General features: G+C 39.3%; 1 pseudogene; it reads left to right on the top strand.

Annotated features, from left to right (window-relative positions):
- The first annotated feature begins 22,730 nt into the window (after nt 1-22,730).
- Nucleotides 22,731-58,865, top strand: LOC131403947 (androgen-induced gene 1 protein-like; annotated as a pseudogene).
- Nucleotides 58,866-72,089: the final 13,224 nt, after the last annotated feature.

A 72,089-nucleotide genomic window follows, 5' to 3' on the forward strand; every position in this document is an offset into this window, starting at 1 on the left:
TTGTCTTTTATTTTTGTTTATATAGTCACTTCTGTTCATCTTTTTCTTTATGGTGTTTATCATGATGTTATATACCTATAGCAAGGTGTTCCCCACATAAAAATTATTTTCTCCTGGTAAATGTCTTATTTTTGTTATGGATAAAGCATTAATTGCTCTGGAGACAATTTAGGATATGGTTTTGATATAGGAATGTAAATTCATTTCTTCCCAATTGGATAGCCAAATTTCACACCCCATTTATTGAATAATACGTCTTTTTTCCATTGATGCGAACTGTCATTTTTATCATATAGCAAATCCCATATAAATCAAGGTCTATTGATCTATTGTTTTGTATCTCTATTAGTATCAGGATATTTTAATTACTAATTTATATAATATATTCTAATAAATTACAAGTCAAAAATTCATTAATCTTTTTTATATTTTTCTTGAATGCTCTAATTTATGTATTCTTTTCCAAATACAATTAAAATTAAATTTTCAAGGTTCTTAAAATGCTACATTTAGTTTTTAACTGAGTTGCAATAACTTTATTATAATTTATCACTTTATACTCTTTCCCCAGTATGGTTATGTTTGTTCTTTATTTCAGTTTGCTTTTTGTACAGTCATGCGCTGCATAATGATGTTTCAGTCAATGACAGACCATGTATACACGACAGTGGTCTCATAAGATTATAATGGAGCTGAAAAATTCCCATCACCTAGTGACATCGTAGCCATTTTAACAGCTGTACAATGCGTTTGTGTTTTAAGCTGTGTTATTACTAAAGAGTCACTAAGTTAAAAAAAGTTTATAAAATAAGAAAGTTACAGTAAGCTAAGGTTAATTTATTATTGAAGAAAGAAAAATATATTCTTATAAATTTAGTGCAGCCTAAGTGTACAGTGTTATAAAGTCTACAGTAGTGACAGTCATGTCCTAGGCCTTCACATTCACTCACCATCACTCATTGACTCAATTCCAGTCCTACAAGCTCCATTCACGGTAAGTGCCCTCACAGTGTACCATTTTTTATCTTTTATACCATATTTTACCGTACCTTTTCTATGTTTAGATATGTTTAGTTACACAAATACTTACCACTGTGTTACAATTGCCTATAGTGTTCAATACAGTAACATGCTGTACAGGTTTGTAGCCTAGGATGAATAGGCTATACCATGTAGCCTAGGCGTGTAGTAGGCTATACGATCTAGGTGTGTGTAAGTACACTCTATGATGTTTGCACAACAACAAAATCGCCTAACGATGCATTTCTCAGAACATATTCTTATTGTTAAGCAATACATGACTGCATTTCATTAACGGTCTTGTGTCTTTCTTGTTGGATTTATTTCTAGGCTAGGTGTGTTTATTAGTGTTGTTAATGAGCCTTCTCTCCCATTTCATTTTCAAACTTGTTATTGATTTTTGTTATATTATTCTTGTGTTGACTGTTTCTCTGTACTCACTTTCTGTTGCTATTAATATATCAAATAATTTTCTTGGTTTTGCTCCAAGGAAATTATATAATTTTTGCTAAGTGATCGTACATTTTTTTCCCAATATGTATACTTCATTTCCTTTTCTTATATTCTTTCATCGGTTAGAAGTTCCACAATATTGTTGACTGATAGTGGTATTAGCGGAAAGATTTATTTTATTTATGACTTCAATGTGTTATTTTTGATATTTTAGTATTAAGCATTATATTTGCTCTGGACTTCTGAAAAATACTCCTTATCAAGTGAAGAAAGTTTGCTTCTTTCATAGCTCACTGGGAACTTTAATCAGAAGGAATGTTGAGATTTAGAAAACGCCCTTTCGCCATCCACTGAAATTATATCAGCATATTTCTAACGTTGCGTGGTTTTTGTGTTCCTGAACAAATTGATCAGGTGCACTACGTTATTCTTTTAATCTACTGCTGGGTTTGCTGTTTCGTGACAGATCATTTTCATTTGTGCTTTTCAGAGAGATGGGCTCACGGTTTTGTGATAAATTTTTTAAGTTTACGATATCAAAGTTAGGCTTTTTAGAGCTTTTAAAAAAAGCATTGCAACAGTTAAATAATATAGAATTTAACCGTTTATTAAATATTAGATAAAAATTTCTGAAGAAACCAACAAGGCCCAGAACCATTTGATAGGGGTTTTGCTAAAATTTGCAGCTTTTCCATGGCTATTAATCTATTTAGGCTTCTTAGATTACAGTCAGTTAAACTCAGTTGTTTGTAGTTTCCTAGGAAAACAAAATCTATTTTAAACTTTTATTTGCAGGTGAGTGTACAAATTTTACTTTAAAATTGTAGTTTCCTTTTTTTAATATCCTTTTTCTCTTTCCTGATATTATATTTGTGTTCTCTTGAATTTTATTTTGGCTAGACTTACCAGGGGTTGATTTGTTTGTTTGTTCATTTTGTTTTGTTTTTACAGTTTTTTAAATAACAGCTCACTGTTTTTATCAATAAACTCTAATGTTTGGTCTTCTCTTGTTTAAATCACTGCTTTTAGATCCTTTCCTCTCTTTTGATTTATTTTGCTCTTTTTTAATTTCAGTTATATAAGTTATTTTTAACAAAATTTTTTCTAAGTTATAATTTGGCTACATCTCTTACAATTACATTATGTTATCAGGTTTTCTTCCTCTTTGTTACAGAAGTTATCTAGAAGATCGTATTTTTATCTCCAGGTGATATTGAATAGTTGACTCTTTTTAATGTTAATGTCTATGTTTATTGCATTGAATCAAAATATATTTCCTGGGGCCGGCCCGGTGGCGCAAGCGGTTAAGTGCGCGCGCTCCGCTGCGGCGGCCCGGGGTTCGCTGGTTCGGATCCCGGGCGCGCACCGACGCACCGCTTGGTAAGCCGTGCTGTGGCGGCGTCCCATATAAAGTGGAGGAAGATGGGCACAGATGTTAGCCCAGGGCCGTCTTCCTCAGCAAAAAAAGAGGAGGATTGGCAGATGTTAGCTCAGGGCTGATGTCCTCACAAAAAAAAAAAAATATATATATATATATATATATATTTCCTGTACGTATTATTAATTTTCAAATATATAAAGTTTTTAATTACACAAGTTGCATATAAATATATTATTATTGTGAAAGAGTCATATAATGTAGATAAAGCCATTTCCTTCAGTCCCATCTCTAGTAGCAACTCTAGTTATTGATTTGTTGTGTATCCTTTCAACCTCTGTTCTGTTATTTGCATATTACCACTAGTGACTAGTACCATACTGCACTTATTGAGTGTGAACTCATCTTCCATGGAGTTGAATTTTCTAAGGATCCATAAGATCCTCTGGGGCCTTCTCATTGAGGACCTGTATAGACACGTCAGGAGCTGAGGATTTTAAGCTCTCGATGAATCAGAATCAAGACTCCAGGCACTGGATTCCTTGCATAAAGCAGAGAGCAGGGAATCACTGACACTTCTGTGAATAGGGATTGAAATTTTCCACCCTTCAGCTGGAGTTTGAGAGCTAAATCAAACTACCTGCCTTTGGGCAAGGATGAAATATGTTCACATAGGTTCAGACACACAGAGTCATGAAACCAAGTAAAAATTCCTTCTGATCTGTTGAATCTCATAGAGCGAAAGCAAAAATAACACAAAACTTTCAATAACAAGGCTCCAGAGCATGTGATGAACTCTAAAAATATGAAGGAGCTAATTATCATGGAAGACAAACCATGGACCCAATAAGAAGAAAAACTAATTTCCAAGGAAGTAAAAATATAAGACTCATAGAAAGAGATGTTAATATTAATATGTTTAAAATCATTCAAAGAAATAAAGAAAGTATTTGGTCCACAAAACGAAAGCCATGACTGGATCAAAAATAAGTGAATATAGGAAAGAACCTAATTGAAATACTAAAAGTGAAAAATACGTGGTTGTTCAAATAAGAAAAACTCATTACAAGAATTAATAGTAGGTTGAACACAGCGTAAGAGTAAACCAGTGAATTGGAAGACAGATTCGAGAAGAAAAATCTGAAATCAACACAGAGGGACAAGGAGATAGAAAATATGAAAGAGAATTTAGGGGACCTGGAGGTCTGCTGGAAGAAGTTTACTGTAGGAGCCTCCAAAGAAGAGAATAAAGGGGATGAAGGAGAGGAAATCTCCAACAGGGTATGTGAACAGGACCTGGAAATTTTCTAGACACTGAATAAATATTGAAAATGCACAAACCTGTTAAATATACAGTCCACATCTAGATACACAATATCATGCATAACATCAATAATAAAGAGAAAACCTGCAAGGTACCAAGGAGAAAGTATAGAGTATCCATAAGAAATGATAAGTAGACTGACAACAGAATCAATTAATTCTAGAAAACAATGGTAAAATATATTTAAAATAATAAAGAAAGTTTACCTTCAATTTATAATTTAATCCCTTATCAATATTATTCAAGACTTATTGCAAAATAGATTTTCCCAGACATTTAAAAACCTAAGAGAATTTATTCTCAACAGGTACCCATTGAAAGAATTATTGAAAGATATAATTCAGCAAAAAAGTATCAATACTGAAAGAAGAAACATGACACAAGAAGTAACAGGGTGTGCAAGAATCAGAGGGGCCGGCCCGGTGGCACAAGCGGTTAAGTGTGCGAACTCCGCTGCGGTGGCCCAGGGTTCACCGGTTCGGATCCCAGGTGCGCACCGACGCACCGCTTGGCAAGGTGTGCTGTGGCGGCATCCCATGTAAAGTGGAGGAAGATGGGCACAGATGTTAGCCCAGGGCCAGTCTTCCTCAGCAAAAAAAAAAAAAAGAGGATTGGGAGATGTTAGCACAGGGCTGATCTTCCTCAAAAAAAGAAAGAATCAGAAAAATATATTAGCAAATCTAAATCATCATTCACTAAGCAATAATAGAATTATACTTATGTTAAAAACAAGGTGGAAATAAAATATCTATAGTAACGTGAAACACGAGACGGAGGAAGAGGAAAGGGAAGCTAGAGAATGCTAAGGTCCTTGAGCTGTTCAAAGGCAAAACAGAGATATTGCTTAATTTTATACTTTGTGAGAAAAATATCATGGTAGATATGTATGTTAAATTTCCAATGTCGGCACTCAAACAGTAGAAATAAAACACGTAACCTTCAAAACAGGGGAGGAAATAAAGGGGAGTCGTCAGGAAACAAAACAAATGGAAAAACTAGTCCCTTCGTGTCACATACATGGGACAACATGTATAAATTGCAGAATAAATACAAGCTGGTAAAACCACTCACATTTAAAAACATAGACATTCATATTTGACTTTTAAAGTTTGAATATTTGAAAGTGCAATTAATGAGCATGATCTAATATATTTGAATAGAATCCTACTCAAATGAAAAAAATGTTCTTCTCAATCATACATTGAACATTTACCAATATTGCCGTGTCACCAAAGAAATATAAATAAATTATAAGAATCATCACAACAGAAATCATGTCATCTGCGGACTCTGCACTGATATTAGAAATCAACATATACCAAAGCGTGCGGGATACAGCTAAAGGTCAGGAGGAATGTATTTAAAAATATGAACTATAGGAAACAAATTAGGTAAATGTTCACCTCAAATAGTTAGAAAGCAATACCCCTAAAAATTGCAGAATTAGGATAATAATAAATTTAAAGATAGAATATAATGAAATAAAAACAGACTTTGAAAAGATTAATAAGTCAGAGAAACTTCTGGTAGGGCTGATCAAGAAGAAAAAGAAGTCACACTGAAATGATATTAAGAATGATATATAAGTACAGATATGATAGAGAATTAATAAATCATGAGCTAATATATCAATAACTTTATGCTAATGATTTTGAGAAGTTAGATGAAACGGACAAGATTATTTAAAATGTAATTCATATAATTGACCCAAGTAGAAATACAAAATTTGCACAATCATTAAAGAAATTGAACTGCTGGGGCCAGCCCCGTGCCTTAGTGGTTAAGTGCATGCACTCTGCTACTGGCAGACCGGGTTCGGATCCCGGGCGTGCACTGATGCACCGCTTCTCCAGCCATGCTGAGGCCGCATCCCACATACGGCAACTAGAAAGATGTGCGACTATGACATACAACTATCTACTGGGGCTTTGGGGAGAAAAAGGGAAAAAAAGGAGGAGGATTGACAATAGATGTTGGCTCAGGGCTTGTCTTCCTCAGCAAAAAGAGGAGGATTGGCATGGATGTTAGCTAAGGGCTGATCTTCCTAACACACACACACACACACACACACACACACACACACACACACACAAAGAAATTGAACTGCTAGTCAGAATAATCCTTGACCACCCACTGCCCAAAAGACTCTGGACTCAAATGGTTTTGCAAGCAAGTTTTTAACAAGCCATCAAGAAATAGGTAACCCTTATTCTATACCAAATTTTAGAAAATTACCCAGCTTATTTTATAATCTTAATACTAAATCCAAAAATCATAGGATTAGAAATGCAAAGTGAGGCCAAACTCACTTATGTTCATGGAAACAGACCTTTGAAGTAAACATTAGCATATTTTGCCAAAGTTTATGTATGTTTAAAGGTCTTTTTAAATTGTTCAAATAATATTTTTTGGTTTCTATTTTTCTATATTACTGGGTTGAAAATTTATTTAAAATATTTCTTTCCTGATAAATACATTTAAGGATAAGCATATTCTTCTGAGTACTGTATACATTTTTTTGGTAGCAAACAACTGGGAATGGGGGTTCCAGCATCCAGGGCACTCTGACCCATGCGGCCATGGGCACTGCTCCCACCTGCAGGCTGCTGCCTGTTCTGGGGGTGCAAGTGTGCAGAGGGGTTGACTCATCTGGTTGCTCTTGCTGAAGTACCCCAACTAATCACCAAGTCCATTACTCCTGATGTCTTCTTCCTGCCCACTGCATCTGCCAACCCAGGGCATGAAGAACTCTTTTATAAATGCCTACCCTGGATGCATGTTGACTACACATTTCCTCTTCAGTTGATTGTATTTGTTTTCCATCCTTCAGTTATTCAATACAGCTTCTGATCCACTGAGGCACCTTTTTTTGTTTCCCAGAGAAGTTCTGGGTTTCTTCATTAATTATATATTTTTAGGGCACATCTGGGGATTTGAGATGGTAGAGGAAGGCTACAGCATTCAGTATGCTTTCTACTTTTGGATGAGATTTTATTTGTGATCTAGTGATAATTTTTATAAATGTTCTATATATTGGCTGATAGAGCTCTCTGTAGACTTTTAAATCATTTCTTAGTTGAGTTATTAAAATCTTTTACAGCTATATTTTTCTTACCTACTTGTTCTGACAAACTCTGCGAGAGACATTATGGTAGGCACAATAATGGCTCCCCAAAGATATCCACGTCATAACCCTCAGAACCTGTGAATATGTTAGGTTATATGGCAAAGGGGAATTAAGGCTGCCAATGAACTGACCTTAAAATGGGGATATTATCCCAGATTTTCCATGTGGGCCCAACGTCTTTTCTCATCATTATATGTAAGTTGGGCATTTGTTCTCTGTATTAACTAAAGATTATATTGGTTTTTTTGTTTTGGTTTTTTTTTTACCATCTTTTAAGTGATTGCCTTAGAAATTACAACTCATATATCAATTTTTAATTTTACTAGCCTTTGTCTTTTTTTCCCAATGTTCTCAGGGTTCCTGCTAACCCACCAAATAGGAATTTCTTCTTCTTTCCTCAATGTATTAGACAATTTGCACCCTTCTTCTCATGCTCATGACTCCTGGTGAGGAGTGACTTCTCCAACTGGTGAAAATGAGAAAGAAGCCTATTTTCTGATTCTCTTTCAGATGAGTGTCCTTGCAGGATACCCACATTCTTCTCTTCTTAATAGAGTCAAATTGTTGGGTCAAGCTCTGTCCCAGTAAGAGATGTTGACAGTTTCATAAGGGTATTCTCATTTTTGCCAGCTTTACCAGTAATACAATTGATATTAATTTGTAGCTGTTTCCCTTCTCAATTGCTTCAGAACAAGTACAAAAAAAGGGATGTTAACGATCTGTCCATGGCACTCAATGGTTTTCTTTTAAGTTACTCCAATACTCCAAAGGGTCACAGCTTCCCAAAAGAGTTCTGGGCATTTGTATTAATTAAAGCACTGTCCTCTCTTGAAGAACCCATAATGTATATGTATTAGGAGGGAAAAGTCCTATAAAAGTAGGCATAATATGATTTGATAAATAGTATAAGAAGTTGCTACTACAGAGGAGGCAGCCTGTTTGGGGTGTTAGTAGTGACAGGTGATGAGGATGAAGCTGGGGTAGATGTCAATGAAAGTCAGAGAAACAAAGACAGTTGATTTGGACCTTGAGTTGAGTACATTTTCCTTTTTCAGAATGATGGATGGAGAAGGAAAAAAGACCAGGGGGGAACATAGTATTTTCTGGCATCAAAGAGGTTATAAAGTACTACATAAAAAAGTTATTAAAGGAAAGGACATGAAAAAACAATAAATCATTGCTTTGAGAGTTATTCTTGAAAATTGGGACTAAGTTGGATCCAAATTACCCTGTTAGCAAGAAACCATGCAAATAAGAACATAAAGTAAAATATTCAAAGTGTTGAAAGTAAAAAAACACCAACCTAGGATTCTGTGTACAGCAAAGTTATCCTTCATAAATAAAGGAGAAACAAAGACCTTCTCAGACAAACAAAGATTGAGGGAATTTGTTCTCAAAGCCAGTAGATCTGCTTTGAAAGAAATGTTCAAAGAAGTTCTTCAGAGGGAAGGAACATGATATAAGTCAGAAACTGGAATCTACATAAAGAAAGGAAGAGTGTTAGAGAAGAAATAAATAAAAGTGAAATAAAGTATTTTATTTTTCTTATTCTTAATTATTCAACAGATAAGAGTTTATTTAAAATAATAATAACAACAATGTATTTGGTGATTATAGCTTATGGATGAGTGAAATGAATGATAGAAATATTATAAGGTACAGGAGGGGAGAATTGGGAATACTCTGTTATAAGGCACTTCCACTCTCTGTGAAGTGGTATAGTGTTACTTGAAAGTAGACTTGGATTAGTTGTAAGTGTATATTGCAAAATCTAGGACAACCTCTAAAAGAATTTTAAAAAGAAGTATAATTGATGTAGTAAGAGATGATAGAAATAGAATAAAATAAAATTCTCAATTAAAACCAGAAAAGTCAGAAAAAGAGTGGAAGACAAAAAAAGAAACAAGGGCAATGAACAGATACCGCTTGCAAATGTGGTAGATGTTAATCCAACCATATCAATAATCACCTTAACCATGAATGGTCTAAATACGCTAATTAAAAACAGAGATAGTGTGTATAAAAAACAAGACTCAGCTATATGTTGTCCATAAGAAACCCACTTTAAATAGAAAGACACAGATAAACTAACATGAAGGAATGGAGAAAGATATGCCATGCTAACACTAATCAAAAGGAAGTTGGAGTAGCTATATTAATTTCAGACAAAGCCAACTTCAGAAAAAGGAAAATTATCAGATATAAGGAGGGGTACTTGCTATGGTCTGAATGTTTGTGTCCCCCTAAAATACATATGTTGAAATCCTAATGCTCAATGAGATGGTATTAGGAATTGGGATTTTGGGAGATAATTAGGTCATAAGGGCTCTGCGCTCATGAATGAGATTAATGCCACTATAAAAGAGGCATGAGAGAGCTCCTTTGCCCTTCCACCATGTAAGGATACACAATAAGTTTGCAACCCAGAAGAGAGTCCTCACCCAATCATGCCAGCACATGATGATCTCAGACTTGCAGCCTCCGGACTCTGAGAAATAAATTTCTGTTGTTTATAAGCCATCTGGCCTGTGCTATTTTATTATGGCAGCCTGAATGCACTAAGACAGTACTACATAATGATAAAGGGGTCAATTTGTCCAAGAAAACATAACAATCTTTAATGTATATGCACCTAACAATAGAGCATCAAAATACATGAAGCAAAAAAAAAAAAAAAAAAAAAAGGAAAAGAAATACAGAATAACAAGGAGAAATAGACAAATCCACTATTATAGTTGGGGAATTCAACACCCCTCCATCAGTAATTGACACACCCAGCAGGCAGGAAATCAGTAATGACATAATTGAACTGAAGAGCATCATCAATCAACTGGATCTAATTGACATTGATAGAATACTCCATCCAACAACAGCAGAATATGCCTTCTTCTCAAGTTCATATGGAACTTTCACCAAGATAGAGCACATTTTGGGCAATAAAACATATATTAACAAATTTAAAAGAACAGAAATCATACAAACTATGCTCTCAGACCACAAGAAAATTAAATTAGAAATTAATAACAGAAAAATAAACTGGAAAAATCCCAAAATACTTGGAGATCAAACAACACACTTGTAAATAACAAATGGGTCAAAGAAGAAGTCCTAAAAGAAATTCTAACTATTTTGAACTAAATCAAAATGAAAATACAGCATATCAAAATTTGTAGGATGCAGTGAAAACAGTGACTAGAGAGAAATTTATAGCACTGAATGCATAAATCAGGAAAAAAGAGAGATGTAAATTCAGAATCTAAGCTTCTATCTTAGGAAAATAGAAAAAGAAGAACAAATTAAATACCAAGTAAACAGAAGAAAAGAAATAATAAAAACTAGAGCAGAAATCGATGAAACTGAAAACAGGAAAACAATAGAGAAAATAATTGACACCAAAAGCTGGCTCTTTGAGAAGGTCAATAAAATTGTAACCTTCTAACCAAGCTAATCAAGAAGAAGAGAGAAAAGATGCAAGTGACTAATATGAGAAATGAAAGAGGCATCACCACTACTGATCCCATGAAAATTAAAAGGATAATAAAGGAATGATATGAACAATATGAACAATTCTATGCCAACAAATTTGATAACCTAGATGAAACAAACTAATTCTTTCAAAGACATAATGTGCCAAAATTCACACAAGAAGAAATAGATAATGGGAACAGGCCTATATCTATTAAAGAAATTGAATCAATAATTAATAACCTTCCAAAATAGAAAGCACCAGGCCAGGTAAGTTCATTGGTGAATTCCATGATACATTTAAGAAGGAAATGACATCAATTCTCTGCAATCTCTTCAAGAAAATAGAGGCAGAGGGGATACTTCCTAACTCATTCTATGAGGCTAGCATTACCCTAATACCAAAATCAGACAAAGAAATTACAAGAAAAGAAAACTATAGACTAATATCTCTCATGAATACAGGTGCAAAAATTCTCATCAAAATATTAGCGAATCAAATCCAACAATGTATAAAAAATTATACATGACCAAGTGGGATTTGTTCTAGGTATGCCAATCTTGTTTAACATTCAAAAATCAATTAATGTAATCCATCATATCAACAGGCTAAAGAACAGAAATCATATCAACATATAAATAGATGCAGAAAAGAACACTTGACAAAATCCAACAGTCATTCATGATAAACACTCTTAGCAAACTAGGAATATAGGGGAAATTCCTCAACTTAACAATGAATATCTTTTAAAAAAACCTACAGCTAACATCATACTTAATGATGAGAAACTAGATGCTTTCTCCCTAAGATTGAGAACAAGGTAATGATGTTCCCTCTCACCATTCTTATTCAACATTGTACTGAATGTCCTGGCTAACGCAATAAGACAAGAAAAAGAAATAAAAAGTATACAGATCAGAAAGGAAGAAATAAAGCTGTCTTTGTTCATACCGACATAATTGTTTATGTAGAAAATCCCAAAGAATCAACCAAAAAACTCCTGGAACTAAAAATTATAACAAGTTTGCAGAATACAAGATTACTATGCAAAAGTCTACTGTTTTCCTAAAGAATAGCAGTGAACAGTTGGAATTTGAAAGTAAAAGCAAAACACCATTTACATTAGTGCCAAAAAAGTGAAATACTTAGGTATAAATCTAACAAAATATGTACAAGATCTATACTAGGAAAACTACAAAACTCTGATGAAAGAAATCAAAAAAGATCTAAATAAATGGATATCCCATGCTTATGGATAGGAAAACTCAACGTTATTAAGATGTCAGCTCTTCCCAAAGTGATTTATACAGATTCAACGCACTCCCAGTCAAATCCCGGCAAGTTATTTTTGCAATGCTATTTCAAAAGTTTATATGGAAAGGCAAAAGACTTAGAATAGCCAACAGAAACAAAACTAAGTCAGAAGACTGACACTAACTGACTTCAAGACTTACTGTAAAGCTATAGTCACCAAGACAGTGTGGTATTGGAGAAAGAGTAGGCAAGGGGATCAATGGAACTGAATAGAGAACCAAAATAAACCCACACAAATATAGTCAACTGATCTTTAACAAAAGAAATTTAATGGAGAAAGGATGGTTTTTTCAACAAATGATGCTGGAACAACCAGACACCCAAATGGAAAAAAATGAATCTAGGTACGGACCTTACACCTTTCACAAAAATTAATTCAAAACTGATCACAGACCTAAATGTAAAATGCAAAACTATAAAACTTCTAAAAGATAACATAAGAGAAAATCCATGAAAGAAAGAATTGATAAGCTGGACTTCATTAAAATTTAAAACTTCTGCTCTGCAAAAGTGCTCTGCACTGTTAAGAGAATGAAAGGCAAACCACAGGCTGGGAGAAAATATTTGCGAAACATATCTGATGAAGGACTTGTCTGGAAAATATGCAAAGAACTCTTAAAATTCAACAATAAGAAAACAACCCAATTTAAACTGGGCACAAGATCTGAACAGACACCTCAACAAAGAATATATACAGATGGAAAATAAACATATAAGGTGTTCAACATCATATGTTATTAAGGAAATTCAAATTAACACATCAATGAGATACACACTACACAGTGGGTAAAATCCAAAACACTGACAACACCAAATGCTGATGAGGATGTGGGGCAATACACACTCTCACTGATTGCTTGTGGGAACGCAAAAGGGTACAGCCACTTCGGAATCCAGTTTGGCAGTTTCTTACAAAGCTAAACATAGTCTTACCATATAATCTAGCAATTGTGCTCCTTGGTATTCACCCAGATCAGTTGAAAACTTATGTCCACAAGAAAACCTGCACACAAATGTTTGTAGCAACTTTAATCATAATTGCCAAAACTTGGAAGCAACCAAGATGTCCTTAAGTAAATGGATAAATTGTGGTACATCCATACAATAAAATATTATTCAACAATAGAAAGAAGTGAGTTGTCAAGCCACAAAAAGACATAGAGGAACCTTAAATGCATATTGCTAAGTGAAAGAAGCCAGTCTGAAAAGACTACATACTGTATGATTCCAACTATATGACGTTCTAGAAAAGACAATACTATAGGACAATAAAAAAATTAATAGTTACCAGGGACTCAGGGAAAGGAAGTGAGGGGTGAATAGGTGGAGCACAGGCCACTTTTAGGGCAGTGAAACTATTCTGCATGATACTCTAATGGTGGATACATGATGTCATACATTTGTCAAAACCCATACAACTGTACAACACAAGAACAGTGAACCCTAATGTAACTACGGACTGTAATTACCAGTAATGATCAAGTGCAATAAATGTACTCCACTAATGAAAGATATTAATAACAGGGGAAACTGTGTATGGCAGGGAATTAGTGAGTATATAGGAGCTCTCCGTACTCTCTGTTAATTTTTCTGTAAACCTAAAACTGCTCTTAAAAAATAAAGTCTATTGAGCCAGCCCTGATGGCCTGGCGGTGAAAGTTTGGCGCTCTCACTGCTTTGGTGGCCCTGGTTCGGTTCCTGGTCACGGAACCACACCACCTGTCTGTCAATTGCCGTGCTGTGGTGGTGGCTCACAGAGAAGAACTAGAAGGACTTACAACTAGGATATACAACCATGCACTGGGGCTTTGGGGAGGAAAAAAAAAAAAAAGAGGAAGATTGGCAACTGATGTTAGGTCAGGGTGAATCTTTCCTTGCATAAATAAATAAATAAATAAAAATAAAATCTATTAATTTAAGCAAAACAAAAAGAAAAGAAAAAAATTACCCTAAGGGAAGTTTTAGATCCGGCTCTGCTACTAACGGTGTGACTTCTGGCAAGTCACTTAACTCTTCTGAGCCTCAGTTCTATCATCTATAAAATGAAGGGACTGGACTAGTTCTCCTCCAAATAGAAGATTCTATCTTTCTGTGACTGCCTGGCCTCCAATATATACTATGATAGAAGAAAAAAGTATTTTGAAAGAAAATAATTCATCAATTGAAGCAAAACTCAAAGGAATATCATTATGCAATTCTGGCAAATAAACAACATAATTATTGGATGAATCTGGTGATCAAATGTAATTTATATGAAAGGAATAAGGGGGAAATGGAGCATAAATAGGTATTGATGAAGCATTCATTTAAAGATGACAGAGCTCAAGTTTTTAAAAGATAACTTCAGATGCCTCAGGTACCATGAAATTAAATGATGTAGTTAAATGGTAACAGAGAGATTGTCGGTAATAGACGTTTCATGAAAGTTATGATGAAATGATTTGTGGCTCTTGGAATTCTTAGCTAAAATTTTCTCGTTCTTATAAATCAGACACTGATGCCTACAAAGATGTGGAAATACAGATGTTGTTTCTGGCTGATATGATGTGTTTGTGTCAGATATTAATGTGGGAGGAGTAGGCAGCCACCTGGGAGGGGAGGTCAGAACTTTAACATATGAGAAAATATAATCAAAATCACACCCCTCATCAGTAGCAGAAGGGGAATTAGAATGTGGGATGTGATATGCACCAACTGGCAGCATCAGGCAGTCTAGTATAATGATTAAGAACCCAGGGCCAGCCCTGGTAGCCTAGTGGGTAAGTTTGGTTCACTGTGCTTTGGTGGCCCAGGTTCAGTTCCTGGGTGTGGACCTACACCACTCATCTGTCAGTGGCCATGCAGCTCACATACAACGAGAGGAAGATTGGCAAAGGATGTTAGCTCAGGGCAAACCTTCCTCAGCAAAAAAAAAGGAACCAAAATACACGGTTTCAGATCCCAGCTCTGCCATTTACTGGCTGTGTGACCTTGAGTACTTTACCTAATTTTCTCTATTCCTCCATTTCTTCTTATGTAAAATGGAGATGATAATAGTAAGTAAGCACCCTCAGTGCGGCTAAAATGAGTTAATATTTGTAAAGTGCTTAGATCAGAGCCTGGCCCACAGTAAGTGTTATGTGAGTGTTTATTAAATAAAAAATACATAGGGGCCGGCCCGGTGGCGCAAGCGGTTGGGTGCGCGTGCTCCGCTGCGGCGGCCTGGGGTTTGCTGGTTCGGATCCCGGGCGCGCACCGACGCACTGCTTGGTAAGCCATGCTGTGGCGGCGTCCCATATAAAGTGGAGGAAGATAGGCACCGATGTTAGCCCAGGGCCGTCTTCCTCAGCAAAAAAAAAGGAGGAGGATTGGCGGATGTTAGCTCAGGGCTGATCTCCTCACAAAAAAAAAAAAAAAAAAAATACATAAATTTGAACCCTAGTCTCCTTAGTACTATCCCACTATCCCATGATTTAGCACTTTTGAAGCATGCCAGGAAATAACCCCAAACATCTCCTTCTACCATTATTTAGCTGCATGTAACAGAACACTCTACTACATTGCTTTAATAAATAGGAGGTTATTTTTCTCACATCACAAGAATTCTGGAAGGAGGCCACTGCTGGCATTGGTTCAGCAGGTTATGGATGTCAGGGCAAGATCTCTGTGATCCTCTGATTCTTTTCCTCATGCTTACAAGATGGCTACTGCAGCTCCAGCCATCATGTACACAATAAAGCAGGAAAAAATAGAGATGAGAAGGGCTGCACTAGTGAACTATTTCTCGGAAATCCTTCCAGCAGTTTCCAACTTTCTCAGAACCATGGCTTGGCCCAGCCGGATCACTGCATTCCCAGGCAATCTTCCAAACATCCTTGTGGGTCCGCTATCTTCTTCTATGTTCAGAGCGCAGCCGTCAGTGATGTGGACCATTCACCTGCATTTTTTGACACAGGAATTCTTGAGAGGAATGAAAACTACATGCTCAGCTCCTGGGGGGGCGAGGCGTCAGAAATAGCCTTGGCTCCAGCAGGCCTGCTTGGCGACCAGGGTCTTCCCTTAGGACGAGGGAAGTGAGAGTTCTCTCTGCCCTCAGTTGGCCACCTTCACAGACAATTTAGACTGGCTCCTGGCACTTGGTGAGACTGCCTAATGCTGCCACCTCTCATGGCAGATCACATGTTTCCTGAAAACAAAATGATGGTATTTGGTTTAATTTTATCGAATTCCTCTTTCGTGCTGGATGTTTATTACAAGTGTTTCTAAAACAGACTTTTAACTACCTTTGAGGATAACTAACACAGAGGGCCAATAAATGGGCTGCAGACGTTTTAGCTGACCTTCATTCTGGGGGAAAGTTGCTTAATATGGTAAGAAGTGGCAACCCATCCCACCATCCATGCATTCCACATTCTGTGACATTGCCTTGCTGCAGAGGCTACCAGGTCCCCCAAAGGTTTGCCTTCTATGGACAGAGTCTAGGACCCAAGGGGATAGTTTAGTTAGCTGCTTCACGTGATCTCAATCTATCGGGTAATATGCTTTCCATCTCACAAAAGAGAGGGAACACTTTCTGACAACTATGTCCCCTATGGATTGGCTACTTCCATGTGAAGGGCATCTCAGGGTAATCCCGTGATAGGAGGGTGACGGTGGTCGTGCCAGGGATGATCACGGGCTGCCCCATCAGAAGATGCTACGATCGCCATTTAGTATAAGGTGCAAGTGCTTCCTAGTTGGCAAAGTATTTGCAAATGTAGACATTATTAGAGAATTTCTGCCAGAGCTGGGTCTTGAGAGATGAGTAGAATTTTAATAGATGGAGAAGGTGATGTGAATCATTAGTGCCTGAGAGGCATGAAAGACTAAAAGTAAATGTTGAGTTTGGGGGAAAAATAAGTATTCCCATGATAATGGAATGCATAATTATTTTAAAAGGAGCAGGAATGAAAGTTGAAATAGTGAGGTTTCTTGTAGCCCGTGGGGAATCACTGATTATTTTTGAGGAGAAGAGTGATATAATCTGATCTATAGTTTCAGGAAGATAATTCTAGGCAGTGATAAGGGTGATGTGGAGATGCAACAATGGAGGCAGGAAGCCAGTTAGAGCTTATTCAATGAGGCAACAGCGATAGAAAGAGAAATGAAGGCTCATATTTGAGAAATGTTTCAGAGAATAAATTACTAGAATTTGACTGTTGATTGGATGTTGTAGCAGAAACTGTTAGTGATCTTCCAATATCTGTTTTCTCCCCTGTATTACTTTCCTAGAGATGCCATTAGCAAAGTAGCACAAACTGGATGGCTTAAAACAACAGAAATTGATTGTCTCATAGTTCTGGAGGCTACACATCATGGTGTCGGTAGGGTTGGTTTCTTCCGAGGTCTGTGAGGGAGAATCTGTGCCAGGCCTCTCTCCTAACTTCTGGTGACTGTCTGCAATCCTTGACATCCCTTGGCTTGTCATGACTCCAATCTCTGCCTCCATCATCACGTGGCATTCTCCCTGTGTGTCTCCGCCTTCTTATAAGGACACCAGTCATGTTTGATTAGGGCTCACCCTATGCCAGTATGATGTCATCTTAACTAATTACATCTGCAATGACCTTATTTCCAAACAAGGCTACTTTCTGAGGTACTGGGGATTAGGACCTCAGCATATCTTTTTGGGGGACACAATTCAACCCGTAACATCCTCCTTCCATACTAATTGAGCCCTGATTTCGGGCTGGGCACATGGCCACCCAGAAGGGAGGCTGCTATTCCTAGCTTTGGCCATGTGGAAGGGTGCTGGCCAATGAGGTGTAGGTGGATTGGTGTGTGACAGCTTCCTCAGCACACCATCTTCAAGGGATAGTGTACATGTGCCCTTTTGGCCTGTCTTCATATTTTCCTCCATCCTGCCTCAAGGAATAGGGTTATCAGTTACAGCCAAAGTAATCCTAACTCTTGCAGCTGAGGAGGAGGAGTGAGGGATAGGGTTTTTTGGACACTCTGGGTAAGATGTTCACATGGCACTCTTTCAAAAGGATAATCCAAAAGTCTTTACCTGCAGCTGAATCTAGCTTTTATGCAAGTGTGCTTTTCTTTTATTTTGGCTCACACAATGTTAAAAAGTTTGAATTGAAGTGCATCTAGGTAGGGCATTTATGTTAGTTTTTTGTAGGCCCAATTATGCCCTATTACCTTACATCTAGCTTTACTTAATTATGATACGTGCCTGGGCTCTAAAGGATTTGAGTTTAAGACCTCTGAAATGTTTTTTTTTTTTTTAATGAGGAAGATTAGCCCTAGCTAACATCTGTTGCCAATCCTCCTCTTTTTGCTAAGGAAGATTGGCCCTGGGCTAACATCCATGCCCACCTTCCTCTACTTTATGTGGGACGCTGCCACAGCATGGCTTGACAAGTGGTGCGTTGGTCGGCACCCAGGATCCGAACCTGCGAACCCCGGGCAGCAGAATGGGAGTGTGCGATCTTAACTGCTATGCCACTGGGCAGGCCCCCTGAAATGTCTTTTAAATACCTGCTCAACATTTATTTAGACAAGAGGCTAAAGGCTGTGGGAAACAAAGACCCTCCTGGTGGTGGTCTGCCTCTCCTCCACTACACAGAGCAATAGAGTTCTAGTCCTAAATTCATGTATACAGTCCACTCAGCAAAACAAAAGCTCTGCAGTTACCCCAACTCCCATTGGGGAGAAGAAATTTAGCAATGGCATACTGTTATTGTAGAATGCTTTAGAAGGTCTCTCTTACCAATCACCCCCATCCACCATAGTTTATGAAAGTGTTTCTTCTAACAACACACAGTCCCCTCCACGAGAAGAATTCTGGCAAGTGGATTACCTTCCCTTGCTACACTTCCAGAGACATTTTAACACCACTAAGAGACTGGCACCCCCAGGCCATCTGGCTCCATCCTAATGTTTCTAACAGCATGCTGGTGCTGTTTCCGGAGACTGCGGACTCTGCAGAGTGGGTAGTTTCTAAGAAGGATATAGTGAGTACATGTAGAATTTGAATCACCAGTAAGCCATCCACGTGGGTCGTTCAGAGCAGGAAGACCACATCCTACGTCCCGAAGAGGGACTGTCAAAGTGGACTCATACCAAGTCCTGCCAGATGTGCTGGTCTGGATATACACACACAAAGAGAGAGCATTCCAGGCAAATGCACCGACAGCCTTCAGGGAGCCAGGAGGATGTCTCAGATCTGTATGAGATCTAGCCAGCGACTCGAGCCTAATCTCAACACTACTTTTTCTAAAGCTTATCAATGACGCTCCATAGAATCCTTAGTGTTTAGAAATCTCATAATTTAGCGGAGTTCTCTACAGCAAATACAGTCCATTTTTAAATCTGCGAAAACTGTTGCAACCAGCAGCCTCAGCACAGCTGTTAGTAGCTGCTGCTCATTTAGGCTGTAAATAGCTCTTTCTGGTTACCAGCAAAAAATCTGACTGATGAAATGCATTGGCACTATGTTTCATATCCAAGGCGATTTTTAAAATCTGTAATGAGCATCAACGGCTGGAAAAAAGAGTGACTTGCACCTACTTCTTTTACTTAGATCTTAATCTTTCCCAACTGCCCTCTAGTGTGAAAGAGCTCTCCTTGGCACCTCAGTTCATATAAACACGTGTAAAGAAATATACACATTAGATTATAAAAGGGTGGTTTCTTAACTGGTTTTGGGCTACAAAAAATCCTTAAAAAGTGGCTTTCTCAACACAAAATGCAGACATTATAGTGTATTTATAGTGAGAAACTAGAAACACCTAAATATCCCAAAGCAGAGAAAAGTTTAAGCAAAATATGATAAGTTCATATTATGTCATACTATGCAATCACTAGACGTGATTTTTACAAAGAATTTTAAATAATAAGGAAACATTCTTATTAAATTTAAAGCAAAAAAATCTGCTTGATGCAAATTGTTACACAGTGTGTCATAACTAGCTACATATTATAAAGAGACTGGCAGGTACATGCTAAAATATTTGCAGTGTTTTCTCTGGTTGATGAGAGTGGGGGTAATTTTTTTAAACTTTCCTATTTTAATATCATCAATAAGCTACTTTTATAATGAAGAAAAAATAAGAAACCCACAGTGTCTTTTCTGTGATGCCCAAATGTCTCAAAGGGATACATCCCAACTTCTACCCTTGTTGTGCAGAGAAATGTAAAGGGGGAAAAACGAATTGCTCATCTATATTGATATCGTTAGAAAATGCTTATCTAACGTAAATACAGAACCAAAGGAAATAGCATTAACATCGAATATTGTAAGGATATGCATGAACACGATTCTTCCTCCTGAAGTTTTAAGCCAAGACTCATGGCTGTACGAAGTTGGCTTCTTGGAATACAACATAAGGGAGACCCAGGGGTCCCTGTCATTTCCCAAATTAGCGAGGATTATCATCACCAGTATGTCAGACACCCTCCCCTCCAAAATAGAAAGGAGTGGGGAGTCTGTGTCCGCTTTTAGAAGTTCTTAAGGGAGAGTATCTTCAGCCCACATATGAAGAGTAGGAGCTGTTACAATCACCCCAGTACACTAACGTAATGAGAAGCTAAAACAGGGCCTAGAAATCTGCCCTTGGGAAATATGTTTCCATGAAACTCAACTGCATAAGGCTATTCTCCTCCATCCCCACTAACTGTATGGTAGAATGAAAAAGACAAAGTGACATGCAGATATTTCTTCTATACAATAAAAAACAGTATTCTGTAACTCGAATATGGAATCATCATGTAAATACTTATCAATGAATACAGTATTATAGTTCATAAAAAGGGATAACCTACTGAGTGATGTTTTAAAAGCAACACCCCATTGTATTTTTACACTGTAAAAACACAAACTGTGTATAGCTTAATATTTTTTCACAAAGAATACCTTTAAAGCATAACTAAAATTATTAGATATGGTCTAAAAAGCAAAAAGAGCAACCTGGACTTGTTAATACACAGTTACCAAGAAGTTCCAGATATTGTAGACTGACAGTCTCATAAAATATTTGAATCAAAATTTATGCAGATGTTTGATTAAAGAACAAACACAAAACTCACTATCTTACTGTGGTTAGAAAATCACAAAATAACAAAAGCAAACACATTAGAATAAGTTCAAATCACTTATTTTAGTCCTATAGTTATTTAAAAAGAAACTGACCATAGAATAAAATTTTAAATGACTTTATGAAAATATTATTATATTTTGTAACGATAAGGACAGAGAGTCTCATTAATGAGTTTCTAAATTGTAAGGTAGGAAGGTATATCAAACACTGAGGACATCACTCTAACTCATAAAACTTTATTAAGGACCTAGTAAGACAGATCTTCAATAGATCTACTTTTTAATTTTGCAATCTTATGAACATGTAACATGGATAAACAATTAAAAAAATAGACCCAACTTTTCCATAAAAATAAAAGTAGAAATTGCCAATAATAAATAGTTTTATGCCAGTAGAATCTTCTTGGAATTATCTTGATTTTTGTGACATCAATTTCTATTAGCATAATTATAAGGCCAATGAAAGAAATCTACGTGGTTTCTTTATTTTGGTTTAGAGCTTCATTGGAAAAATTCAGGAAAACATTCATGAGTTGCTCCTTTCTCTCTAACACTCGGCTTTCCCTGCGCCCTCCCTCCACATCCTCTGACTCAGAGACTATTTGGAGAGGACACCTGTTTTAAATGGATCCACAGGAAATACCTATGTGGTCTTTTCATCATCTGACCCTGCATCTGGTTGGCTGAAATGCGATCATGATAAAAAAAAAAAATGCTGCCCACAGACTGATGCAACTTCAGCGTGACAACATTTACTGGAAGGCAGACGGAATCCAGTTGATATTTATTTTCCTTCCATGAAGCCCTGGTATTGTAGTGTAGGAAAAAACAAATAAGTAAAAGGGCAAAACCCGTTTAACCCTCAAAAGATTAGTATCAAATTACACACCGGGTTTTACATCCAAACTCAGAATGATTTGTTTTTAAGCTGAATGTAATCTTGTAGCAGAAAGTTATCTGACACTCTTTCCTTTATAATCTTTCACGTATACACCTCTCGTCCAAAGTGCATAGCCTGTCTTGTTATATTATATACTGATATGATATTTATAAAGTTCCCGTGGAAAAGTGCAAGGCACTGGAATAGAATTTATAAGGGAATTTCATAGTGATTAATAGTAGTTTAACACTGAAAATTCAATTGGGTCCAAAATAAAGCAAGTCACTCGGGGGCACCGGGGCGCGGGCTTACACCCCAAGTTCACGCCTCCACCTCCTGTGGCCACAGAGCACCCCAGTTGGCCACAGGAGCCACCCTTGACCTCCGCTGCAATGCCCCGGCTGGAACGTTTGTCTACACTGGGGTCCCCTCCTTCAGTGCAGGTTTGCCGACCTCCCTCTCCGGGCCGCGTCGCTCTCCGCCCGCCAGATGCCACCAGCCGCGGCCCCGGAGCTCGAGCGCGCTCGGCGGCCACCCACCCACCGCCGGGACGCCTAGGGGGCGCCCCCGGTCGGGTGTCCCGGGGCCCCGCGAACGCAGGAGCAGAACGACGGAGGCGACGAAAGAGCTGACGCCACGCCGCCCGGCTGCCAGCAGTGCCCGCAATCGCCCCGCCCGCGCAGGTCGCCGGGTCCCCCGGGGGCGCCCCGCCGCAGCCCCCGCCCGCCCCGCCGGCCGCGCCCGGGTTCCCACGGCGCCCGCCCCCGCCCTGCGCTCCCGCCCGCCCTCGGCGCCGCCGCGCCCGCCCAGGCCTCTGGCGGACATGGCGCTTGTCCCCTGCCAGGTGCTGCGGTGGCGATCCTGCTGTCCTACTGCTCCATCCCGTGCAACTACAAGGCCATCGACATGCCCTCGCATCAGACCTACGGAGGGAGCTGGGAATTCCTGACGTTCATTGATCTGGTAAGGCCGTCCCCGCCCCTCCCCCGTCCTCCGCGCACCCCGAGCCTGTGTGTGTTTGTGGGTGCGCGAGCACCTGCGCGCGCGCCTGCAGCATCCACCCCTGTCCTCGCCTCTTCCCCGGCGGTTGCGTCTGCAGCGGCCCCGCAGCAGCACCTTCTAAAGCGCGCGACGTTACCTGCTGGCTGGGGCCCGAGTGGAGGTGGGGTGCGCCAGGTGGTGGGCTCTTTGGAGGGGAACACAGACCTGCTGCTAGGGTGACACGGCAAGATTCTCAACTTTGCAAGTGGATTGGACGACCTTGATCATGAGCGGCCTCAGACCCGTTCGCCCCCAAGGTGCTTTCCAGAGCACCCACCGTGGGATCCACTTGCAGCAACTGAAGGAAACTGGGCATTGTCGAATTACTTGGAGCTTCCTCTGAAAGGACCAAAATTCTCTTCCTAAAGAAGAGAAAGCACCTAATAAAGTGTTTTTTTCATGTGTTTTTTTGCCCATTGTCAGTAATTTACTTAAAACCTTTTACTCCAGAAACACTAGGGGAGAGAGATTTGCAAAATGCGTTTCCAGTGTGACTCTGCACTCTTCCTTCCCGTATAAAAGTCTGAAGCAGTTTGCATAAGCAGCTCCTCTTTTGCACAACTTGGTAACCTTGGCAGTTGGAGTTTGTTTGTTTGTTTGTTTTAAAGGCGTGTCCCCTTCTGGCACTAAAAGGGCCAGACAATCAGAACAGAAGCATAAGGCCCAGTAATAACATGGGGAGGAATCTAGGAACTTTAGGGTGAAAGATGACTAATTTAGACTGGGTCAAACATATACTAAGAGATGATAAAATAAGGGCAGAGAGTCAAAACAAGAGCAACTAATTCTAAGGACTAGAGAAAATGTAGAACCGATTCCTGGGATGCTAGAACTGTCCAAGATTACACATGAGGTTGGCTACTCAAGCAAGCTTATGATCTCTAATTGTTGATCCTCCATATTGATGAAGAGAACTTGAAACCTGTTTTAAGATATTGACAAAGGCTTAGGATGCCTCAGAGAAATGCAGAGAGTTTTTGTTTAGAAATACTGCCTTATATTTGTATCATGTTAGGTACTTTCAGAGAGGAATTTAAGTTCTTTTTCCCAGCAGTATCCCAACTGTGCACATACCCGGCTTCTCAGGGCAGAGAGTGTTTCAGCGGATTCAATTTCAGACCCTCAACTTCCATCTGGTTCTTGAAACTGATCTGCCTTTGAACATGGGTGATGCCTGCCAGTTCTCCTTTCTTCTTCCCTATTCATTCAAGGGCCGAGCACATGACAAGGCTCTGTGCTGTATTTATCTGTTCCTTTTAAGCACTCAGAAGGTAGATGGTTGCCACCAGGACTATCTTCATATTTGATTGAAAAACGAAGTCAGACTTGTTTTAACAGAAAGTCTTATTGGTTGACTGGCCTGTAAATGACAATTGGCTCTGCCAATTATGTTATATAGCAGACATTTTCCATAGATGAATGAGGGAAACCTGCAGCCCTGAGGTTCCAATAAATATGTATCAGAGTGTTAGAAATCATGTCCCTTTCTCAAATGTTTAAACTTATGTTAAAAATGTTTAGATGTTCTTTAAAAATATGTGCATAGATTTTCAGAGTTCTTTTAGGGGCCGTGTGAACAAAATTCCTCTTGGATGACTACCTTATACCATTCCTCAGTCAGATCTTGCTTAGAGCTGGCCCATTTGCGTGTTGCCAAGGAACAGTGCTGAGCTGCTGGATACTGCTGGAGACTCCGCCAGAGCCACAGGAACTGTGAACAGTTCTCAGAAGCACCTCTGCATTAGGTACAGTTTTGGGGGAGCAGAGGACGGGGTCAACAGGTGAGAGGGGTAGAAGTTGAGGGTGTTGGTTAACCCATGAGATATGACTGCTTCTCACACTGGCATTGCTTACTGAGTGTTAAAAAACACCGCTGGGGCCAGCCCTGTGGCATAGCGGTTGAGTTCACACGCTCTGCTTCGGCTGCTTGGGGTTCGAAGGTTCGGATCCTGGGTGCAGACTGACGTGCCACTTATCAAGCCATGCTGTGGCGGCCTCCCATATAAAGTAGAGGAAGATGGGCACGGATGTTAGCCCAGGGCCAATCTTACTCAGCAAAAAGAGGAGGATTGGCAGTGGGTGTTAGCTCAGGGCTGATCTTCCTTATTTAAAAAAAATAACTCACAAGAAACCATTCCCTCGCCTAACCTTTGGGTGACATGAAACTGTAGCAGAGCCAACTTGGTTCTACTTAAAACTGTCATGCAGTGTATATTTATATAGCATTTGATGATTGGACTTGCCTATTTTAAGTTACACTCATCACGGCAACTATGCTTTTGTCTATCAGAATTCAGGCAGGCCATAAATTCAAATTTGAAACTTTTACTTTGTTTCATATTTCGATTCAGTCTGTATGGAGCCTTCAGCCAATCGTTCAAACTTTTTACTCTCTGTGGCCTCTGATTGAAATATAATAATTATCTTTAATCAAGACTTCCTGTGAGAATGTCTAGAATATAGTCATAAACACAGTGTCTAGAATATAGTCATAAAAACACTCATGCGAAGTGTTACTCTCTTTATTATTAGAGATTTAAAGTCTTCAGAGCTTAAACATTGGACAGCTGTTAAAACAACCAACCTGTCAATCTTTAGTAATGGCAGGAAAAGATTTGGCTACTAGAATTTACCCATTTCACTTTCATTTTTTGTGTGTTTAAAAAAAAACCGAATAAACTTTCTTATTTTGTGCCCTGGACAATTTTAATGATTCTAAGCTCACTAGAGCAATTTTGGAAGATGATTTACCTTCTCTAAACTTTAACGAGAAGGCCCTTTTTCTAACCAGCTTGGATTGCAGTGTCAGGACATTTATCCTGGTGGCCACAGTCTGATTCTATGTTCCATGGCCTCAGTTTACTGGAACGTAAATCGGGAAGCTCAGGCTACGTGTATCTGGGAGCAGATGGTTATGTGGCAGTGGCCATTCCAGCTATATCCGTATCTTTCTTTGAGTATGTGAGTCATCTTGATAGAATCAGAGCTCATGGTTAAAAACTGAAATGCAAGTTATTGCTATCAGTAATCGTATATTGTTATTCCCCAAGAGCTTCAAGATAACTAAAGTGCTTTAGGAAAATTCAAGTTATTAAATGGAAATGGACCACTGTCTTGGCATGGTAGGCAGAATAATGAGACCCCAAAGATGTCTCCATCCTAATCCCCAGAAACTGTGAATATGTTAAGTTACATGGCAAAGGGGAATTAAGGTTGCTAGTCAGCTGACTTTAAAATAGGGAGATTATCCCAGATTATCCATGGTGGACCCAGTGTAATCACAAGAGTTCTTGAAAATGGAGGGAGGCAGAAGAGAAGGGTCAGATGGAAGAAGATGTGACTGTGGAAGAAAATCACAGAGAGATGTAACATTGCTGGCTTTGAAGATGGAAGAATGGGCCAAGATCCAAGGAATGTGGGAGGTGTCTAGCAGCTGGAAAGGGCAAAGAAATAAATTCTCCCCTAGAGCGTCCAGAAGGAACACAGAGCTGCTGACACCTTGATTTTAGCCCAGTGAGAACCATTCTGGACTTCTGACCTCCGGAAGTGTAAAATAATAAATGCCTGTAGTTTAAGCCACTAAATTTATGGTAATTTGTTACAGCAGCAATAGAAAACTAGTACACTTGGCTCTCAATCCTCTGACCCAGAAGAAAAACTTAAATGTTGTGCTTATGTAGTGATTCAGCTAGTTCTTTATGTATGTTAGATAACTGGTTAATTTTAGCTTTCACCAAAATACAGGTTTTTGCCTACTGAATCCATGAAGCTATGCAGAGAAGACATACATATAACAATGGACAATATGAGAATCTATAAAAATTGACCAACATTGGGAAAACTAGGTCTTCGCTTTACTGGGAAGTATTCTAGAAATTATCATTATGCGACATGTCATGCCTAGAGAAGGAATACTCTTAACTGGAAATAACCTGGAAAGAAAGAAAATTTAAACTACCTGATGTCCAAGTGTTTCCTTAACCAGTATCACAGCTGATGAATCTTCTTCAAATGATGCAGATTCATTCACTTATTCACTCATTAAAGGATACTTGCCCCTAAAGATAATAAAAATGGGGAATCAGAATAAAATGAGCATAAATAAATTAAAAGAAAAAGGCAACTCTAGTTTGAGGCCTCAGTGTAAGGCTGGAGTATGATGGGTGTTTAGTAGACATTTGAATAAATGGAAACTTTCCCTTTCCAAATTTTCAGTGAGTATTCTTTTCTTGTCCTATTTCCTTCTCAAACATTCAAAATAATAGGGATTTTTGAAACATACAACTAGAACTTTATTCAGATGTATATGGTAGACTGTCTGATGGATACATGAGTCAGAATCAGCTTCTTTGGAAAACGTGAACTGGACATTCATTATTAAAAATTAATTTTGATGCTGGGTTTGGAATATTTTGATTTGCAAAGATTGAAACAAACATCTGGCTATCTCATTTGCTGTAGTTTGTGGTACTCACCATTTTGAGAGTTATCATCTCGAAAGGCTCCATTTTACTCTTTATTCCTCCTGTACTGACTTGTCATTCATGCATGGGCGGAAGATTGCTCAGGGCCTGCCTCCTCAAAGTGTGGTCTGAGGACCAGCAGGATGGACCTTATCTGGGAGCCTGCTAGAAATGTGGAAGCTCGGGCTCCATCCCAGACCTTCTGAATCGGAATCTACACTTTAAGAAGACCTCTAGGTGATTTCTTTGCGCATTCTGGTTTGATAAATGCAACTCTGGGACACACTGCTTTTGTTTTGTAAGTTAACATGGAATGTCTTGTAGGACACAGCTTTGATATATTAATTCTGCCTTTAACACATATTTAAACGTATTTCAAAACATATTTAGGGTGACTCTTACTGTGACATAATTAAAAACGTGTTGTAAAAAATTACAACTTTAAAATAAAAGGAAGAGAAAAATATGTATTAGACACCAGGGATAGATTATTTATTGCAATTGAGAAACAAATTTAGCTACTCTTCAGGGCAGCCAAGGCGAAAAAGAATACGCGTTTGATTGCATTGTCTGTAGTGTTGGAATAAAGGAACCATAACAATTTATCAGGAAACATCCAGTTCTTTCCAAGCACTGACTTTTCAAGGTTATTTATCACTCAGATTGTCATATAAAGGACATCGAGTAGCATAGTAAGTAATGCTTTTGATTGTTTTTTTAGCAGAATATGGTATAGAAATATTCTTACACTTGATGTTTCTTATATCTGATTTTTATGACAGCCAAAGGTATGGTCCTATATTTTGACTGGTTGAAGGCATTTTTGTAGAGGTTTAAAGTAATATAATCTAAGTATTTATTTTTGTTATCTAAATCCGTATTGCAAAAGAATTTAAGAAAATCACAGAGGGAGCAAGATAAATAAGGGCTCAGATGTGGAAAAGCTTGGGGTGTTCAAAGAGCAGGAAATCATCAAGTATACCTGGAGGATACATTTTCACTTTTAGACATGTTAAGAATTTTTGACCTTTAAAAAAGTGTGAAAAAGGAAAAACAAACTGCATAAGTATCCTAAATAATGCATTTGGTCTCATATTTACTGATAGACTTATAAAATATTCTTGACTCTAGTTCATGGCTTAATTTTAAATAGGAAATGAAATATCTTGAGAAGAGATTCTGTATATTATTATGTAACTATGGTACTTAGCTTGCCAGTCAAAACCACAGAGTGCCATGCGAAGGCCAGTAATTCATTGAGTACTCAGTGAACAAAGTTAGGTGGGTGTTTTATTTTTTTTTTGGATATTATACAAAGAGGGTGAAACTGCACATTTTTTTTCGGTAGAATCAGACTTGACCCTGACATGTGCACATAAATTTTAGGGATTATATAATGCTGTTTCCTAACCTAGGGGAAGAATTGCGAGTATAACACATTGCGTAGAATCTTCTTCACCTTCTTTGAAAGCATTTCTTTTGGATCAGACATAAAACAGGGGCCTGGTTTTTTCAGCGTGGGGGAAATAGCTGGTGATATAATCGCCCATCCTCTTTCTTAGTTGCAACTGTTTTTTAAATTACAGAAAGTCATCTGACCACTCGTTGAGGTCACTTCTTTTCCCATCCCCACCGTCCCCCGCATCTGGTATAACATTTAGCAAAATTGGTAGCTGCTCTTGAGGGTTTTCATTTGTTTCTCTGTGTTCTCCTGAAATGTCATGTGTTTCTGTGGAACCGTGAACGATAGTACAATTTTCCGTCTTGAATCAGACGTGCCTGTGATCCAAAGCATGCTTGGGAAAATCTTTCTGCTTAGGATTCCATAGCAACAGAGCTTTCTTTTGTGTCTAGAAGCCTGTGGCTAGACAGTTAAAGGGCCCATTTCCCACCTGAAGGTTAGTCCTGCCCTCTGAGCACAGAGTTCTCTTTGAATGTGAGAGACCCCTTGATCAGACCCACTGCGGAAGGGAGCAAGATACAGGATGTGGCTTCCATAGGCCTGATCAACACAGGCTAATCAAGCACAACCAGAGAAATTGCTTGAATTTGCAAAATGGCAAGAACACTGTCATTTTGAATCTTGAGAATTCGGGATGTGTTCATTACAATGCTTTAGGAGCATGGAATTCTAAAATGTCAGTTAGACAATGGCCTACCCTCTTCATACTGACTTATATTTAGACCTGTCAGGCTGTGTTAATTTAATTTCAAAAGCGATACATAGAATTATAGAAAATTTGTACAATATTTTGTACAATAATTTGTACAATATTTGTACAATAAGGAAACCATAGGAAAGAAAATATATTCCATCTTGATTATCTCTAATTTTCTGTGCATCTTAGCATTTTAGTGCTTGAAGATTGTATTCATTTCAGAACTTTATACACACACAGAAACGCAGAGAGAGAGTCAGACTTCAGATATATATGTGTATATGTATATATGTGTGTGTACATATATAGTCAGATTTCAGAAAAATCATATTCTATATAAAAATTAGTTTTAAATTACAGAGAAAAATATTTATCACTCATAGACACCAACGTTAGTATTTTGATATTTGCCTTTTGAGCCATATATATACTTTTATTTAAAACAAAGTTTCCATATATACATATGGTTTGTATAAATTTATTTTTTAGTTAACATACACCAGAATTTACTCTTTTTGGTGTACAGTTCTATGAGTTTTGACAGATGCATAGAACCATGTGGCCGCCACCACAATCACCTAAAAATGTTTTTTCATGCTGCCCTTTTATAGTCAAACCCTCCCATGCATCTCAATAACCACAGATCTGTTCTCTATCCCTATAGTTTTGCCTTTTCTAGAAAAATATATGAGGCATAGAGTATGTAGCCTCTGGGTCTGGCTCTTTTCACTTAGCATAATGCATTTCAGATGCCTCCATGTTTTTGTGTGTACTGGTAGTTGTTCCATTTAATTGCTGAGTTGTATTCCAAGGCATTAATGTACCACTTTGTTGATCCAATCATAAGTTGAAGGGCATTTGAGTTTTTTCTAGTTTGGGTGATTATGAAAAAAGCTGCTATAAACATTTGCATACAAGTTTTTGTATGATCATGTGTTTTTGTTTTTATTGAGTTTGTACCTAGGAGATGGATTGCTTGGTTATATGGCAAGTAACTGTTTAACTTGGTAAGAAACCGCCAAACTGTTTCCCAGAGTGGAGGTGCCCTGTTGCGTTGCCATCGGCAATGTACGAGGGTTCCAGTTGCTCTGCGTCCTCGTCAGTGCGTGGTGGTGTCAATTTTTCTTCTATTTTAGCTATTCTAATAGGTGTGTAGTGGTATCTCATTGTGGTTTGAATTTGCATTTCCCTCATGACTAATGATGTCAAATATCTTTTCCTGTGCGTTGTTACTGTACAAATATCTTCTTTGCAAAGTGTTCATATCTTTTGCCCATTTAAAAAAAATAGGTTTTCTTATTGTTAAGCTTTGAAAGTTGTTGTGTATATCAAATAAAAGTTCTTTACCAAATATGTGATGTACAGACATTTTCTTCCTGTTCGTGGTGTATCTTTGAATTTTACTAGTAGTGTCTTTTTTTTTTTTTTTTTTTTGTGAGGAGGACTAGCCCTGAGCTAACATCCAATGCCAATCCTCCTCTTTTTTTTTTTGCTGAGGAAGACTGGCCCTGGGCTAACATCCATGCCCATCTTCCTCCACTTTATATGGGACGCCGCCACAGCATGGCTTAACACACGGTGCGTCGGTGCACACCCGGGATTCGAACCGGCGAACCCCGGGCCGCCACAGCGGAACGTGTGCACTTAACTGCTTGCGCCACCGGGCCGGCCCCTAGTAGTGTCTTTTGTGGAGCAAAGTTTATCATTTTGATGACATCCAATTAATTAATTTTTTTATTTTATGGAACATGCTTTTGATGTTTCTCTTAGAACTTTTTACCTAACCCGAGGTCACAAAGAGTTTCTTTTCTACTCCCTTCTAGAAGTTTTGTAGTTTTAGGTTTTACATTTGGGCCTGTGATCCGTTTCCAAGTTAGTTTTTTGGATAAGGTGTGAGGTTAGTGTAGAGTTGAGTCCTATTTTTTTTTTTTTTTTTTTAGCATATGGATGTACAGTTGTCCCAGTACCGTTTCGTGAAAAGACTATCCTTTGCCATTGAATTTCCTTCGCACTTCTGTCAAAAATCAGTTGGCTACGTTGAGGATCTGTTTCTGAACTGTATTCTGTTCCACTGATGTGTCTGTCTGTTCACAAGTACCACACTGTGTTGATTATCCCAGCTTTACCATAAGTCTTGAAAGCAGGTAGTGTGAGTCCTCCAACTTTGTTCTTTTTCAAAATTTGTTTAGGCTATTCTAATTACTTTGCCTCTTTAAATTTTATAATACTTTTGTCAATATCTATAAATAATCCTACTGGGATTTTTGAGTGGGATTTTGTTGAATCTATAGAACAACTTGAGGAAAATTGACATCTTTTTTTTTTTTTTAAAGATTTTATTTATTTATTTTTTCCCCCCAAAGCCCCAGTAGATAGTTGTATGTCATAGCTGCACATCCTTCCAGTTGCTGTACGTGGGACTCGGCCTCAGGATGGACGGAGAAGTGGTGCCTCGGTGCGCGCCCGGGATCCGAACCCGGGCCACCAGCATCGGAGCGCGCGCACTTAACCACCAAGCCACGGGGCCGGCCAGAGGAAAATTGACATCTTAACAATATTTACTCTCCCAATCCATGAACATGATATATCTCTCCATTTACATAGATCTTTGATTTATTTCATCAGTGTTTTATAGTTTTCAGTGTATGGTTCCCGTACATATTTTATTAGATTTATACTTGTGTTGTATTTTTATTAGTGCTATTATAAATGGTACTTTTAAAAATGAGTGTTTTATTAAATCTATTATATTTAATTGACATTTTTATTGAGATAATTGTAGATTCATATCAGTTGGAAGAAATAATAGAGAGAGACCTGGGTAGGCTTTACTCAGTTTCCCCCAATGGTAACATCTTGCACAACTGTAGTGTAATACCAGAATAATGATATTGAAACAATCAAGATACAGAACAGTTACTCTACCACAAGGATACCTCATGTAGCCTTCTTATTGCCACCCCTACTTTCTCCTTTCATCTTATCCCTGATCCCTGGCAACATTAATTTGTTCTCTATTTCTATGATTTTTGTCATTGCAATAATATTATATAAATGGAATCATATATGTGACTATTGGGGATTGGCTCTTTTCACTCAGAATAATTCCTCGGAGAGTCATCCAAGTTGTTACGTGTGTCAATGGTTTGTTCATTTTTATTGCTGAGTGGTATTTCATGATATGGATGCTCCACAATTTGTTTAAGCAGACACTCACTTAAGGACATCTGGATTGTTTCCAGTGTTGGGCAATTGTTAATAAAGCTACTATACACATTCATGCATAGGTTTTTGTGTGAACATAAGTTTTCATTTCTCTGGCATAAATATCCAAGAGGGCAATTGCTGGGTCGTATGGTAGTTGCAACTTTAGTTTTAAAAGAAACTGCCAAACTGTTTTCCAGAGTGGCTGAACCGTTTTACATTTCCACCAGCAATGTGTGAGTGACACAGTTTCTCCTCATTCTTGCCAGTTATTTGACATTGTTAGTATTTTTAATTTCAGCCATTTTGATTGGTGTGTAGTGATACCTCATTGTGGTTGTAATCTGCATTTCTCAAATGGCTAATAATGTTGAACATCTTTTCATGTGTTTGCTTGCTGTCTGTATATCCTTGCAGTGAAACATATGGTCTGGTTTTGTTAAATTTTACTTTCTGGTTGTTTATTGCTAGTATATAGAGATTCACTTGATTTTTGCATATTACCTTATATCCTGTGTTTGCTGAACTCACTTATTCATTCTAAGAGCTTTGCTATAGATTCCATGAGATTCTCTTTTTTTCTATGTAAACAATCATGTCATCTGCTAATAGAGATAGTTTTCTTCCTTTCCAATCGTCATGGCTTTTATTTATTTTTCATGTTTTATTGCATTGGCTAAGACTTCTAGTACAATATTGAATAGAAATGCTGAGAGTGTATATCCTTACCTTATTTCTTTTTTAGGAGGAAAATAGGCTTTGCAATTAAGTAGGATGTTAGCTATAGATTTTTTTGCTCATATTATTTATCAGTTTGAGCACATTTCCTTCTATTCCTAGTTTGCTGAGAGGCTTTTAAAAAAATATCATAAACGGATGTTGAATTTTGTCATATAGTTTAATTGCATCTATTGATTTGTTCATATGGCTTTTATTTTTTTCCTGTTAATATGGTGAATTACATTGATTTTTGAATATTGAATGTGTCTTATATTCCCAGGGTGAATGCACTTGGTTGTGATATATTGTCCCTTTTATATGTTGCTGCATTTGATTTGCCAATATTTTGTTGATTTTGCCTCTCTGTTTATGAGGAATATTTGTCTGTAGTTGTTTTTCTTTTTTTTTTTTTGGCTGAGGAAGATTCACCCGGAGCTAACATCTGTTGCCAATCTTTCTCTTTTTGCTTAAGGAAGATTTGCCCTGAGCTAACATCTGTGCCAATCTTCCTCTATTTTGTATGTGGGTTACCATCACAGCATGGCTGCTGATGAGTGGTGTAGGTCCATGCCCAGGAACAGAACCCAGGCCGCCGAAGCAGAGCACACCAAACTTAACCACTAGGCCATGGGACAGGCCCCTGTCTGTAGTTTTTTTCCTTCTTCTTTGTCTGACTTTGATATTAGTGTGATGCTAGCTTTGGTCCTCCTCAGTGTTCTGGAAGAGATTGAGTGGAATTGGTATTACTTCTTCCTGAAATTTTTGATAGAATTTACCAGCAAAAAACACTGGGCCTGGAATTTTCTTTGTTGGAAAGTCACAACCACAAATTCAGTTTGATTGATTTCAAGATGCAAGACTATTCAAGGTATCTATTTTTTTTTCACTGAGATTTGGTCGTTTATGTCTTTCATGGAATTGGCCCATTTCATCTTAAGTTCAGCATTCTCTTCTTACCTTTCTTTACTGTCTGTAGGACCTGTAGTGATAACCACATTTCTTTCCTGATATAGGTAATTTGTATCTTATCTCTTTTTTCTTCATCAGTCTGGCTAATCATTTCTCAATTTTATTGATTTTTTTCAAAGACTAGCTTTTGGTTTCATTGTTTTTTCCTGTTATTTTCTGTTTTCAATTTCATTAATTTCCGTTTTTAACCTCTTTTATTTTTCTCCTTCTGTTTGTTTTGGGTTTAGTTTGTTCTTCTTTTACTAGTTTCTTAATGTGGAAGCTTAGGCTGTTCATTCATTATTTTGAGCCCTTTCTTCTTCCCTATATAGGCATTTAATTGCTAAGTACTGCTTTAGTTGCATCTCACAAGTTTTAATACATTTTATTTCCATTGTCATTCACTTCAAAGCATTTTTTTATTCTCTTTGAGTTTTCCTATTTTTAAAACAATTTATTAAGACTTTTTTTTAGAGCAATTTTAAGTTCACAGCAAAATTGAGGGAAAGGCACAGAGATTTCCCATATACCCCCTGCCCCCACAAGAGTCTTTCTATTTCACAGTGGGTTATTTAGACATGTGTTGTGTAATTTACACATTTTTGAATATATCTCAGATATCTTTCTGTTATTTCCTTCTAGTTTAACTCCATTATAATCAGAGAGCATTCTTCGCACGATTTCAATTCTTTTAAAGTTGTTAAGTTTGATTTTATGGCCCAGAATATGGACTATCATGTTGAATATTCCATGTGCACTTGAAAAAAAATGTATTGTTCTATTGTTGGGTGGATTGTTCCTTAAATGTCAATTACATAAAGTTGGTGAATGGTGTTGGTCAGATCTTCTATGTCCTTGCTGATTTTCTGTCTACTTACTGTCTCATTAACTGAGAGAGGAACATTGAAGTCTCTAAGTACAATTGCGTGTTTCTGCCCATCTTCCTCTACCTTACATATGGGATGCCTGCCGTAGTGTGGCTTGATAAGTGGTACGTTTGTCTGCACCCGGGATCCAAACCCATGAACTCCGGGCCGCCAAAGTGGAGCGTGTGAACTTAACTACTACACCACTGGGCTGGCCCCCAGCTTTCTTTTGATTAGTGTTTAAATGGTATACCTTTTTCCATCTTTTTACTTTTATCTTATCTATATTGATATATTTAGAGTGGGTTTCTTATAGACAACATATAGCTGAGTCTTATTTTTTTAATTTAATTTGGTCATCTCTATCCTTTAGTAGACATCATGTGCATTTAACTTAATTATTGATGTGGTTGGATTTATGTCTGCCATTTATTACTTGTCTTCTTTTTGTTACCTTTTTTTGTTTCCTTGTTCCCTGTCTCCTGCTTTCTTCTGGATTATTTGAATTTTTTTTAGTATTTAATTTTAATTTAACTATTGGCTATTTGGATATATTTCTTTGTATTATTATTCCTTATGGAGGAATGTTCAAGAGCTGTCTTGAAGGCCTTGCCTGATCATTCCAACATCTGGTCCATCTTGGAGTTGGCATTTGTTGATTGTCTGTTTCTTTGAATATTGGTCCAATTTTCCTGGCTCTTTGTATGTCAAGTTATTTTGGATTGTGCCCTCTGGGTCTGGTTAAAGTCCTTTGGAGAACGTTGACTTGTTTGTCTGTTTGATTGCTTAGGAGGCAATCAACCAGGTTAGGTTCAAACCTTGTATTTTCTCCCATGGTAGTTCTAATGTCAGCTTAATTGTTCAAGATCTTGCCATGCCTTTTGTATCTTACTGGAGCTTACATCACTCAGTTCTTAGTCTGGGCAATGGTTCATGTGGTAGCTCAGGTCTTGCCACCTCTGCTATGCTTCTCTGGGTTTGTTCTGTGGAGGTCCAGGAGTTCTGTTAGTTCATACACAGAATTAGGAGTTGCCCTTTTCCAGGTCTCCATGGTTTGTCCCATGCTCTCCAACTCTCAGATGCTCCTTTTCTTGGTTCCTCTGGCTAGAAAGATGGAGTCCTCTCAGAATTGTAGCCTCCCATGCTGTCATGCAGTCCTACACAATTGGGGCTACCTTCACAATGAGGCAACAAGAAAAAAAAAACTCATACTCCCTCCACACTCTTCATACAACAGGGCCTCTTTTTTCCCTGTTCCTCCCGGCTAGAGAGATGGGTTTTCCTTGGAGTTTCAGATACTTGTGCTATTGCCAGTGCAACTCTGTAACTGGGCCTGGCCTCAGAGCAAGGCTGGGAGAGAAATAAAAAGGAAAAAAGGATCTGCTTCACAATCTCCAGCACGTAACTGTCTTTTTCCCAGTCCTCTGTCTGGAAAGAAGGTGTTTCTCCTGGAGTTTTTGTTGTCAGTGATTGCTGCACAATTCCAGGATTCAGTTCATCCTCAGGTCAAATCTAGGGAGAAAAGGAAAATTAAAACGCATGAACCTCACCCTTTATGGATCCTTATTCAAGTTTTCACTTTAGTTCCCGATCCACTTGCTAAGCGTACTTTTCCAAGTCCCCGGGTAGTTGCCTTTTGTATTCTGCTCAGAGTTTTTAGTTGTAATCAGTGGGAATGATGGTCTGTAGACAGCTTTCTCCAACTTGGCTGGCACCGGGAGTAGCTTACATGTAATTTTAATACCTGTTTTCTTTCCATCTAGAATATTTTGTAAACATTTTTCCATGCTACTATACATTCTTCCATAACGTCATTTTTAAAGACTAGATATTCCTTCATGTGGGTGTTTATGTTGATTGTGTTAGTGAACATATGAATAGATAAATCTCCACACACATCTGTGATTATTTTCTTAGGATAAATTCTTAGAGATGGAATTACTATACTAAGTCTTTAAGAGAGTATCTTAACTTTAAATCAATCAATTTACACTTCCTCCAATATTTAGAGTACTTATTTCTCTGTATCCCTGCTAACACTGTGAATAGAAAAATAATTCCAATGATCACTCAAGGTTCTTCGACTTCAAAATTTCCTGTCCAGGAGATGCCCTGCAAATATTTCATCACATATCTCATAAATGTAAGTGACTAACTGTCTTTGATGCTGTGCTTATAAAACCCAGTGATATTAGGCACACTTAGTTTGGGCTCATGACTCCTTGAGCCAAGCATAAATCTTTAAGTGCCTAGAGCATCCTAATTAGGATAGAATTGACATGGCTGAAGTGAGCAAGAATACTTTTCTATGCACAGTAATCATGGGTTTACTTGTGCATTCCGTTCATCTTGCATTAAAATTGTACTTTAGCTGAGTCATTTATTAGATCCAATTTGAAAAGTCAACATTAGGAGTCTGAGGAAAGTGTGTTTGCTATAACATTACATGTCTTTTTTTTTGTAATTACACTTAACACATCTTTGCTATTTTTAAAAAAGACATATGAACGTTAAGAATGCATATAGCTTGGGAAAATATTGTCTTCTAAAATAGCAAGGCATATGTTCTATCTCAGAATAAATCATTTCTGTGTCAGCCCAGGTCCTGGCAGAGAAGAGAGATGGCACACTTAAATTGGGTGATTTGAGTGAGTTTGGTGAAGGAATGATTTATAAGGGTGGACAGGTGTGGAGAACTCTCAAAATACAATACAAAACTTGTGGGCTGGGCTAGTAACAGGAGCAGGTTACCACTGCTAGGCCTGAGCAGTGACCTTGGTGCTCATCCGGCACGTAGGGACCCTTCAGGGACTGAGCAAGCAAAACAAACACCCCAGGTTTCCTTTCCTTCCTCTGTCTGATTTCCTGCCAGTGCTCCTTACTGGTTAAACCCTACAGGAAGTCAGAGGGTCAAAAAACCTCTTCACGCAGTGCACAAAGATCTACCAAAGTGAAGATGGAAAAATTATTGAATTTAAATCCCCTACCACAAATACGTTCAGACGTCTCTGGCTAATTTGAAACCATTTGCATATGATGAAGGAACATTTCTATTTCACAAAGTATTGATTTATAGTTGAATATATAAAATGATAATTCTTAACATGTGACTTTTTAGCATAATATACTGTCAATTTATTGGAGAATTATATACAACATTTATGTACTTATTAAATAGAGGCTTTATAGCATAAGAGGTGAGCACTTGGGTTCAGGAGTCAGACTGAATTTGAATCTCAGCCTTTCCATCTACCTATTATTTGACTCCGGACAAATTTATTACCTTCTCTAAGGCCTAATGTTGTTGTTGTTTTTCATTTTTTAAATGGGAATAAAAATAGTACATATCTCACAGAGTTGTGAGGATTAGATGAGATAATGTATGTTGACCTCATAACCCAATGCCTAGCATTTATCAAGTACTTAATAAATGTTATCTATTATTATTCTAATTGTTACATATATACCTGTGACCAGGGACAAGAACCATGATTTGAAAAGACTGTGGTCATTTTACGATAAAACTAATTGCTTAATTAAGTATAATGTTCAGAAAGGATAGAGAGTTCAGTGATTAAGTGCACAGGCTCTGGCGTAAAATCTCCTGGGTTTTCAGCCTAGTCCTGCATCTGACTCTTTCCTTGGACAAGCCTCATATCTGCTCTGTGCCTTAGTTTCTTTATCTGAAACTTGGCGATGGTAGAAATATATATATGTATATTTCCATTTATATATATATATAAATGGAAAGGATGAAAATTCACAATAATGTCAAAAATTTGGAATTTATAGCCAACCTCATTCCAGAATCTGAGAGGATAGATCCATGAAAGCCAGGGCTAGTGAAATTGTTTTCAAATATGTAATTGATAGCCCCCCCATATCCGATGGTCTAAAATCTGAAAAGATGGCTCTGACACTCCTTTCCTGTTTCTGATTCAGGGATAAGGTATCTGGAAAGACTTCTTTTTTATTTCAGGAGGATACACCTGGCAGGCAGCCAAAGTGTTGCCTGATCCGGGTCTGTAAAACCCAGAAAACCACAGAGCGGGAAGGAAGTAGGAAAAGGACCAACGCAAGTGCATTGCATCCTGGGAGATGTAACATACACAAAGAAGGTGCTGTAGGTTCCTGCTAATCAGAAAACTTCAGCAGGAGTGTACTCTGGGATTTACAGTTTCATTTTCATGTACTCCATTACTTCAGAGTGACAGAGAATTAACCCGTGGGTGGGGGAAAATGCCTTCTCAATAGAGCACAGGCTCATTACATGGAAGTTTACAGAATACTACTAAAATTGTGCGAGAACTATACATTTAAACTATTATTCAGCCACAGCCCTGGGACTAAAAGAGCACTGAAGCAAAAGAGTCACCCCCAGATCAATCTACATATCCTCTCTGTTGGAAAATACTAGTCTTAGACAAATCTTTTCTTGTTCCAGGCTGAAGAAATAGAAAAAAATAAAAAAACAACTGTATGCAACCCTTGAAAATTATTGCATAACAAAGGCAATGAAATATTATCCTGAAAAGCCGCCAGAAGAGCACACTAATGAAAATTATGTACAGTTGAAAACCAAAAAATTTTAGAAAATTGTTCAAAATCCTCAACAGAATGAAAAAGAACCTGGCATCCAAGAAATAGAGTATAAAGTCATTAAGTGGAGAGTAGAGAAACACAAGGGTAACAGGATGCGATGAAAAGGGGGGTGGGTGAGATAAGGGTAATTGCAAGACTCTAAAAAATGCAGCGGCAAAATTAAAATCGACAATGGGGCCAGTAAAAAATAAAACTGATACTGTGGAAAATCAGATCAGTATGACAGAGAACAAGGTAAAGATATCCTCCCAGAATTCAAAGAAAAGGAAAAAGAAATTAAAATAATGAAAGTGAAGCCTTGAGGTAAAGAGAATGGAGATTTGATAACAATTATTGATTGTTTCTGAAACATAAAGCACAGTAGTAAGAACAGAAATAATAATCAAAACAAAATTGAAAAAAATTCCCACTGCTGGGGGGGGAGAAAAGCACCCAAGTACAGTCATGCGCAGCATAACGACATTTTGGTCAACGGACAACATATATGATGGTGGTCCCATAAGATTAGCACCATATAGCCTAGGTGTGTAGTAGGCCATACCAGCTAGGTTTGTGTAAGTACACTCTATGATGTTCACATAATGACAAAATCACCTAAGGATGCATTTCTCAGAATGTATCCCCGTCGTTAAGTGACACATGATTGTATATGGATTGAAAAGCTTCCTGGTCTCTTAGGCAAAATAAATAAGAAATGATACACACCTGGACTCATCCTGGCAAAGGTTGTGATTTGAAATAATTATTAACCATCATGTAAGCCTCCATGCATGACGAATGAAACAAAACATAAATAGAGCACTCCAACAAATTACCTGCTAAGGAGCAAAAATGACAGTACTCTGAGTCATCTAAGTTTAGTATCTATCATTTAGACTCCAAACCAAAGTAACAGAGCAATACCTACAGAATTTTGAGGAGAAAAATGATGTGATCTAAAATTTTATACCCAACCAAGTTATCTTTTTGAGTTCAGGTAATTGACATATATATCAGTTATGTAAGGTTTCAGAAAATCCCACCACTATTTACCTCTTCTTGTTTTTTTTTAATTCTATTTATTACTGCCTTTTTACTGAAGAATCAGAGAGGAATTAAAATGTAGAATTCAAGCATGAAATAGAGATAGTATAAAACTTGTGTTGTCTCTGAAACTGATGGATTATAGAGTTAAGTCTAAGGAATCTATTAGGTTTTTTTCAGGTTACAAGGAATAGTGGTACAATTAAAAACTAAAATGTCAGTAAGGCAGACTACTGCTTGGAAATCTAGCTGAGTTAGTGAGGTTTGCATTATATGTATTTTTAATGCTGTTTTCCTGCTTAAAGTTACACAGAACTATCTGGCCAAATATTTCCTAGCAGAGATACGACTTTAATGAGTACATAAGAATGATTTGTAATTAGAACCTGAAAGTACTCATTTGAATAGGATTGGTTTTTGCTGCTTTCATTGTGGTTTACATGAATGAATATAAATTGATATGCCTAAATTGGCTAAATTATCTTTTCTGAACTATTAGTGTGCTTTTATTGTTGGTCAGTTTCAAAGGTAAATTCTAGTATTATTTAGGCCTATCTAGAATGAGAATGACTCAGATATTTTAAAGACCTCACCCAATCAGACTGCTCCCATCTTTGATCTTAAATTCTGATTTCAAATAGCGTAGAGTTAAAAAAAAAAAGAACCTTGTGTTATTGTCAGTGTAAATAAGACTTAATCTTGATACTTCACAATGTGAATTCCCTTGGGCTAAAATTTCACTTATGTGTTTACTACCACAGTGCTATGCTGGTATGGAGGATCAATAAATACTATATGATAATAATTGATATGCAGTTTTCTTAATGACTACTCTAAGGAAAAATAATTTCAAAATGAAGAAAAGAATATCTTTCAATCTAGCCATAGATCGCTATCTATAGATCTGTATCTCTATGTCTGTCTCTATCTAGAGATCTCTATCTCTGTCTACACCTCTATCTCTGTTTAGAGATCTCTATCTAAGTTGGAAGTTAATAAGAGTATGATATAGATATGTTAGGAATACAATTGCAATTGCTTTATTCCTACTTGACATTTTTACTGAAGGGCAACCTGGCATTATAATTTAAAATGAATTTTTTCTTCTCATATTTTTAATTTTTCCATATGTTAACACAAGTTAAACTCATAACTTGACTGTAATAAACATATTCGAGCCAATTTCTGTTTGCCACAAAAAGCCATTATGATGTGACCTAATTTGATATTTTAAAAATTGCCATTAGTGACTTTAGGCACAAATAGAAAGGGAGCAGCACTGTGTCAGAAGATCTAAATTATGAAGGCAAAATGAGATTTTTTTCTAGGAGAATGCCTGTCAGATGTAACCTCCTTTGCTTTTTCCTGAAATGGGGCTTGCTCTGTTTTTTTGTAGTGGGAGAATTTCTCAGAGATATTCTGCTGTAGCACCTTTCCCAGTCCTTACGTCCCTCTCATTTCCTTCTTTTTTTTTTTAGCACAGATTCTGTGGTCCAACATTATAAGCACATCGTTGCAAACCATCAACTACCATATCCCTTTTTGCCTTCAATCTTATTTACCTAGAAAATCTGTAATTCTAATTAAACCCAACTACCTGCCTACTCATGCCTGCATCTGAGCAGCTGAGTATGATTACAGAAAATCACAGAAGCATGCTATTTGGTCTGCTTGTTATTCATGATCACAGGTATCAAGTGGGTCCTCACTGCTGTCCAACAATGTACCACATGTCCCTAGTCATGTGAATCTCCTATTCTTACAATGCCTCTTTCACCTATTTTCCTCTATCCTCAAATCTTGGGCATCTCTCCCCTGATCCTCTCACTCAGATCACTCTGTCGCTCAGAGAACAATCTCCATATTGGCGAAAGAGTGTAATGAACTTCCTGTTTGTTTCAAAAAGAAAACAAAAGCTATCAGAAGAAACTTCTACATTCTCCCACCATCAGATCTGCCAATCTACCTTCATCTGAAACTGTACTCCCTGTTCCCTGCTGTTACAGTGGATGAACTGTCTGGACCTCTACACTTTTCCACGTGTACGCTGGACTCCACAACCTCTCGTCTACTTGAGCGTTCCAAGACTGACATTATCTCCTCTCCCTCCTGTATTGTACGGTTTTCCATTTTGACTGCTTTATTTCCATCAATCTACAAACATGTAGATTGGTATCTGTGTCATCTCTCAACGTAAATAGAACAGAATAAAATTGATCTTGGTCTTGAATCTTTTCGTGCCACCTTATTTCTCTTGTTCTGTTTTTAGCAAAGCTCCTTGAAAGAACTCTCTGCACTCCCCGTTTCCACTTCCTCTTCTCCCATTCTCTCTTAAACCCACTCCACTCTGCTGGAAGACCTCTAATCAAGGTCAGCGGTGGCCAGCACATTGACAAATATAATGCCAATTCTGAGTCTTCATTTAACATAAACTCTCAGGAACATTTGATCCAGTCAGTCACTTTCTTTTTTCTAAAACACTTTCTTAAAACTTGGCTTCTGCTAAAATACATTCTCCTACTTTTCTGGCTGTTTCTTCTTAGTCTGCCTTGCTGGTTTCTCTTCCTCTTCTTAACCTCTCAACGTCAAATGCCCCAGAAATCAGCCCTGGATCCTCTTCCCTGTATAGTCTACATCCCTTCGTTGGGGATCTCACCTATTATTGTGGCTTTAAATACATTCTATCTGATGATGATCCTCCAGATCTATGTCTTGAGTCCCAATCTGTCCTAAGCTCCATTTTCCTATATACAACTACATGCTTTAGGTCTCTGCTTAGAAGATTAATATGCATTTAAAATTTTTGTTCAAAAACAATTCTTGGTTTCACCTCCCAAATCTGCTTTTACTTCATTGTTCTCTATCTCAGTAAATACCACCATCATCCAGGACTGTGGTTTTGTACAAATCCGAGGTGCATTGTTCTTATGGGTTAATTGAATTTTTATTTACATCTTCTGTGTATTTTCCCCAAGGGCATCTCATTTATTCAAAATGGACTTAAAAATGTAAACAATTTGGCAATTGTACCTAGCTCTTGAAATTTTCAACCTAACTGGGCAGCTACTATATTAATTACATGATGAAAATGATCAACTAATATCCTTTTGAGAAATTATGAAAAATCAGAGAATAACCTTCATATCGGACAGAGCATGTAATGCAAAAACAAACAAACAAACAACAAAAAAAAAACTTTTAACCAGTTTTAGGTCTTGAAGAAATTTTAGCAAAGGGTTTTTGATTTTTAAAAAAATCTGTTTTTACCTAGCATTTAGGGGAGTAACCATACCTTATTTTTTGATTCCACAAAAGATGGCCACATTTGTTTTTCACTAAAAAGTGGTAAATATTATGTAGAAAATCTGAAAGAATTGACCAAAATACATCTCCTAAAGCTAATAAGTGATTGCAGCAAGGTTTCAGGATACACTCACTTTCCTATATACCAACAATGAACAAATGGAATTTGCAATTAAAAACACAATACCATTTACATTAGGAATGAAATGAAATGAAATACTTATGTATAAATCTAATGTATTATGTACAGGATCAATATAAGGAAAACTATAAAACTCTGATGAACAAAACCAAAGAAGAACTAAATAAATGGAGAGATAGTCTATGTTCATGGATAGGAAGACTCAATATTGTCAACAAGTCAGTTTTTTCCAACTTAATTTATAGAGATTCAATGCAATCCCAGTCAAAATGCCAGTAAGTTATTTTGTGGACATCAACACACTGATTCTAAAATTTATATGGAGAGGCAAAAGACCCAGAATAACCAATCCAAGATTGAAGGAGAAGGGCAAAGTTAGAGGGCTGACACTGCCTGACTTCAAGACTTACTATAAAGGTATAGTAATCAAGGCAGTGTGGTATTGGTGAAAAAATAAATAAATAGATCAATGGATAGATTAATAGATAAATAGATCTCTGTTCTGAGAATAGAGAGCCCAGAAATAGACCTAAATAAATACAGACAACTGATCTTTGACAAGGAATCAAAGGCAATACAATGGATAAAAGATAATTGTGCTGGAACAACTGGACATCTACATGCAGAAAATGAACCTAGGCACAGATCTTACACCCTTCACAACAATAACACAAAATGGATCACAGAATTAAATGTAAAATGCCATATTATAAAAGTACTAGATGATAACATAGGAGAAAACCTAGATGGGTTTTGGGTATGGTGATAACTTTTTAGATACAACACCAAAGGCATGATCCATGAAAGAAATAAGTGACAAGCTAGACTTCATTAAAATTAAAAACTTCTGCTCTGCAAAAGACAAGAGAAGGAGAAGAAAAGCCACAGACTGGGAGAAAATATTTCCAAAAGACATGTCTGATAAAGGACCGCTATCCAAAGAACTCTTAAACCTCAACTGTAAGAAAACAAAGAACCCAATTTAAGAAATAGGCCAGAGACCTTAACAGATACCTCACCAAAGAAGATATACAGATGGCAAATAAGCACGTGAAAAGATGCTCCACTTCATATGTTATCAAGGAAATGAAAATCAAAACAACCATGAGATACCATTACACACCTATTAGAATGGCCAAAATCTGGAACAATGACAACACCAAACCCTGGCAGGGATATGGAGCAACAGGAACTCTCATTCATTGCTGGAAAATGTACAGCTAATTTGAGAGAGAGTTTGGCTGTTTCTTACAAAACTAAATGTACCCTTACTATATGATCTAGAAGTTGTGTTTCTTGGTATTTACCCAAAGTAGTTGAAAACTTATATCCACAAAAGAACCTGCACACAGATGTTTACAGCAGCTTTATTCATAATTGCCAAAACTTGGAAGCAACCAAGATGTCCTTCGGTAGGTGAATGAATAAATAAACTGTGGTACACCCAGGCAGTGGAATATTGTTCAGCACTAAAACGAAATGAACTATCGAGTCATGAAAACACACGGAGGAACCTTAAATGCATGTTACTAAGTGAAAGAAGTCAATCTGAAAAGGCTACATAATGTGTGATTCCAACTATAGGACAATCTGGAAAAGGCAAAAGTATGGATACAATAAAAAAAATTAGTGGTTGCCATGGGTTGGGGGGTGGTCGGGGGGATGAATAGGCAAAGCATAGAGGATTTCTAGGGCAGTGAAAATACTCTGTATGATACCATAATGATGGATACATGTCGTTATACATTCATCCAAACCCATCGAATATACATCACCAAGAGTGAACCCTAAGGTAAACTATGGACTTTGGGTGATTATGACTTGTCAATGTAGGTTCATCAGTTGTAACAAATGTACTACTTTGGTGCAGGATGTTGATAATGGGGGAGACTGTGGAGAAGGGGCAGGGAGTATATGGGAAATCTCTGTACCATCCCTTTAATTTTTCTGTGAATCAAAAACTGCTCTTAAAACACTAAAGTCTTAATTTTTAAAAAAGTGATAAATATCAAAGAACTAAAAGCACATCATTAGCTTTTTTTATATGCTGCTGCTACTGCAGAAAACTTCATAAGCTTTTCAGCCAGAATATTGCAAAGTTCAAAGAGCTTTCAAAGAGATTTCTAATTCTAACAATAAATATAGATACTCTCTCTACGTAATCCAAGCTTGCTATGCTCTATGACATAGGGTACTCCATATTCTAAGCAAGACAGAGACCTCTTAAAAGTCAATCATGGAAAAAATGATAAACATTAAATAATATAATAGATGTGTGCACAAATTATTAAGCATAATTAAAAATTCATTTTACAACTACTGTTGTTTTCCATATCATGGTCCTTTCCCATCCTATATTTCTGCCTCCTGCCTAGATGTAGCTGCCATCTTGAATTTTGTGGTACCATTCCCTTTTTAAAAAAATAGTATGTACTCCTAAACAATATATTGTGTTGGTTAGTATTATTGCTTAGTTTTGCTTCATAAAAATGGTGTCATTATGGAGGCTTTCTTTATCCAAATAGATATAGCATGTTTAAGTAGGTTAAACTTGACAGTACAATGAGTACAAAAAATATTGTTTACATGCCTGTGTTTTTTATTGCCATCAGTATTGTGTAATTTGGTCTTGCAACTGATTAGCCAATTAGGAATTGGAAGGATGATATGTAAATGTTACTGTCTAACTGACAGGATGATTTATTAGGAGCGGATTTTTGTGGAATTTCACCTGCGTTGTTGTTGGAGAGGCCCAGTGCCGAATTGAAAGATGTGTGTAATGGCAGACTTGTGGCCAGCTTTTTAGTAAAATTCAGCCAGCATTGAATTCCATTCAAGTATGATTTTCTTTGTTTGCCAGTGGTGTCATACTGATTTAAAAATGTGTTTACCCTTTACATGGCTTCAATCAGCATTATTGAAACTTTCAACACCCATGGGATATACGCCATGGGCCCTGATGTCACCCACTGACTATGCTAGGTTAGTTTTTGCCACTGTTTGTGCCAGTACTTTCTCTTCTTCCAATGTCAACTGCTAAGTGGATCTTCTGAACCATAAGATTTGCATGAAGAGGGCTTCCCTTTGCTCTTAGAAAACTGCGTGTTCTACTCATTGACCCAGCTTGTTTACTTTGGTCTCAGAGATGGTTGGAGTTTTGTTTTCGTTAAAAATATTCTTTTGGCTTTTGTCTCAATGTGACATGGATAGAAAAGGCTATCAATTATTTTTATAAGGAAAGCAGAAGAAGAAGGAACTGACATTTTTTAATCTACAAAATAAAAAAGTATTCATCTACTTTAGGAAATAATAAGAATCAATATTATGAAAATGTGCTAGTTAAATCTTCCTAGTTTTAAAAGTGCTCCCTCAAAATTCTGATCTGTCTTTATTCCCTTTGTTTTAAAAGGCAAGTTATGTATACATACCCTCCATAAAGATTTTATAAGATGTTAATGGAGAATAGAATAATATGGTCATACTTAAAGTTTATTGCCTTAAATAATTAATTTAAGCTCAGTGTTGTAAAAAAAGTTTGAATTTTACTTTGTATCATCTTTGGATGCATATCTGAAAACCTTTTATTTTTCTTATAATTCTTTTTACTTATACTGATGTTAAACTGCTTTAAGTAGCAGGCACAGCTAAGTTCACAAAAATGAGATGGATTGCTGGCTTTCATTCTTGAAGTTCCTATTTTAAGGGAATAAGGTGAGAAAATATGATAGTGAGATGGCACATGTAGAGGCATCTGGGAAACCACTGAACCCAATGATCAAAAAAATCCTGGAGAGAACATTCCATCGATTAAAGTGCAAGTAGCCTGCAAGAGTGGTACATATCAATTATTCACAACATTGTGCAAATTACTCTAATTAGGTAATTGCATTGTTTGCCTTCTACTATCTTAGCCTAATTTCTGGGGAATTATTGGTTAGAGGAAAGAGGAGCTATTTGGAAGGGTTGGGGAGAGGAAGACCGTGTTTAAGGGCATGTATTCCTTCTAGAAAGAAGCTTGGAACAGGTAGAGGTCTGCAGGGGCTGGAGACTGTTGGAGGACAGCCGTAGGGATGGGGCCCTGAAAATCGGGGAGACAGAGTCCAGAATGACATGTCAGACATGACCACGATAGAAACATCTACTGTGATCCTGAATTAATGTCTTAGCAAACGTTTTCAGTCAGAAGAATGACCTAAAACATCCAGGAGACTTTAAATCGAAATATTATTTCAGGACTCTGGATTTTTTTTTTCTAAGAAGATTGGCCCTGTGCTAACATCTGTTGCCAATTTTCCTCTTTTTCTTTTTTCTCCCCAAAGCCCCAGTACATAGTTGTATATCATAGTTGTAGAGTTGTAGTTCTTCTATATGGGACACTGCCTCAGTAGGTCCGCGCCCAGGATCCGAACCGGCGAACCCCGGGCCACCAAAGTGGAACACGCGAACTTAACCACTACGCCACCTGACCGGCCCCTGGATATGTTTTAAAGACCATAGACAGAATATACCCAATGAGAGATTATACTAATTGTTTATCATTGCATTCATGCTAACATTCTGAATCTGGCATGTAAAAGTGTCCTAGATAAAATAATAGTGGAGTTGACATTATTTTTCATCACCATCGTGCACCTTTACTTTTTGTTCTAGTTAGCAGATATCTGACTTAATAAAATACAAAGGTTAGTTATGAGCAGAGACAGATGTAGACATATCAAAACAGTCGTTTATTTTTTCATCAAAGTCAAAAGCAAACTAAAACAGAGAAACAAATAAAACTCCATACACTGGATTGCCACTTAATTTAATTTTTATGTTATCCCAGAGTCCTGAAGATTTGTGTACACATTAGCACAAATATCTAGCATGCATATATGTCTTAGGCCATTACCAGTGAATCTGTTCTTTCAGAAAGTGTCACCGAATTATACATTTAAAATCAACGCAAAGAAAATGAAAAAGGAGCCATTTTTTATTAGTTGACTTGTTTACTCAGCAAACACTTTCTAAATACCTACTATGTGCCACTCTGCTAGGTTATGGTAATACAATGACAAGTAATACACAGCTCCTGCCTTCAGAAATGTTGCAGTCTAGTGGGGGCATCAGACCCAAACACTTATAAAGCAATGTGAAAGTGTAGTGAAATAGACATGTACAGGATCTTATGAATGATTGAGAACTCTGCTCCGAGCAGTCACTGCTGGATTCTAAGGTAACATTGATTAGCTGAATTAAGACCACCCACATAAGGAACCACACTGCGTGGTAGAGTGCATATACCTGTTCTGCCTTTGCCTGGTGAAGGATATGGCTGTGTTCAGAAGTACACTGTTTTAGCTCATGCGGTTTCATTTATAGCATTGACAGGTAGATGTGATAAATATCAAAGTTTTCCAAAATGAGTTACTAAACTTCCTTCTCCCTGCGAAGTTGTAACCCAAAATTGTTCAGTAAAGGAGAATTACCAGGACCCAGGAAGAGGTTTGGGTACTAGCCAGAATTCTTATGAGTAACTGAGTGAAAAGTGTTTTCCTCATCAAAGTATTTTGCCTTCATTTTCTGAACTAAATGGAGGGAACTGACAGTGTTTCTGATGGTTGTTGCTGCTGATGGTGGTGGTAGTGGTGGGGATGGTGGTAAGAGATTTCTCTTTTTATTTTAGTCAACCACAGCATTGTTTCTCAGAAGCCATTTGATACACAAATATGGAGGTGAGAGTTGATCCATGCTGGTTTCTGAGAATCCTCCTCATTGCCTTTCTTGAACTTTTTTATTTCAAGTTTTACAGCTAATTCTTCCATGGAAACAGACAAGGGACTAAAATAAAAAATAGAACCATTGCCAAGTTACAGGGCTTCCAGCCCTATTCTATAAAGGCCTTTGCCTTATATTCCTCTAATCCCTTCACAGTAGTAAATGAAGGACACTGGCCCCTCTTTTAATTGAGGGTGGAGCTTCCTTCTGACCTCATTTTAGTGGAGGGATTCTTTTCCTCATGAGGGCACCTCTTTTCAGCCTGAAGATGCCATCTGCGGAAGAAGATAGTGGTCCTTTGTCTCAACTGGGCACTTTGTAATTCTAAAGACCTTGAGTGTATGACGTTTGATTCACTAAAGACCTCTTAGCCTCCCCAGGTGTGAGCTCTTCTCTTTTTGTTTTTGTTTTTCAGTGCTGGATCAGAGAAACCATGGAAGCCATAGAATATCCTGAGTGTATCCCAGAGCTACAGCTAGCGGGCCTAGAACTAAAGCCTGGAATTGGGGATGTCTATCTGGGGTGGACAGTGGCCTATTAGCAATTTAGCTCAGCTAAGACAGAATTCTGAGTGTGTTCTCAGCTCATTGCCACATTTCTACATTTTCACAAAAATATGTTTAAAAGAAGAGCAGCATGGTACAGACCAAGGAGAACAGAGCAGAATACTGAGGGTGTGGTCAAGCTAGGGTAAGGTAAGTGGTTAGTGAAGTCTCCCAACCAAGGAAACCAGATAAACCAAAGGCATTTGACCGACCGAAGAGAAAACTCAAGACAGTGCTAAGAGTGGGAGGTAGTGAACAGCATATTAGGGGAAGAGGCAGAGCCCTGAGTGGCACTCAGAAGAGAGGCGTCAATGATCTTCACGTTGAGGCTGCTGATGGAGCCATGAGGGTGAGCAAACAGAGCATAGACCTGCAGAGACAAAAATTCGGGAAGCTCGGAGATCTGTTTTGTATTGTCATTTTCTTATTATTTATATCCTTAAGTCTAAAATATTTCCCTAGGAGTGTGATAGCTGGAATGCTTCCTCAAGTTGACTATAAACACTATGAAGTGTAGGTTTTACTGAGAAAAAAGTACCAAATAATATCAATATTTTCCCCACAGCTCCAGAAAAAATGTGTCCACAAGCACAATTCTATCCTTGAATTGGCAACACAAGTGAAATGGATCATTTTCTGTCAGGGAATGTATTACTGAGTTCTCCGATTTATATTTTTGGAACTTCAGTATTCTGGGTTCTGACATATGGCTTTGCTTTGGAAGTTAAGTAGAAGGCAAGGACCCTCACACAGCTATTGTGCACACTCAGTTGCAGTAGCTCCCATTCATTGAGATTTTAGCTCTGCAGGCAGCCAGCCTCCCACTGGGGCAGATGGTAGGGACAGGGGACTGACTTGGAAATAGGTGGTAGGAATGGAGGCCATTAAGGAAAGTCTGTGGATGATTAGAGGCAGGTTGAATGCCCTTCTTTCTGTATGGTTTTGAATTGAGTTGTGTCACCGCTCCACCCCGCCCCCAATTTTTATGTCAAAATCCTAACCCGCAGTACCTCAGAGTGTAACCTGATTTAGAAATAGGGTCATTGCAGATATAATTAGTTAAGATGAGATCATAATGGCATAGGGTGGGCCCTAATCCAACCTGACTGGTGTCTTTATAAAAATGGAAAGTCTGGCACAGACACACACAGGTGGAACACCAGGTGAAGATGAAGGCAGAGGTTAGGGTGATGCTTCTACAAGCCAAGCAATGCCAGAGATTGCCAGGAAACTACCAGAAGCTGGGGGAGAGGCATGGTAGAGATTTTTCCTCACAGCCCTCAGAAGGAACCAATCTGCTGACACCTTGATCTTGGACTTCTAGCCTCCAGAACTGTGAGACTGACTATACATTTCTGTTGTTTAAGCCATTTAGTTTGTGGTACTAGAAAACAAATATGTGTATTGTTTGTGTTTCTTATCTGTCTCCTCCAATTCACTCTGCATTCATTGAGGTCAGGGACCATGTCCTGGTCATTTCCAAATCCTCGTCACATAGAACAGTGTCTAGCACACTTAGAGAGCCCCCAAAATGTGTATTGAATAAATAAGTAAATATATTGGTTTCTACCAATAACATTTGGATATCTCTCGATTAGCAAAGCGTATATTCTATTCTCCCAATTCTCAAACTTAGTTCAATTTAGTAATTTGGACCCTGGATTAGGTTCAGGGTGGCCTCCCTTGATTACCCCTTCTTCTCCCCAGATCCTACCACTGCCCTTCATTCAGCTATTTCTGTATTTAAAAGTTAAACATAACAATTTTCATAGTATCTACAGATAAGTGAAATTTTTATACCACTGTTCTAGGAAAGCCTTCATTTACGATAAAATTTGTATAGGTTATATCAAACGTTGGGTTAGGATTTTCTTGAGGGTAAAAAAGCAATTTTTTTTATTGATGGACAAATAAAATCAAGGATTGATTTTAATATAAAGATGTCTACTAATTATAGAGATGTGTCTTGAGCAAATAAAGAACATTAAGTGGACAATTTACTTAGAGCAAAGTGATAGCTTATCCAAAACATTACCATAGATGCAGATCCTATCATCTAGACTGTGGAAACCAGCTATACAAGATTATAGTGATGTCTGAGTGAACTGAGATATTTTTGAACTATAAGTGAAAATGTAGGTCCTTAAAAGTAAACTGGAAAACTTTTCCCCCAGATGCAAGCAATGAAAATATGCCAACTGGCCATATGTGGAAATCTCGGCATCTATTTACTTGCGTTTTAGCCTTTGTACCAAGTAGTTGAGAAGCAGAGGGGAAGGAGCCTTACTGGAGGCTCCAAAGGGGACAAGATGACATAGGGGGACACAGGGAAGAGGGGAAGAATTCTGGGTCAGAGGTGGACGGGATATCTTTCTGTAAGAGTCCTCTGAACCCCTGACTTAGGAGTCTCTTGTGAAAGCTTGGAGATCAACTGAAATATCCTTACACCATGATAACTTGGAAACGTTTTCAACTTCGTATCTTTTGTGTGTTTCAGTTCCTGGGGTTCTTTGTGTTTGTCTGGTTATGTTTCTTCTAAAAGAGGGAAACAAAGATAAACACTTCCATTAAATTCCTGGTCCAGTTAAATATATGATGGACAGCATGATTTTACATAAACTTCCCTCTGAAAACTCATTTGCTTGAATTATGGTTGTTTTAAGTGGAGTTATATGTTTTGCTTGAACGTTTAGACTTGTCAAAATGGCTGCACAAAAGCTTTTATGCTGAATTACATGTCTCAAGTTGCAGTTCAGTAAAAAGGATTTTCAGAGAAAAGGGAAGGTCATATCCCATGTGGCCAGAGGTGACTCTACGCTGGCTTTTCTCTCCGTGTTTACTGTGTAAGATTGCTCTAACAGTGTGAATTAGAGGCACTAGACTCAAATCTGTTTTAAGAACATTCCAGATTTACTGTACTAAAAATGGTGAGATAAAATTTTCTGTAAGCTTTCCCACTTGCTACGTGGCATTTAAGAGAAATTCACTCAGTTGAAGACAGTATCTTGTGAAACCTAAAACCAAACGAAAAGACTTGGAAGGAAGCATCGTCTGACTGGGATAGTCCAATGTCTGTGGTGTCTATTCTATGGTGCAGCAAGCGAAAGAGAACTCCTTGGTTTTCCTTGTCCCTAATCTAACCTCGGTTTCTGGGAATTAAAAACAGAAGGGCAGTTTGCAGCTCAGAGAATTCTCCTTAACAACTTCAGCTGGACGGAGCCCAGAATCTGGCTCTGGTATATAAAATGACGCTTTTAACTGTATGTGAGGATATTAACACTCGCTTTTGCCAGTTTCAAACAGACTTATATATGTGGTATACACACAGATATTGAATTTTCTAAGACATTTACTGTGAGAAATGCCTTTTAAACCCCTGGACTAAAGGTGCGTTAGTGTGGAATACCATGATTCCACACATTTGACTCCATTTTACTATGCCCCATTTATTTATAAATTTCTGTATTCATTCACTCACTCATTAATTACTTAATTTATTTATTACCTAAACGTAACAGACTTACTGAGAAGTACACAAATCTTACATGAGTAGCTCAAAAATCTTTTACAAAGGGGACACATCTGTAAACCACCACCTAAATCAAGATATCAAACACCAGCACCCTGGGGCCGGCCTGGTGGCGTAGTGGTTAAGTTCACATGCTCTACTTCGGCGGCCCGGGGTTCACAGGTTCGGATCCCAGGTGCAGACCTACGCACCATTTATCAAGCCATGCTGTGGTGGTGTCCCACATATAAAGTAGAGGAAGATGAGCACGGATGTTAGCCCAGGGCTAATCTTCCTCAGCAAAAAGAGGAAGATTGGCAACAGATGTTAGCTCAGGGCTAATCTTCCTCACACACACAAAAAACCCCACCAGCACCCCAGAAGCCACCTTGAGTCCCCTCCATGGACTTACCTCCTCAAAGGTAACAACCCTTAAGACCTCTGTCACTGTAGACTAGTGCTGCTGGTTCTTGATTTCCATAGAAATGGAATCATGCAACTCGTACTGCTTTTTTCTCTAGCTTCTTTTGCTCAGTATTGTGTCTGGGAGGTTCATCCATGTGATTGCATGTGGCAATAATTTGTTCTATTTCATTGCTTTGTAGAATTCCATTTTGTGTATTTTAAAATTTACGTTCCATCCTATGGCTGACGCATTTTGGGGTTATTTACAGTTTTAAGCTATTAAGAATAATGCATCTGGGGCTGGCCCAGTGGTATAGCAGTTAAGTTCACACACTCTGCTTTGGCAGCCTGGGGTTCGTGGGTTCGGATCCTAGGCCTGAACCTACGCACCGCTCATCAAGCCATGCTGAGGCGGCGTCTCATATAAAGTAGAGGAAGATGGGCACAGATGTTAGCCCAGGGCCAACCTTCCTTAGCAAAAAGAGGAGGATTGGCAACAGGTGTTAGCTCAGGGCCAATCTTTATTAAAAAAAAAAAAAGAAGAATGTATCTATAGACGTGCTTGTGTGTGTGTTTGGTGCACATGTGTGTGCATGTCTGCTTAGGATTAGAATGGCTGCATATAGGATACACATTTGTTCAGCTTAGAAGATACTGCCAGACAGTTTTCCAGAGTGGTTTTAAAATTTTACATTCCCACCAACAGTCTTTAAGAGTTCCAGTTATTCTGTATCCTCACCAGTGCTTTATAGAGTCAGTGTTTTTTCTGATTTATTTTATGACTTTTATTTAGCTATTCTGGGGGATATGTAGTAATACTCCATTGTGGTTTGTATTTGTATTTCTCTGGTCACTAATAATGTTAAAATTTTTTATTTGCTTGTTGGCCATTTGGGTAGGCTCTTTTATGAAGTGCCTGTTAATGTCTTTTGCCATTTTTCAAAATTGGGTGGTCTCTCTTTTACTTTCTGATTTGTAGGATGCTTTTTAAAAAAACATGAATTCTTTGTTAGATATATATTACAAGTGTATCTTTTATGATAGCTTATCTTCACTCTTTATGATGTCTTTTTTTTTCTTTTTTCTTTTTTTTTTTTTTTTTGATGAGGAGGATTGTCCATGAGCTAACCTGTACCAATCTTCCTCTATTTTTTGTACGTGGGACGCCACCACAGCATGGCTCGATGAGCAGTGTGTAGGTCCACGCCCGGGATCCAAACCTGTGAACCCCAGGCCTCCGAAGCAGAGTGTGTGAGCTTAACCACTACGCCACCGGGCTGGCCACTTTTCTTCCTTTTCTAAAGCTTCAGTTCATGGTTGTGTATCCTAGTTGTTAGTTTTAGTTCTCTACGTGAGCTGCCACCATTGTATGACAACTGACAGACGCGTGGTGTGGTTCCGCGACTGGGAAACAAACCCAGGCCGCGGTGGCGAGAGTGCCAAATCTTAACCACCAGACCACCAGGGCTGGCTCTGTGATATCTTTTGATCAATTTATGTTCTTACTTTCAATGAAGCCCAATTTATTAATGTGTTCCATTACTGTACGTGCTTTCTTTTGTCCTTTTAAGAAATATTTACATAATCCAAGATGGTGAAGATGTTCTCCTATGCTATATTCTGGAAGCTTTGTCATTTTACCATTCACGTTTATGATCCATCTGGTAGTGATTTTTGTGTGTGGTGTGAGGTAGGAGTTGAGGATCATTGTTTTCTTATATGGGTTTATTGCTAGTTATGTGCCCTCTTTTTAGCAGAGAGCTGCTTTAGTTTGTCTAGAAGCAAAAACCTTCCTTTGGACTCACACCCTTAAACAAAATATGACAGAGAAACTCTATTTTGAAACTGAAGAGAGGAAGTGTCCTTGCGCCTTGAGGGGGAAGTGTGGGGTTCTTTTGGTTGTTGGTTTGAGGTAGGTTTGAGGCAGCATGAAGATAGTGCCAACAGCATTTTTCAACTGCTCAATAACCACATGTGACTAGTGGCTGCTGTGGATCTATAACATGTCCATCATCATGGAAAGTTCTTTTGGGCAGCTCTGTTCTATTTCTACTTGCTCTTTCACTCAACAGTATGTCTTGCAAACCAAGAGAAGCAAATTTTTTTTTGTCAAGCGTTGAAGCTGGACAGTGGGCACATGGCCATTTGTTATACTATTTTCTCTGCCTCTGATTGTTTAATATTTCTATAATAGAAATTTAAGAAAATAATACATTTTGGACAACTTTCCAAGTCAGTCCATATAGACCTAACTCATGCTTTTTAACAGCTGCATAGTATTCCATTGTATCCATGAGCTATAGATGCACCAGAGATAGCGAGGTAGCCAAAGATCAAACAAAAACTCCACGCTCCCCTTTCTATGGTGTGGAATTGTCACTAGAAGGCAGCTGCCCAACCATGGACTACATTTCCCAGCTCACCTTGCTTCCAGGTATGGTCATGTGACCGTGAGTAGAAGTGACATGTGTCACGGCCAGGCCTAGGATTTTATGAAGTGGGTGTGCCTTCTCCACTGTTTCTTTCCCCTTCTGCCGCTGCCTGCAGAAGACTCTGAGACCCTAGCTTGGCTGAGCCACAATACAGAAGGATCTGGGTCCCTGAATCATCGCGTGGAGGAAAGCCACTCACTAGCCAGAAATATCTGCATTGGACTCTTAAACAAACAAGAATTAAATTTCTTTTTATTAAGCCACTGACAGTTTTGGGTTTATTTGTTACAGTAGCTAGAGTTATTCTAACCAGCACAACAATTAACCCAACCAGTCCCTGAGTGTAAACAAACATTTAGTTTATACCAGGTTGTTACCAGGATAGTACTAACATGCACACCCTTGAGTGTATAGTGAGATATCTCTCTATGTTATATGCCTATTTCTTTGGAGTAAATTCCTGGATGAAGAATTGCTGTGTCAAGTGCATGCGCATTTTGATAACATTTTACTAAGGGTAATATATGTATAGAAAAGTGCAACTATCATAAGTGTACAGTTCAATGAACTCTCACAAAGTTAATACACCTGTGTTTATGGATTTTTAATCCTGATGGTACCAAATTTTCTCAAAGGTTAAGCCTTTTGAATTCCCGTTTATAAATTCCTTGTACATCCCTCTCCCATACTTTTCTCACACTCTCTCTGTGGGGCACATATTCTTCATTTATCCACCTAACTTCCCCACACTCTGCCAGGCTTGGGCGGGGTCCCAGAACTGTGGAGATTAGCTCTTTCTCACCAACCAAAGGCTTTCTGGGCTCAGGTTTATTAAAAATTTTTATTAAAGACTTTTTTATTGTTTAAAAAATGATAGATTTTTTAAATCAAGGATGATCTTTTTGGAAATATATTGACGTAATTTTCTCTTTTCCACTTATAGGGATGTGACACCCCCCCCTCCTCAAACCCATTCTGCCAAAGGATTTCATCTCATTCAGGAAAATTTCAGATGTCTTAGCTGCAGACACACAATGACAGCCAAACGGTAATGTTCAGATTTTCCTTATCAAATTGGGTTTTTGAGTTCCCAAGAAGACAATAGTCTTGAAAGCAAAGCCTTACAAGATGCATAAGTTTGGGGGGTCTAAAGTACAGAATGGTAACTATAGTACACAATACTATATTATATTCTTAAAAGTTGCTGAGAGTAGATCTTAAATGTTCTCACCACAAAAAAAATGGTAATTATGTGAGGTGATGAAGGTCTTAGCTAATGCTATGGTGGTAATCATTGTGCAATATATAACTGTATCTAATCAACACATTGTATGCCTTACACTTGCACAATGTTATATCTCAATAAATTTTATTTTTCAATAGCCAGGCTTGGAGGACTGGAAGATAGAGATTTCATTAAGCTGTGGTGTAGAGAGGACTCAGGATATGATGTAAGGGATATACCTGTTATACAGGCAGAAAGAAAACTGTGGGAAGCTAAAAGAGAGATAAGATGAAGAAGACTCACCAGGATTCCTGCTTCTCTGCCATCTCACCTCAAGGCTAAATGCAAGTGGAGATGGGTCACCTCAGAGACTTCCAGATAGGAGTGGGTGAATTTAGGGGCATCAAGGCTAAGGGGTGACTTCTCCCAACAAAAGCTTTCTTTCTGCTGTTGCCACATCCAACATGGTGTGGGGGCCAAGGATTAGAACCAGCAGACAGGGAGAGCTAGTAGGTGACCCAAGAAAACTCTTCTGGTTTCTATAGCCTGGACATGGAAACCAGGAGCTACTGCATGGACCCCTGGGAGATGCAGAGCTTCTGAGAGGATTGATGGACAAGCAAGAACCAAGGTAGGACCATGCTCCATCTGTAGACAAAACACCCCAACCAGAGTCCACACTTCACAGCTCCAAGATCCCATAAGCTGCACCTACACCAACACCCAGATGCCATCTTGGGAGGAACAAGAGCAGGGTGAGAAATTTTGAAAGATTAAGTCTTCACACAATATAAACTGGGTTTTCCAAGTAAGACTAAACTGAGAAACTGAGACATTGAGAACACTAAGAGCTGACAACGTTTTCCTCCTCTATCCAACAGGAGCTTATATGGAAGATGAGAATTCTTAATTAAACATAAAAAATGTATTTTTTTCACATTGAGTTGTAGTTTGATTAAATTTCATCCCAATACCCACCACACTACCATTTATGAAGTTCTTATTACACATACCAGGTGGTTTACAAAGTTACCTCTTTTGATTCAAGCTTCACAACATCCCTGTGGGATAGGAATCTTGTTATCTGTATTTCATAGCTGAGGAAACTGAAGATCAGAGAGGTTATGTGACTTGCCTGAGGTCACACAGCAAGTCTAAGGTACAAAGGAAAGAGCCTGGAATGGGAACCAGGAGACCTGGAAGTTATCCCTTGTTCTGCCACTAACTAGCTCTCAGCAAGTGACCAGCTGTCAGCCTCTGAACAAAAGAATCTCCTCTCCAGAAGACGTCCTCCCACCACATTGGACATATGGATTCTCTTGGACCAACTTACGCCATGTCGCTGATTCCGGTGGGGTTGATGCGAATATTCTGCAGCTACATATACCACAACACCCTGTGTAGAAAGAAAAGAAAAATACCGTGAAGCAGCAAGAAGCTTTTTGGGCTCAACCTTAAAAATTACTCCTGGCATGGCCTCAGGTTTGATGAGCTTACATGAGAAACCCAATTGAGTGAGAAACATACATTATTGCACATAATCTTCAGAGCCACCATTCCTGCCTTTCTGCACTTTATTTTGGTTTTTCATTTTGATTGTATTCATTTTCTTTTCAATTACAAAAATAGCTCCAGCCGGTTTTCAAAGATGTACAATAAAACACGCATTCTCTAAAGGCATGACATCTCCCCCAAAAGGGCAAAACTTGGTTCTTTTGGGAAAGATGAAAAAAATCTTACTCTTTTATGTATAATACACATATAGATATACATATAATACACAAATAGATGTACAGTCTACCTGTGGTATTAAAATTTCATGAAATGGTAGGGCAATTAGTTTTTTTAAATATCTAAAAGGCAGTGTAGTCCTCCAGCATTTAGCTCTTCTCCAACATCATCATCATCATCATCATCATCATCATTATCCCTCACCACCATCATCATCATCACCACCATCATCACCTTCATCACCACCACCATCATCATCTTCATCAGCACCACTGCCACCACCACCACTACCATCATCATCCTCTTCATCATCACCACCACCACCACCATCATCATCACCACCACCACCATCATCATCTTCATCATCACCATCACCATCATCACCACCACCACCACCACCACCATTATCATCACCCTCACCATCAACATCATCAAAGTCATCATCACTACTCTTTGCTGGTTGACTTCAGGGCATAATGAGGGGTGCTAATGGCTAATACCAGTGCTGACACCCCAAAGCAACAACCCTGCATTCCTGCATTTGGAGTCCATGACTTATCTGCTCCTTCTGATGAAGCCTTCCAGTCAACCAGTTCCACAGACCCAAACTCCCAACACTCCAACTCACCATCACTAACTGAAATCCTCTTGCTCATGAATTATCTTAGAGGCAACCGAGTATCGTATTTAAGCATACCAAATCTGGCATCAAAATATGCGGGTTTAAAAATCTGGCTTCACCAATTACAGACCATGTGGCCTCAGGGAAGTTATTTAATCTCATCATACCTAAGTTTCCTCCTTCATAAAATAGGAGAAACTCTACAACAGCAGAGGAAACCCACACTTGTCACTTAGAAAAGATCCCTCATTCTTAGATTTGAACCCATGACCCAAACTCACAAGACATGTCAAAGAAACCACAACATAGAAGATAAACAATACCAAGAAAAACTGACGCCTAAAGAAGAAGCAATAAGAGGACAGACAGAAAGTCTCCATCTCATTGTTCTGATCTTAGCACAAATATCATCCCCTCAGAAATGTCTTTCCTGACTTCCGCCTTCAATACAACCCCTAGTCACACTCTATAACAACTTCTTTCATAGCACTTATTATTACCTGAAATGCTTTTGTTTATTATTTGTGGTAGCATAGTGTAGTGATAAAGCATACAGACTCTGGACCAGACTGCCTGGTTTTAAACCCTGACTCTACCCCTTACCAGCTAAGCTGTCTTGGGCAAGATATTTAATCTCTTTTGCCTCAGTTTTCTCCTTTGTAAAATGGAGCTATTGATGACCCAATATCAGAGAAATTCTGTGGAGGTTGAATGCATTCTATATTTGAGGAACTTAGAATGATGGTAAGTGGGTGGTTGCTGTTACTGTTAGTGGATTCTTTTCCACCCACGCCCTCCCACTAGGATGTTAGCCCCACGAGAGTAGGAACCTCGCCTGTTTATTCACTTCTCTATCCTCACTGCCTAGAACAGCTCCTGATACATAGTAGGTACTCAGGAAATACATGTCAAGTGAATGGCTATAAAGGAATTCTGCTCTGACAGATGGAATTCCCTGAGCTAGAGTGATTTTTGTTGAAGGTCCCCCAATAAAGGTGTTTGCAGTGTCCAACCTACATTTATGACCTCTTGGCTGGACGGTCCATGGCCCTCCCTTTTTCCTACAGCCTGTTTCCAGCCCAGGCTTCCCCGAGTGCCCCATTCAGCCTCACACTCACCCCAGAAGAGGAGCAAGCTGAAGGTCCCTATCGTGCTGCGTTTCTGTCACTCAAGGAGGGGAACCTTTTCTCTGTTCTCCGGGTTTTCAATTACAGAAAGTGTGGGAAGAGGGCAGGGGTGGAGCTGGAATTGCTCAACACTGTGAGAATATCATGACCCTTTTTGCTGAGTTGCTCCCACTAAATGAGGACAGGGTGGCAAACCCCTTATTTTCTCCTCTCATCACCGTGAAGAAAAATTGGTCTGGCTGCTGTGTCACCATGTTATCTCTCTCCATCTCTCTCTCCTTCCCTCCTGCTCCCTTTTTCCTTTCCCCACCAATATTTACCTCCCATCTCTCATCACCTTCCTCCATTGCACCCAATGATAAATGGGCTTCCACCACTTGACTCCAATGAGGCAAGTCCCAACTCAAGGGTCTCTTCCCAGCCTGCTCCATAAAAATAAGCACCATAGCCATCATGTACCAGGCACTGTGTAGACACATTGCCAACAAAATTTAATTTCATCATCATGTCAACATCATAAAGTAGGGATTCCCACCCCCACCTATTTTACCAAAAATTACAAAAGGAAACTGAGGGTTGGAGAAGAGATGTGACTTGTCCAAGATTACTTGGACCTGAGATTTGAATCCAGGACCCTCTGAATCCAAAGTCTAGAGTTTACTCATTTCATCTGCCTTCAGCTCTCCACTATATCTGATCATATCCATCATCACCTCAATGCACAACAACGCTCCCATCCCATTCCCAGCTCCCCAAGCCAACCCAACACACACACATGCACAATCTCATAAATATGGAGGTCTAGTAACACCTTAGTTCAGGTCCTCCAGAAGCAGAAGCTGAGACAAGAATTCTGGTAAGGGTAGTTCTGCAAAGAGGGCCACCAAAACTCCAGCTAGTGAGGGGGGAAGTGAGATACGGAAGGGAAAGAGCCCACAGCAGGTGTGTAATCAAGCAGGTTACACAGTGAGAAACTGGATCTTAATCTCCCTGGCACCTCTGGAAGGCAGCATAGAGTGCACTCTTCAGAGTTATCCCAACCGAGGGGCGAGGGAACTGGGGTGTTTATCCACCAGCTCCTGTCACTCACAGATTGAGGCTCCAGAGTGTAACCCTCTTGATAACAAAATGCAGTGGCTGGCAGATTTCACTCTAGTGTGTCCTGAGGGGTTGAGGGTCACGGGGGTGGGCAGGCACCAAGAGTATCTGCTACAAGCTAAAAAATGAGATGGAAAGACCAGCCCCAAGTTCTTGGGAAGAAAAGCCCCACTTGTCTTTGCATTCTCCCTTTCGATCTGTGCAAGGAAAGATACCCATCCTGGAGTTATGATCACTGAAGCAGATTCATCAAGGGACCCTGCCCCAGTGAGGCTGCAGTTAAGAGCCAGCATGAAAATGCAGCAAATTCCACCAAGAAGGAGGATAAACAGAGCTGTGTTGTGTTTGAGAAGCACTGGAGGGTAAAAGCAGACTCTGGAACCAGCTTGCTGGGGGGTTCAAATCCCATTTCCACCGCTTGCCAGTCATGTGTTGTCCTGGGCAACTTCTCAATCTCTCTATGCCCCAACATTCCCATCTATGAGATGGGCCCAGTAATGGTAGGATCTACTCCGTGTGGCTAACATGAACATCCGAGGAGTGGTCATATGTGACGTGCCTGGAACAGAGCCTGGCACACAGGAAATCCCCCAGCGTTGGCTATCACAGTGATAGGGTCTGAGGTCAGACAGACCTGGGATCAAATGCTGAATCTGCAAGATATTCCCAAAGTGACCTTGGGAGATGACTTGCCTGTCTGGGCCTCAGTTTCTTCATCTGGAGAATAGGAATAGCAATAGGCCCTGTCCCAAAGGATCGCTGTGGAAGGGATGCAGTAATGTCTGGTAACATTGCTACCTGGGAGGGGATGCTGGGACTTGCACTTTCTTCTATAATCCTTGTTCAATGCATCCAGGAGTGTGGACCCTAGAGGCAAAAAGACCAACGGGGTAGCTTTAACAGATGTCCACAAATTCTTTGATACTCCTGCGTTCAAGAGGGGGAGCCTAATTCCTCTCTCCTTGAGTGTGAGCTGGATTTAGTGACTTGCTTCTAATGAACAGGAAAAGGAGGATGTGACATTGTGTGACATCTGAGACACCTGAGGTTGTAAGAGTCATTGTGGCTTCCTCCGTGCTCTCTCTTGCCAGGATCACTGACTGAGGTGAAGCCAGTCACCATGCTGTTATGACACTCAAGCAGCGCAGTGGCGAAGCCCCTGTGAGGAGGAACTGAGATCTCCAGCCATCTGTTTGACTGCCACCTCATTAGAGACCCCAATCTAGAACCACCGAGCTAGGCCACCTCCAGATACCTGACCCCGATACAGTATAAGAAAATAAAAATATGTTGTTTAAAGTTGTTAAGTTTTGGAGTAATTTGTTACACAGCAAGAAGTAACTAACACACTGAGAAGCAACGTTTCCCCATCAGTAAAATGACGATAATAACTTCATAAGGTTTGAGGTTTCATGTGATAAAATAAAAAAATCCTGCATGACAGATTAAATGCTCAAGAGTATTAGTTACTGTTGTCAATATCATTATCCCACTATGCCAAATGGCTACAGCTACTCATAGGAGGCATGGTACCAGCCACAATTGAATTGAAGAGGTCGCCAAAGATCATTTCATCCAGTATCTTCTGAAGTGGGTGAAAGGGTTGAGGCTTTATCCTCAGGACAATTTAAGGAGGTTCAGGAAGGGAGTAATGGGCAGGTTGGTGTTTTACAACACTTGTGCTGTGTAGAGTGGGTGTTGCACAGGATGTGGTCATGGGTGGGGAGACAGGGAGAAAGTGAGGCTGATCCAAGAGAGAGAAAAGAGTGGTGGTGGTCTGGTCTAGGACAGGGGCTGTGGAGATGGAGAGGAATTTGGGAAGTAGGAAGAGGATTGGGGTAACATCAGGATGTGGGTGGGGAGTCTGAGACAGAAGGAAGAGTTGACTTTTGGAGGTTGCATTAAGGAATTGGAAGGTTTTCTGATCAAGCCCAGATTCCTCGTGGGGATGGGAATGGGATGAGGTGATGAATGAGTCTTCTGCTGCTGCCATAATGAATCACCACAAACTTAGAGTCTTGACACAACACAAATTTATTATGTCACAGGGCTGGAAGTCAGAGTCCCACATGAGTCTTATGAGGCCGAAATCAAGACGGCAGCTGGTCTGTGCTCCTTCTGGAAGCTCCAGAGGAGAATCCATTCCTTGCCTTTTCCAGCTTCTGGAAGCCACCTGCATTCTTTGGCTCAAGACCCCTTCCTCCAGCTTCAAAGCCAGCAGTGTAGCCTCCTCAAATCTCTCGCTTCAAATCTCTCTCTCTCTCTTCTTCTTCTACCTTTTCCTCTTTCTCTCTCTCACCCTCTCGATAGATAGACAGATAGATAGATACACACATACATACATACATACATACATACATACATACATACGTACATATATAGATACATAAATACATAGAAACATAGATACATATATAGATACACAGACACATAGATCCCAATCTCTCTCTCTCTCTCTCTCTCTCCCCCTCCATCTCCTTCTCTTATTCTCTCTCTCTGACCCTTGTGCCTCCCTCTTAAAAGGACCCTTGTGATTACATTGGACCCGCCTGGATAATCCAGAAAAATCTCCCCATCTCAAGATCCTTCACTTAATCACATCTGCAAAGTCCCTTTTTCTGTGTAAGGTCATATATTCACAGATTCTAGGGATTAGGATGTGGGCAACTTGGGGTGGGGAACCACATTATTCTACCTACCACAGATGGGGTCTGGGGTCTTAGTGAGTGATTGAGCACACAAGATGCCATTCACCCTTCAAACCCAAAAGAGGTGACCAAGGCTATAATATCTGGACCACAGAGGTCCTGCAAGGATGAGGGAAGTCATAAGGGGAGAAAAAGGGGAAAGATGGGATGGAGGAAATGAACCATTCTAGTCAAGCGATTGCAGAAACCTAACCCCTTGTGACTTTCCCAGCAAAGGGGAAATCTAAGGACACTCAAGACGGAAGAGGTCAGCCTGGAGGAGCGCCAGAGATGTCACTCATCCTCACACTGTGTGTGGGGGGCTCCAGGGAAGCCCTGCCCACCTTGACTATGCTCCTTCTGTGTTCTAAACCCTCCCATGGCTCCCTATTACCTTCAGGATGAAGTCCATGCTCATTAATATGGCACTCGAGACCCTCCCTCATCTTACACTGGTCTCCCCCTCTAGCCTCCCCACTCCCCCAAAACCCCAGTCATCCTAAACTAATTGAAGCCCCCTGTAGCAGACACTGTTGATGCCTCCCTGTCCAGCCACCCTTGAGCAGCTGGTGCACCCATCCCCCAGCTTCCGGGGGTGTCGCCTGCTCACAGCTCACAGCTTCCGCTTCCCCAGAGGACTGCTTTCCAGTCCAACAGCTGCACAAGCCCTCTGACCCAGCCCACAGCCAATAACTGGTGGTCACAGAAGTACAAAAAGCCAGCCCTCGCCCCAAGGTGAGATCAATTCGGTGGTGTTGTTCAGGTTACAGGGCTCCCCAGGGGATTAGGCTGAGGCTAGATTCCAACTGAGACCACCTCCTTGCTCAGCTCCTCCCTCTGTCCTACCTGCTCCCCTCACTCCTCCTCTGCTAAATGTCCTCCCTCAATAAACCCAGTGCACAAGAATCCTCATGGCAGGGTCCAAGTTCCCAGACCCCAACCAATGGCCAATTATGTTAATATTTTTCTGCACAGGTGATATTCAAAGTATAGGATTCCTGGTCTGGGCAGGGCACTGACCATACAGAACGGACACTGGCTATGAGCCTCAGACAAGATCCTAGGGGCCACCCCTGGTGCCAGCCACTAACTCATCAGTAGCTGGATTGTGGGATATCTTATGGTAAAGGCTAGATATGCAGCTGGACTGAAGTCGTGATTTACCAACTAGAATGGAAATATATCCATACACTTTTTTAAGTTTAAGATGTACAATGGGTTGATTTGATATATTTACATATTGTAACATGATTACCACTGCAGCATCAGTTAACATCTCCATCATGTCACATGATTATCAATCCTTTTTTGTGGTGAGAACATTTAAAATCTAGTCTCTTTGCAACATTAAAGTAAACAATACGGTATTGTTGACTATAATCACTATGCTGTGCTTGAGATCCCAAGAACTTATTCATCTTATAACTGCAAGTTTGTACCCTTTGGACAACATCTCCCCATTGCACCAACACCCCAGCACCTGGAAACCACCATTCTACTCTCTGTTTTTACAAGTTCAGCTTTTCTTAGATTCCACCTATAAGTGAGGTCATACAGTACTTGTCTTTCTCTGTCTGACTTATCTCACTTAGCATAATGCCCTCAAGGTCCATCCATATTGTCACAAATTGCAGGATTTCCTTCTTTCTCATGGTTGAATAATATTCCATCATATATATGTCACATCTGCCTTATCCATTCTTCTGTTGACAGACAGGTTGTCCCCACATCTTGGCTATTGTGAATAATGATGCAATAAACATGGGGGTGCAGATATCTTTTCAATATCCTGTTCTCATTTCCTTTGCATATGTACCCAGAAGTTGGATTACTGGATCATATGGTATTTATCCAAGAGAAATAAAAACATACCTCCACAGAATGACTCACACACAAATGTTCACAGCAGCTTTATTCACAATCACTGAACACTGGAAAGAACCCAAACGTCCATTGATAGGTGATATATCTACACTATGAAGCGCTGACTTGCTCAATGATGTGGATGAATCTCTAAGACATTATGCTGAGGAAAAGAAATCTGACGTAAAAGACACAAAAGAGTAAATGCTGGAATAGTTCTGTACTAGTCAGGGTTCTCCAGAGAAACAAAACCAATAGAAGAGAGAGAGAGAGATCTTAAGGAATTGGCTCATGCAGTTGTGGGGGTTGGCAAGTCCAAAATCTGTAGGACAAGCCAGCAGGCTGGAGACTCAGGTGAGAGTTGATGCTCTAGTCTTGAGGCTGAAGGCCAGACACTCAGGCAGAATTTCTATATTTCTACATTACTGTCTGGAAGAAGAATTCCTTCCACTCTGGGAAACCTCAATCTTTGCTCTTAAGTCCTTCAACTGACTGGATGAGGCCCACCCACATTATGGAGGGCCATCTGGTTTTCTCAAAATCTACTGATTTAAGTGTTAATCACATCTGAAAGATACCTTCACGGCAACACCTAGACTGGTGTTTGACCAAACAACTAGTCCCCACAGTCTAGCCAAACTGACACATAAAGTTAGCCATCACACAGTCCAACAATAGGAAATTTTAGAGGTTGCAAACCATATATAGGGGAGAGAGGAGGAACAAATCAATGGTGGCCTAGGGTGAAGCAGAGGGAGGGATGTATCAGAAAAAGCCTCGAGGAAAGTGAGGGGGATGATGGAAATGTTATCTTGATTGTGACAGAGGTTGTCAAAACACAGCAAATTTTACATTGTGAAAGGAAGCCGTGTGTTGTATGTGAATCATCCCTCCAAAAGTTGATAAGATTGGCTCCAAAATAAAGAGTGCCCACCATTCTGCCAAGTTATTTTATTGCCCATTCTATATAAAGGGACAAAATTATTTTATGCTATACAAAGGGACCAAAAGACATGAGTTTTGAGTTTCTCCAGAGAATCGCGGTCTCTTAAATTTGTTTTCATATGGGGCTTGATCTCATTTCACAAAGATAAATACATTTGACCTTAGAAAGCTAAGATACAACCTCTAGCTATACTTCCTTAAAAATCAAGATAAAACAATAAAAATGTGTACAGTTTCTATTTCCTAATTGCACACTGACTGATAAGAAATATTTCTTGGAAACCCCTTCCTTAGCAATAATTAGAGCTCGGCCACACTCTTTTCAATCTACATTGTGTGCTGTTCTGTGAATGTGTCACAATTTGCTTTCCCACCCCCTTGGAGCAGATTCCTGGTGTTTGCAAGCCCTGCTGGACACACACGCTCCCTCTGCAGATTACTGCAGAAACTCAGATCCACGAATGCTCTTACTTATCATTCCACCTCAAAGGCAGAAGGAACAGCTAGAAGAACTGTCACCCTAGACCTTCAGACACTCCCAGAAGTAGAACCAGAGGAAGATGTGAAAGTGCAGAAGCTTGGAGAGGAAAATAATACATCATCACATTTGCTCCCCAAGCACAGGGCCCATGGGCCAGAATTTCAGGGAAGTGGATCTGCAAGAATCTAGAGAAGAAAAAACATGAGCCTCCAGGCCTAAGCCTCTGAGAAGGAAGAGGTTCTAGAAGGAGAGGGACGTCTGAAGGGTACAGCCCAAATCAGGGACAATAAATTCTGTGAGCTTAGAGGACTGGCTTTTCTGGCAGATAGCATGAGTTTCACAGTATTAGTTTGCTAGGGCTGCTGTAACAAAATATGACAGTCTACGTGGTTTAAACAACAGACATTTATCGTCTCACCGTGCTGGAGTCTGGAATTCTGAGATAAGGTGTCAGCGGGGTTGGTTTCTCCCGAGGCCTCTCTTCTTGGCTTACAGACGGTCACCTTCTCCCTGTGTCCTCATATGGTCTCCCTTCTGTGCATGTCTGTGTCCTAATCTCCTCTTCTTATGAGGACACCACTCATATTGGATTAGGACCCACCCTAATGACCTCATTTTACCTTAATCACCACTTTAAATGCCTTGTCTCCAAATACAGTCACATTCTAAGGTCCCGGGGGGTTAGGGCGGCAACATACCAATTTGGGGAGATGCAATTCAGCCATAACATCCGCATTCCAGATCCAACCATGTAATATGTGACCTTAACAATTGACAGTCTCTTTGACCCTCAGTTTTCTCATCTACTAAAAAATATTTGTCTACTTCACACAGTTATCTTGAGGACTAAATGAAACAATGCACGGAAAGCATTTGGCAGAGTAGGATGTACACAGTAAATATCTATCAGCTACTATCACTATTACTATACACTGCATACAAATATGTACATATATTATTTTTACAGGATATTACAATGAGGCTCTCTCTTAATTTGTCTGCAGCCCGCAAATGTGGGAGAACATAATAAGAGGAAACAAGAGAGCATTAATATTTCATCCAAGCAGAGCTTGCAAAGGAGGTGACTAATAATGAACCTTCTGATTCCTTCACCGAAGGTTCAGCAACTGTTTCTGTAAAGGGCCAGGTAGTAAATATTTTCAGCTTTGCAAGCCATAGGGTCACTGTTGCAACTCCAGTGTTATAATGTGAAAGCAGCCATAGATGTTGTGAATGGATGTGGCTGGGTGCCAATAAAACTTTATCTGTGGACAACAAAATTTGAATTTCATACACTTCTCATGTGTCATGGAATATTATTTTTCTTTTGACTTTCTTTCACCATTTAAAAATGTAAAAACCATTCACAGAAGCACTATTCCCAATAGCCGAAAGGTAAACAGAGCCTAGATGTCTATCAATGGATGAATGAATAATCAAAATGTGACATAGCTATATATTGGAATATTATGCAGCCATGGAAAGGAGTGAAGCAATCCACAAACAAAATACAGGAAGATTGGCAACAGATGTTAGCTCAGGGTGAATCTTCCTCAGAAAATGAAAATATATATATATATATTTGTTAAATGCCCAATAATCTAAAACATTCTAGTTATTAGAAAATTAGTTAAAAGTCACAGCTGTTACCAACAGGTATCTGATTATCTCCAGACTTCATGCTCCTTATGCAGGGAGAATTGTAGTCCTGGATTTAGGAAGAGCCCTCAGGAGAGAGAGGCTTTCTGTTGTTTTCACTGCACTCCCTGCCCAGAGAATGAGATTTCCAATGAGACAGGTGAGTATATGCCTTACAGAGACTTTCTCTACCTCTCTGTTATGTCCGTTATTCATCCGAGGAAATATTCTGGATGAGAACTGCAGAGTTGAAATGCTTCCTTAGTCAATTTAGTAATTGACTATTATAACAGGCCACTCTCCTTCTTGAATTAAGTTCATGTATCCTAAATAAAAATCAAATCAGCATTCCAAATCCAGATATATTTTATAAGAAGGCCATATCATGACTAAGCTTGGGTCATGCCATGTAATTCAGTACTCTAGTCCCTGAAAAGGGAGAAATAATAACCTCGATAACTGCAGAAAAGGACATTTAATTAAATTCAACACCATTCGTGTATTAAAAAATAAACAGCAACAACAAAAACAACTCTTACAAAATCAGGAATAGAAGGGAACTCTGTCAATCTCATAAAGAGTATTTACAGAGTCAAACTTTATGGTGCAATGTTGAAATCAAGGATAAGAGAAGAACGTTCATTATCATTGCTACTACGAAACACACACTGGAGGCCCTGCTTAATGCAATATTGGCAGGAAATGATACAAAAGGAATGATTTATTGGAAAGGATGAAATAAAACTGACATTATCTTCAGCCGCTCCTCGGCTCAGCGGTTCGGGTTCGTCTCTCTCCGATTTCGCGGCCACAGTTCGGCTCTTTCCGTCTCTCCCCGCCAGGTCCCGGGCTCCGCCCACAGCCTGGTCCCGCCCACAGCCCCGCCTCTAGAGCTGGTCCCTGTCCCTGGTGCTGACCCAGCCCGAGGCCCGGCCTCACATTAACTCTAGAAACTAGACACCTCCCCCGAGGCTGGGGTGCGCGGCCCCGCCCTGCCCCGCCCCTCACGCCGCCTCAACCCGGAGCCCCCAAACGTCCGTCCTCCCCGAACTTCCCTCCTCCCAGAACGCCCACCCGAGACCGGAAGCGGAAGCGCGGGCGGCGCCGTGGATGGAGCGGGAGGTCTGCGCGGTGTGTCCAGTCTTCTCGGCGCGGACCGCATTCCCGTGGCCCTTCGGCCGAAGGGGCGAGGCGCAGTGAGTTGCGGGCGGTCCCGTCTCCGGTCGCGGTCCAGGGAGGGGCCTGGGCCGCGGGCAGCCCCGTCACGGCCCGGCGTCCCTCTGTCCCCCCGAGCCCCGTGTCCCCCGGGCTGTTCGTCAGGGCGCCCGAGGCTTCTGTTCCTCCCGGCTCCGGGCGCCGCCGGCCCCTCCTCAGAGTCTCCGTCACCGTCCTCCGTGTGATTTTGTCCCCAGGGGTCTTATCCGCGTCTGGAGGGTTAGACTGGAGTGAGGGTGTGGGAGTGTGTTCAAGAGAGCGTTTCAGACAGAGGGACCCGCATGAGGACACCCCTGAAGCAGAGAGCCTGGTG

This window comes from Diceros bicornis, unplaced genomic scaffold (genome assembly GCF_020826845.1).
Source record: "Diceros bicornis minor isolate mBicDic1 unplaced genomic scaffold, mDicBic1.mat.cur scaffold_97_ctg1, whole genome shotgun sequence".
Taxonomy (NCBI): Eukaryota; Metazoa; Chordata; class Mammalia; order Perissodactyla; family Rhinocerotidae; genus Diceros; species Diceros bicornis.